The 72,089-nt window shown below is 35.7% G+C and overlaps 1 protein-coding gene and 1 long non-coding RNA gene across 4 annotated transcripts; both read left to right on the top strand.

Annotated features, from left to right (window-relative positions):
• Positions 1-26,590: 26,590 nt before the first annotated feature.
• On the top strand, positions 26,591-49,439 carry LOC107867853 (transmembrane 9 superfamily member 1). Of its 2 annotated transcripts, none has more exons than XM_016714314.2 (12): positions 26,591-27,044; positions 30,953-31,142; positions 31,230-31,334; positions 31,480-31,497; positions 31,587-31,681; positions 31,779-31,931; positions 32,399-32,533; positions 32,613-32,779; positions 33,518-33,612; positions 33,712-34,085; positions 48,598-48,871; positions 49,004-49,439. In XM_016714314.2, the coding sequence occupies exons 1-12, from the start codon at positions 26,982-26,984 to the stop codon at positions 49,069-49,071; spliced, it is 1,737 nt and encodes a 578-aa protein (XP_016569800.2). In that variant the 5' UTR covers positions 26,591-26,981; the 3' UTR covers positions 49,072-49,439. The 2 variants fall into 2 exon arrangements, with proteins under 2 accessions (XP_016569800.2, XP_047267904.1); XM_047411948.1 differs by having other exon boundaries at positions 26,851-27,098.
• Positions 49,440-61,432: 11,993 nt separating this feature from the next.
• Positions 61,433-66,713, top strand: LOC107867854. 2 transcript variants are annotated; one of them, XR_001673383.2, is made up of 7 exons: positions 61,433-61,933; positions 62,951-63,031; positions 63,135-63,186; positions 63,542-63,699; positions 63,821-64,008; positions 64,524-64,595; positions 66,406-66,713. It is a non-coding gene; the product is annotated as an uncharacterized LOC107867854 (long non-coding RNA). The 2 variants fall into 2 exon arrangements; XR_001673381.2 differs by lacking the exon at positions 63,821-64,008 and having other exon boundaries at positions 61,441-61,933.
• Positions 66,714-72,089: the final 5,376 nt, after the last annotated feature.

The following is a 72,089-nucleotide window of genomic DNA, read 5'->3' as shown; positions in this document are numbered from 1 at the left end:
AATTGTAGGGTGCTTTAGTTTTATCCAAGATAGACTTTAGGTCAGGTTATCACCAGTTAAAAATTTGTCTTAAGGATATGGATAAGATAGATTTCAAGACTCAGTATACATATTATGAGTTCTTAGTGATGTCATTTCAATTAACTAATGCATCGACAGCTTTCATGAGCTTGATGAATGGTATCTTAAATCTTTATTGGATTAATTTGTGATAGTTCTCACTGATGATATTTTAGTTTACTCAAAGAGTAAGGAGGAACATGTATGTCATCTTTGCATTGTTTTAGGGATTTTGAAAGAGAAGTCACAATATGCTAAGTTCTATAAATGTGAATTTTGGTTGTCTTTGATTGCCTTTTTAAGGCATGTGGTTTTAGAAAAGAGGGTGATGGTACATCCTTAGATGATTAAGGCTATTAAGAGTCGGATTTAGTCTACCTCTGTGACTGAGGTTAGAAGTTTTATAGGTCTTGCTAGCTATTATCATAGGTCTATCGAGAACTTTATATCTATTGCTACTCACTTAACAAGGTTGACAAGGAGGAAGTGCCATTTGTATGGTAAGATAAGTGTGCGAGAGCTTTCAAAATCTCAAGACTCTCTTGACTACATCCCTCATCCTTGGCTTACCAATTGAAGTTAAGTACTTTATTGTGTTTTATGATGTTTCACACTCTGGTGTGGGTGTTGTGTTGATGTGGAATGGGAATATAATTGCTTATATTTCAAGGCAACTAAAGCCTCATTAAAAGAATTATCCAACCTATGATTTGGAGTTGGCAGTAGTGATCTTTGCACTTAATATTTGAAGATACTACCTCTATGGGTCAAGTGTGAGGTGTTTATAGACCATCGCAGCTTGAAACATGTTTTCAACCAAAATAATTTGAACTTGAAATAGAGAATACTGATCGAATTATTGAAGAATTATATTGTGACCATCCAATACCATCCAAGCAAGGCCAATGTAGTGGCATATATATTGAGCTATAAATCGGTAAGTATTGGTAGTCTGGCTTATTTGAAAGTGTTGAGGTAACCTCTAGCTAGGGAGATACAAACTCTAGCATCACAGTTAATGCAATTTAGTTTTTCTAAAAGAGGTAGAGTATTAGCTAGTATTGAGGTAAGGTGAACATTCCATGATCAAATCAAGGACAGAAAGTTTGAAAATGTGAATATGAGTAAACTTCATAATCAGGTGGTGTGTTGTAAAAATTCTAATGCAACACTTGATGTGTGTGGGGTGATGATGGTAAGAGAATAAATATGCATGCCTCGGGTTTGTAATTTGATTTAGGTATTACTCACAGAGGCTCATGGTTCTCAATACTCTATTCATCTGGGTGAAACCAAGATGCACCATGACTTAAGACAACTCTATTGGTGGCTCGGTATTAAGAGAGATATACTGGAATATGAGTTTAAATGCCACAATTATTAGCAAGTGAAATACAAAACATCAAAGGCCTATGGTTTTACTTCAAAGGATGTCTATTCCCAAGTAGAAATGGGAGAGGATAGCTATGAATTTTACAGTGGGCCTTTCAAAGACTTTATAGTAGCATGACTCCATTTGGGTCTTTGTGGATAGCCTGACCAAGTTGGCTCATTTCATTTTAGTTAGAATGGAGTAAATCTCAAAGAAGTTATCTAAAATTTATATCTAGGAGAAGGTAAGGGAAACTTCTTTCAAACCTAGAGATAAAGTATTATTTTTAAAGTGTCTCTTATGAAGGGAGTGATGCAATTTTATAAGAAGGGTAAGCTTAGCCCATGATATATTGGTCTAGTTGAGGCCCTAGATAATGTATGTCTAGTAGCTTACAGGTTGACATTACTACTAACCCTGTCAAGGGTACACTCGATGGTTCATGTGTCAATGCTCAAGAATTACCATAGAGATGGTGATTTTATCATCTAATGGGGCATACTGTTAATTGACAAGTATCATGCTTATGAAGAGCACCCAGTTGCAATTCTTGACTGGGATGTTCGAAAAGTGAGGACAAAGGAAATACAATCTATAAGGGTTTAGTGAAAGCATTATCCTATTGAAGAGGCTACTTGGAAAATTAAAAGGGACATGCAGGATAAGTACCCTCACTTGTTTAAGGATACAAGTACTCTCTTACTTCTTTCTTACCTCTTTTTTCTTATTTGATCATTCAGGGATGAATTGGTTAAAGTGTCGATTCCTTGAGTGAACTAGGTTTATTTATTGACTTGTTATATCTGGTTCCTTGAGTGAACCAAGCTTTATGATTATTAACATTATTGTTGTTGGAATGGATCTTAGTTTTCAGACAGTCAAATTAAGATCATTATAGGACTTTATTCTGCTTGTAATGTAGTCTTAAGGGGCTGGTATGGTACATATGGATAGATTAAGTGACTAAGCCTCCTTGGCACTACATTAACTTTGGGGTCCATTCGTTAACCATATTTCTTTTTATTCCACCTTTATTTCTCTCTTTTTATTCTTTATTTCACATTCGGGTGGGAATGGTCTTTTATTCTTACTTTTTCACTTTTTTTTCCCGATTTTTCTTTTTCTTTTTGTTTTGCTACCACACCCAGTCTTACTAACTTTTTCTCTTATTTTACCCCTCTACATACCAACTTTACATCACATATCCCTATGATATCCACCCTCAACTTAAGCGATTTGCTTAAGTTGAGGTGTACAATGTCCAAGGAAGACTGGGCCAAAATAGGTCATTGCAACACAAATAGGAAGGTGACAGGTGAAATAAGAAAACTAAGCTATAAGGCTCAAACAGGAATCAAGGGATACTATTTCACATTGGAAAGGTCATTTAGGCTAAAAGTGGACTAAACTAAAAAAATGTTCTATGATCCTTTCCTAACTGACTATCCTACAACTTAGGCAATACTAACTAGGCAAGTTCTAAATTCAACACTCAATGGGAACTAAGTAGCATCTCACACACACATGGCACACAGTCAATATTAAAAGCTACTACTTATCTGGTTTATGCTAATATTAGCAAGTGATTATCATGCCCCTAATCCTAATGCCATAAAAAGATCCACAATGTTCACACATATATACATTCACACAGTTCTAAAGATTTGGAGGGGTATCATTTTTCTCAAAAATCAACCAAAAACATGAAAACTACCTTAAACACTTAAAAATCTCCTAATTACACAAAACATAAGACAATACAAATAAAAACATAATATGACACAAATTTTATCCTAGACATGCTGATTCTACAACTATACCATGGCCGATAGGAAAAAAAGCACGACAATAAGAAACTACGGTAGCTATGGCATACCCTACCCCCAAATGAAAACTATACACTATCCTCAATATACTAAAATAATATAAAACAAAAGAAAGGAGAACATACCTGGAAAGACTAGGCGTCTATGTCATGATCTTCCCCAAATTGGGGAATATCCACTAGCGGAGGCCATAGTGGTGACGGTGCACTATGAGAAAATGTACCCATTGTTAGTTCAACATGTCTCTACCTATAAACGAACATAGTCTCCATCGAATCATGGGTGGCCCTTTTCAGAGCTTGCTCATATGGCATGTCTAGATTCTGCAAGCCCCCCTCTCGACCTCTCTTAGTCTTAATTATAAGGACCGTCACATTATCCTTCATGAATAAATCAATATTTCTAGGAACACACGGAGTTGATGGATACACAACTAGGGATACAACCGGCGGGATGGTTGATATGTGTCTCTTAGTAAAAGAGTGTGTCTCTGCTCTAAATAGGCCCATCTCCTTCCTAATGTTTCCTAGATTCGATATCTCAATCCTATGAAATTATGCCAATACTCAACCCTCAAAAGTATCTATTCATGAGTGCAACTCAGCTCGTAGCTCTAACATCACAGCCCTATGCGCAAACTCCATTCTAGCCTCAGTCGTCTCTAGTACAGTTTGGACTCATGGCCAGATATGGCCATATAATATTCTCAACAATTGGTAGTCGAGTGGTTATCACCTCTATTCTCTCCTTAATACCTGGTATATCTGGAATACTAACCTTTACAACAAAAACATCATCAATAGTGTCTATCATAGACATTACTTGTATATTATTAGGTTGCTGTACTATCATACACACATCAAAAACTACTTGCTTATCATTCAATTTGAAGGTGATCTCTCCTAACTCCATATCAATCAATACCCTACCAGTGGATAGGAAGGGTCTACCTAATATAATGGGGGCTTAAAAATCCACCTAACAATTAAGAACCATGAAATTTATGGGGAACATAAAGGATGCCACTCTTACTTTTACATCACAAAAAATACCCACCAATTTCTTAACAAATGAGTCATTCATCAATAGCTTTATGGATGTAGGTTTGAGTCCTTCCATCCTCAATAGTTTGTACACAATCGGAGGTATCATATTTACTTTTAATCCCATATCACATAAACCCTATTTAACATTAAAAGGCCAAATAGAACACGAATTGATGACTGCTCCAGGGTCCTTTTTCTTTTCTATTAGCGGTAAGAAAAGGGTCGCACCATAAGGGGGCACATTATCATTGGGCTCTACAACCCAATCCTCATCACTATCATACTCAAAATCATCATCACCCTATGTCAACTTCTTTGACTCTGCCATAGGTGTTTTATCTCTCTCAATGTTTTCAATCTTCAACTCCTCAATAGTAGGTATATAATACCCAATATTTTCATGCTGGAATTCTAACCACCGTATCTATGTGTCTAAGATCTAATCTAAGTAATTCTTACGTGAATATAAGTTGAATAATCATTGTCCTAGTCTATGGAGTAGTTTATAGGTGGAAAATGTTCATAGCAATGACCTAGAACAAAGTTGAGCTAAGATCAATTGATTTGTCCAAAGTTTGTCATTCGATTCTACAAGGGTATGCTTCAAATGTGTATAACTATTTATACGCATGGAATTTTTCATTCCAAGACCTATTAAATTGTAGATAATTGAATTAGCTTTCTAACGATACCAATTTTTCAAAAATCCGATACCAGATCAAAAAGTTATGACCATTTTAGTGGCTGAGGCAATAGCACCATGTGATAAGCGTGTGACGCATGCTCTATCGTACGCTAATAATTTTCAGGTTTTGTTTCCGCATTTTTAAGGGCAAAAGTGGTATTTTCCAACCCCTATCCAGCTATAGCATGGGATTAAACTCCTATAACACCAAAATAAGTTTACTTTCTCTCAAAATCACCAAGAACATTCATTAGGGTTTCAACCTAAAAATCCAAATATCTCAAGATTCAATCGTAGGTTTTTGATAGTTTTTCAAGATTCGGATTCCCCATTCCGAGGGCTATGAGAAGCACCCATTAATCTCAAGAATAGCAATCCAAAGTTAAGAGTTCTTCCAAAGCTTAAATTTCAAGGTATGTGGGGTTTGAACAAGAACACCCTTTCGTTCTTGTGCCCAAATCTTATTTTAGATTATAAATTACTGAATTTTTGATTATTTTCCATGAAATTCTAGTTGGGTTTTATACCCATGGTTGTTAATTACAAGCTTATAAGCTTCCCAATTATTTAGAAGTGTAATTGTAAGACTAATTTCACATATTATGCAAATAATGTGATTTTCCAGATTTTTTCAAGTGAGTTTAAGAGTTTTATTGTGATTCTTGATTTCTAAATTTTGAAATTGTTGAAGTATTTTCAACAAGTATATTGAGTATGATGTTTTGCTATGATATTACATGAGTGTGTTTATATTTTCATGCTTATTGCTGAAATTTTCAGATTTTGAGTTGATTCATCAATATTTACATTATCAAGCATGAATCTTTTGGTGTTTTAATACGAGTTTGATACATGGGTCATTAACCACTATTTAAAGATTATTATTTTGAGAACGAGTTATTGAGGAGTTCTAAAAAATTGCAAGAAGTATGTTTATATTTCCATTATTATGAGATCTTTAAAGCTTTGATGATGAGTCTATCAAGATTTTATGAAAGAGTTGTTTTTTTTAATCCAAGTAAGAAAAGAAATCCACATTTGATTGATTTATGATAAAGGAGTAGAATATTGGCTCCCGATGCAAATTGTTGAATTGTTTATTGTGGATTTTCTTTAAAGTTCTGAGCTAAGTCCAGGAGTAGTATTTAGCAATGAGCGGGAAGTGTGGTACTTCCCTAGAACTACGTGCCCCCGTAGGATGTGAGCATGAGGCTGATATAGTGATCACTAATGAACTGAAAAGTTTAGGTAATATCCGATGACAAGGATAGGACAACTCTCCACAACGTGGGTAAGACGTTGGACTCCATGTAGCTCACATGGTTTATGTCAATTAAGAGAAACTCTCAAAGTAGTCCCCCACTCTATCTAAGATAAAGGTATATTTTTTTGAAAGCTATTATTCTAAGAGTTCTAAGGTTATCAAGTGTCAAAATCTATAAGTTTTCAAAGGAGTTCTTAGTTTTCATGAGATTAAAGTGTATATTCGGAAATATGTTGTTTTAAGACATTATCTATACTACAAGTTTGAGAACAAAGAAATAGTGCAAATTTAGAATGAAGTGAAATGACTCACGAGATTTATACTAAATATTTCATTATTCATGATTTATGAGATTTATATTTCTGATATTATTCAAGCTATGTGAGTCATTTATGTCAGCATTCATAATTTTATAAACTGTGATGATATTGAGATATTATTTTATGTGCATTGCACCTCCATATACTCAGTACATCCTCAAAGTACTGATTTACATATACGTCAATGTGCTACATTATCTCATAATGTAGGTATAAGATTTAGTATGCGCATCAGACTCAGACAGTTGCAGATTTTAGCTAGCAGATGATATGTCCTCCTACTTCGGGGATTTAATTTAGATGTCATTATATATTTTATTTCTTTATTTTTCTTATATATTGATTAGTGATAGTTGGGGTCACGTCCTAGCTATCTATAGTCAATATTAGTAGAGGCTTCATAGACAGTCAGTAAAGTCATTGTATTTATCTCAGTTTCTTTGTAAAAGTAGAGTTGTAATCATGTGAATTCACTTTTGTATTGATCAGATTTAGAAAAGATGTATCTTCCGCTTACTTTGTTCAGATTTATCTATCTTATTCAGTTGCTTATGATTTATGCCAGTAGAAGGGTTAGCTTGGGGTCACTAATGACCCTAGGCACCGGTGACGTCTCGGGACCCAATTTTGGGACATTACAAAGTTTGTATCAGAGCATAGAGTTCAAGTATCCTGGGGTGTTTATGAAGCCATGTCTAGTAGAGTCTTGTGGAATGGTACGGAGACGTCTGGACTTTTCTTTGAAAGGCTACAAGGCATTTAAAAATTTTTTCTATTCTTTCAAGTCTCAGATTGTGCTACAGAAAGGGTCTTTAGAAAACTCATGCAGATTCTCATCTTGCACTATTCGAGCCATTTTTTTCTTATTCCCAAGGTATCAGAAATAGTCAAGCTCAAATCCTTACTGCTAGAGCTTTCTCAAACAGTCTCCACAAATAGTTACGGGATTATAAGAGAGCTAGAAAGTATCTCATCAGTGCTTTTGAGTTCTGAAGATTTAAGTGCTTTATCATGTTTGTAAAAATCGTGCACTAAGCCTAAGTCAAATGTGCTTTTAGATTCCTCCTCAGAATCCATAATAAAAATCTATACTTCTTTATCTATGTACTGTTCTTGAGGTAACATGATTGGAAAGTTCTAATTCCTCCCCTAATAATTATCTCAGACATGCTAGCAAGAAGTTCTAAAATTTCATAAAACGGCTTGAGAGGAGCCTTCTAGTGTATTATAAGTCCCTTAAATTTAAAGTTATACCCTCATTCTTATGAGTCATTTAGTTAAGACAAAGCAAGATGTGTATTCTTAGATCATTGAATATTGTGTGTCAAGTTTCTATACCTTGTAATATGCAATCTTATCGTCATGGCATTTTTGAAACTTAAAGTCTAGTGAAGCCGTGTGGGGCTCTTTCGATTCACTAGCATAGTTGCTTTGTTATTCATCTAATTTTCTTGTTCAAAACACAAAATCAAAGTTTAGTAAAGCCGTGTGGGGCTCTTTCAATTCACTAGCATAGTTGCTTTGTTATTATCTCATTTTCTTATTCAAAATATAAAACCAAAGTCTAGTAAAGCCGTGTGAGGCCTATTTTGATTCACTAGCAACTTGTTGTTTATGTTGTTGTTCTTGTATTAATTGAAAGTGTGGGTTTAGAAGTGTAGTGATAAGAAAGGTGGTAAGGGCAATTTATTGACTATGTATAGCTGAATTTTCACTTATGATTGAATTAGTAATGAAGTGATATACCCTTGTTTGTCAGTTTAGTGAAATTTAGAGAAGAAGATTATTAGTTAAGGTGTATTGTTGTTTGCTTGAGGTAAGAAAAGAGTTACTGTGCTAGATAAGTAAAGGTTTTGATGGAAGTACTTGGTGGATGACTGTTGTTAATTTAGGCTTTCTTGAGATTGCAAGGAAAAGTTTAGTTGAAACTTATAAAGCTATGAAGAAGTTTAGATGTATAAAAAGGGTAAATAGTAGTGAGGTGTATAAGAAGAAGGTGCTAGAGAATCATAATAAGATAGACCATAGGATTGTGATTGATCATTATTGTTATGAGGTTTTAGCGGACTAGCATTTTTGAATGTTTGGCAGGTAAGAATAGTTGTTAAGATTGTGGTTAATCATAGCTAGAACGAGATACTAAGTTCGAATAGTAGATGATGAGCAAGGTAGAGATAACGATTGCTTGGTTAGTGATGCTAGTTATATGGAAGTGAACTAATAGTCTTGAAACAATGAATGCAAGAATTTAAGTTAATTGATTTAAGATTAAGTATGATGTTGTAGGTATGAGGTAAAGGCGTGCCTAAGGTGATATGAGGTTGCATTATTTTCTGAGTTTATTAAGTATTGTGTGTAGTTAGTAGTACCCTTGAGTTTTAAGTGGAAGAAGCATAGTGTCTAGTACATAGTACTCTGGATAACCAAGTTAAGAATGATATATGAAAGGGGGTTGTTCAAGAATGAAGTCAGTAAGTTTGAAATATAGCTTATGCATGTGAGTGTAGCATTTAAGTATGGACCGTTCGAGCAAAGATATTCTGACTCACTCCTAGGAATAGGAGATGGATCCATAAGTTAAGAAGATGGCTTTAAATCTAAGGGGGAGATAGTATAAGACCTTTTATATTCTAGCTCTTTTCAGTTCCTTGTTGCATGACAAAATATTTCCTCAAACTTAGAAATTTTCAGCTAAGTGCCAAGACTTAGTCTTTTCCAAAGCCTTCAAACTTTGAGGATTTTGTTGATGACCTTTCTGACCTTCGAAAGTTGATTTTCAAGTTGATTCATGATCGGGGGAGTCAATAGTACATCTTGGGTGAGTTTTGGAATTTTCAGAATCTGTTTAGGGCATGTTTGGAATTCAAAATAGTGACAACGTGCGATTAGCGTGCGACACACGCTCCAGTCCACCCCTAGTACCATGCGATAGAGCATACGGCACACGCTCTATTCTGGTGCTCTACAGCATGTGACGCACGCTCCACAGCATGCTCCCTTGTTTATCCAGCTCCTGTTTAAGCTATCTAAGGGACAATGTTTATGTACTTCATGTGCATTTAAGTTCATTCTCAACTTTTAGTAAGTTTCACTCTATGATTCGTTTTATCTCTCAAAAAAATCTATGGACTCTAGTCTTATGATTGAATAGCTCATGATAAGTATGAACTCATGTTTCAGAGTATGACCAGTTGTAGAACTCATGATGCTAGTGAAGTTCGCATTATATCATGTATGTCCTTATCTTAGATTTCTTTAATGAATCTATGCCTTTGATATTTTATTCCTCAGGCCTAGGATAAGTGTTAAAGTTATGTATTGTAGTCTTTCGTGCTTCAGGTTCTTATGTGTTATCCCTTCGGTGACCTCTTCCTATGTTAAGATAGTAGCAATGATAGTGGATAAGCAATGGTTTAGATGAGAAAGGGTTGATGACCCTCATTAAGAAAGATTATTTATACTTTTCTACCTAAGGCTAAAGTGTGCAGTAAGATTGAGGCCAAGTCTTTGGTACATGTCATGGTTAGTTAAAATTCATGTGTATGTTCTTAAGAATAGTGCAAGAAAATTTTTATGGATAAAGGTTTAGAGAATATGCAAAGTATACCTTTATGCGGTTTTGCCTTGAAGTTCATACGTGATTTTAATGATAGACGTGAATGTCATGTTGGGTATAAGAGGACGGATGAAATATGCACTAGTGAATCAATAGCAAGTGTTTCAAGTTAGTCATTGAAGTGGTAAGGCATGTTATGCTTAGGGTGTGAACTCTAAAAAGATATGAAATATTGAACCTTGTGGTTTAGACTAGTATTGCGGTTTGGCATGTTGTATCTTGTGATTTAGAGTTAGGCTTGACCTTGGTGAGAGGACTTAGTTTAGTTTAAACCTTGCAAAAAGATTTATCAGTGCCCACGTGAGAATTATAAGTTAAACCAAGCGAGTGTGATATTTGAGGGGATTAGCAAAGTCAAGGAGGCATTTGAGAAATGTTGCTAAACTTGAAAGTAAGAATTAGCATTTCTTAAGGCCTAGAAATTCTACCCTAGCTTATGATTTATGGGTCTATGTTCCAGGGAATAGGGATAGCAATGTTGTAATTCCTTATCCAGATGTTTTATTTAGATCATGCCCAAAGTTCTTTACTTCCCAATTGCATTAGAAATTTCTTAGAAAGGCGTTGAAGAAATACTTTATTTAGGTGTAAGTATCCAGTATGATTCAGTCTGTAAGTACATGTGTATCACTTAGTCTTTTCCTGATTTTTAAATCAAATCATTATCATTCTGGGACGAATAATCCTAAGAGGGGGATGTTGTAATACCCCGAGTTTTCATGTCACAAACCTCTTATCTTTTTCTCATGAGATCAGATCCAACGCAAAGTAATGGTTACTCATAAATTGACACTCTCGTTTCTATCTTAGCCATGTAGCTATTTTCATGAGAATCATGCACTTGCAGATCAGTTCAATGGCTTATTAAGTTTGAGATTCAGTGATTTAGTTTATATTATTTGTACAAGATAGCTTAAATACTGAGATTCCTCTATGCTTCATCTTAATTATCCATATTCGAGGACGAATGTTCCAAGAGGGAGATAATGTAATACCCCGTATTTTCGTGTTAGAATTCTAACCATCATTTCTACGCGTCTAAGCTCTAATCCAAGTGATTATCACGTGAATATAATTTGCATGATCATTATCCTAGTCTATGGAGTAGTTTAGAGGTGGAAAATGTTCATAGCAATGACCTAGAACAAAGTTGAGCTAAGATTAATTAATTCGTCCAAAGTTTGTCATTCAATTCTACTAGGGTCTACTTCAACTATTCATAACTATTTATATACATGGAACTTTTCATCCCAAGACCTATCAAATTGTAGATAATTGAATTAGCTTTCCAACGATACCAATTTCGCAAAAATTCGATACCCGAGCAAAAAGTTATGGCCATTTTAGTGGCTGAGGCAGTAGCACCATGCGATAAGCATGCGACGCACGCTCTATCGCACACTAATAATTGTCAGGTTCTATTTCCGAGTTTTTAAGGGCAAAAGTGGTATTTGCCAACTCCTATCCAGCTATAACACGGGATTAAACTCCCATAACACCAAAATAAGTTTACTTTCTCTCAAAATCACCAAGAACATTCATTAGGGTTTCAACCTAAAAATCCAACTATATCAAGATTCAACCGTAGGTTTTCGATAATTTTTCAAGATTCGTATTCCCCATTCCGAGGGCTATAAGAAGCACCCATTAATCTCAAGAATAGCAATCTGAAGTTAAGAGTTCATCCAAAGCTTAAATTTCAAGGTATGTGGGGTTTGAACAAGAACACCCTTTCGTTCTTGTGCCCAAAACTTATTTTAGATTATAAATTACTGAATTTTTTATTATTTTCCATGAAATTCTAGTTGGGGTTTATACCCATGGTTGTTAATTACAAGCTTATAAGCTTCCCAATGATTTAGAAGTGTAATTGCATGACTAATTTCACATATTTATACAAGTAATGTGATTTTTCAGATTTTTCCAAGTGTGTTTAAGCGTTTTATTGTGATTCTTGATTTCTATATTTTGACATTGTTGAAGTATTTTCAACAAGTATATTGAGTATGATGTTTTGCTATGATATTACATGAGTGTGTTTATATTTTCATGCTTATTGCTGAAATTTTCAGATTTTGAGTTGATTCATCAATATTTACATTATCAAGCATGAATCTTTTGGTGTTTTAATACGAGTTTGATATATGGGTCATTAACCCCCTATTTAAAGATTATTATTTTGAGAACGAGTTATTGAGGACTTCTAAAGGATTGCGAGAAGTAAGTTTATATTTCTATTATTATGAGATCTTTAAAACTTTGATGATGAGTCTATCAAGATTTCAGGAAAGAGTTGTTTTTTTAACCCAAGTAAGAAAAGAAATCCACATTTGATTGATTTATGATAAAGGGGTAGCATATTGGCTCCCGATGCAAATTGTTGAATTGTTTATTGTGGATTTTCTTTAAAGTTCTAAGCTAAGTCTAGGAGTAGTATTTAGCACCGAGCGGGAAGTGTGGTACTTCCCTAGAACTACGTGCCCCCGTAGGATGTGATCCTAAGGCTGATATAGTGATCACAAAAGGTTCCATCCAATGGAAAGGATAGGATAGCTCTCCCCAACGTGGGTAAGACGTTGGACTCCATGTAGCTCACATGGTTTATGTCGGTTAAGAGAAACTCTCAAAGTAGTCCCCCACTCTATCTAAGATAAAGGTATATGTTTTTTGAAAGCTATGATTCTAAGAGTTCTAAGGTTATCAAGTGTCAAAATTTGTAAGTTTTCAAAGGAGTTCTTAGTTTTCATGAGATTAAAGTGTATATTCGGAAATATGTTGTTTTAAGACATTATCTATACTACAAGTTTGAGAACAAAGAAACAGTACAGATTTAGAATGAAGTGAAATGACTCAAGAGATTTATACTAAATATTTCATTATTCATGATTTATGAGATTTATATTTCAGATATTATTCAAGCTATGTGAGTCATTTATGTCAGCATGCATAATTTTATAAACTGTGACGATATTGAGATATTATTTTATATGTGCATTGCACCTCCATACACTCAGTACATCCTCAAAGTACTGATTTACATACACGTCAATGTGCTACATTATCTCATAATGTAGGTATAAGATTTAGTATGCGCATCAGACTCAGACAGTTGCAGCTTTTAGCTAGCAGATAATATGTCCTCCTACTTCGGGGATTTAAGTTAGATGTCATTATATATTTTATTTCTTTATTTTTCTTATATATTGATTAGTGATAGTTGGTGTCGCGTCCTAGCTATCTATAGTTAATATTAGTAGAGGCTTCATAGACAGTCAGTAGAGTCATTGTATTTATCTCAGTTTCTTTGTAAAAGCAGAGTTGCAATCATGTGAATTCACTTTTGTATTGATCAGATTCAGAAAAGATGTATCTTCCACTTACTTTGTTCAGATTTATCTATCTTATTCAATTACTTAAGAGTTATGCCAGTAGAAGGGTTAGCTTGGGGTCACTTGTGCCCCTAGGCACCGTGTGACGTCTCAGGACCCGATTTCAGGGTGTTACAAGGTACATAGGGATCATCAATAGTAGTGCCACAATTAGTGGTGATAGCTAAACAATGACTGATGTTTGAAGGATTCTGTATCGTCTTACTCGGGAAGGTACCAGGCTACCTTTGATGCAAAGCAGCAGACATCTTCCTAAACTGATACTCTAACTGCTTGATAGCCATTACATGAGACTCAACCTTTTAGGTCAAACCAAAAATATCAACCTTGATCTCCTAAAGACTAGCCTCCTGACTTTCTTGACCTTTCATCATTTGGTCAATATTTCTTCTATTCTTGATTCCGAACTCTGCTGGCAGGTGTCTCCCTTCTCTTTGTAATTATCTCTCCATCACCAGTCACCATATTTTTTTTACCATGGTCTCTATATCTATCATTATCATAGTTCTGACCTTAGTTTCATTGCCTTTGGGCTAGAAAACCCACCAATTGACAATCCAGATACCTAGTCTCTTCTAATTAAGACTCATAAGCTCTAAAGTTGCACCCTATGATTTGTTGTCATAAAATTTTTATCCAGCAACCCAATATTAGTCCTCAGCAATGCAATCTCTTGCACCACAGAATCATCAGCTACTCTCTAGTCACTAGGGCACCACAAACATAAGTGTTAGAACCCTTCTCAGCCTCTCGAGTTTACCACCCTTGGTAAGTGAAAGAGATCTAATCTAGAATATCACAAGCTATCTCCCAAAAAAATCTAATAAGCGCTCCTCCAGAAATAGTGTCTACTATGGCTATAGAACTGATGGTAAGGTCTCTATAGAATAACTCCAATAAGTTCATCCCTGAAATACTATGGTTGGTCACTATACTCAACTTTTTTCTTAAACCTGAACCAAGCCTCGTACATAGACTCAGACTCCAGCTGCTTGAAATTATAAATCTCATCCTTAAGCTGCAATATCCTAGATAGAGAAAAGAACTTGTTCAAGAATTGTCTGCTCAACTCATTCTATGTAGTGATAAATCCTCATGAAAGTTCCCTCAACCATAAAGATGTTTCTCCAATAAGCGAGAAGGGGAATAACTGTAATCTAAGAACCTCTTAATTCACTCCTGGATTTGTATATGAAGTGCAAAATAAAATTGGCCAGATGCATGTTTGGGCCGTCTGTAGGCAACCCCACAAACACACCTTTCAAGTATAAGACCTGGATCATAACACTAGTTATATTAAACTTGACACTTAGGGGCAAGACAGAAGAATCATAGCTCTACTCTCTGCTGGCTCAACATACCCAGATACTTATTATCATTCTAATATGGTTGCAAATATTTGTACATTGGGATCACTTGAGCACGGCCACCTCTAACTCTGTTCTAATTACCACTGAGTGTTGCTCGACGGTCTGCTTCCTACCTCTACACAACTAACTCTACCTCCTGAGCTTCCACTGAGCATCTTCTTTCCTCATCTGATTAGTAGCTTATACTAAAAACACCTTCATTTGTTGTTCAATAATGTCCTAAACTCCTTCAAGAGGAGGGAGAGGCACCTGGTGTGCATCATCACGAACCCCTTTAGAAATATCATCTTTTTTCAGTTCCTTCATCCTACTAGGTGCTCGTAGTATCCTCTTTGGATTTGAATTTACTGGGAGCAAGGGATTGCCTCTACTCCGTACATGTAATGACCCGAAATCGCCTCCCGGGACGTCACACAATGCTTAAGGCTAAAAGTAGCCCCAAGCTAACCCTTTGAGCCCGTTTCTACTAATAACACTCATTTCAAGACATAATAATTCAAACACTAGCATAGTTTATATCATATGAAAGGAAATACGGAGAAAATGCTTGGTCCAAATGACCACAATACTGGAAACCTCAACACAACCACAATCTGATAACTAGTCTGACAAAGCCTCTACTAATCCATGAACAAGAGAGCCATTGGGATAGGTCCCCAACTAACTCGAAATGAACTAGAAATAACCACATAGTCTCTCAAAATATGAAGATATCTGAATATAGGTCCTCGAATCATGAGGACTCACCACTGTAGAAATGTAGATAGGGGTACTCAAAAATCACTGACGGGTTTGGGATTGAGCACCTGAACCTACATTATAAGACAATGTAGCATATAAACGTATATATGGATCAGCACTTGAGAATGTACTGAGTATGTGGGGGTGCATGCATTTATATAAAACAACATCAATACTCTTTAATCAAATCATACATGTAATAAGTAATGACTCACATGGCTTGATATAAAATGCAAAGCTCATGAATCATGTAAAATAGAACATGTAACACAATCTCGTGAGTCATTATATTTTCAGCTTTGAAATTTGTACTCTTCTCTTATTCTCATTACTCAAGGCTAAAGGAAACTTTAAGCAATACTTTCAACTTATGCATATGTCTCATGGAGAGTAAAACTTCTTCAATGCTCAAGAACTCGTAACTCTTTTGAACTCAAATACTTGGAATTCAAAATCATATAACTTTGGAACATACTTGAAGGCATTTCATTCATGTTAGGAAAATATCTTATTTCAAACATTAGGGAAAAATACTCATATCAAGGGAAAGTATTTTAGTTTTAAATGAAAAATATCTTATCTTAATGGAAAATACTTTAGTTTAGGGAGTTTCTCTTCTCAAAGCTTTAGAGAAAAATACTTATATCAAGGGAAAATACTTTTAGTCTTAGGGAGCAAATTCGCAACTTTACTATTAGAAAAATAACTTGTATCAAGGGAGGTTCTCTTAACCGACATAAACCATGCGAGCTACATGGAGTCCAATGTTTTGTTCTCCTAAGGAGGAGACCTCACGTTGAGGAGGAGCGTCATACTCTTGCCAGGGAGTATAACCTCAATTCAGTGATCACTTATCTCAGCCTTGGGCCCAATATCTCTGCCCCAGGCCAAAATTCATCTCGGCCTTAGGCCCAACCTACGGTGGTATGTTGTTCTGGGGTAAGAAACCATAGTAACTTACCCAACTCAATGCTAAATACTACTCCCCTTAGATTATCTCACTCAGCTTATGAAAATCCACTTTAGAATAATCTCATGGTTCAATAAGAACCCAATAATCAAATCTGTAATCTCATGTAGTGAAGTGAATTTCAAAACTCCATAATCATTAGGTCAAAAAATTTCTTAATAATCTCAGAATACTCAAATCATGGATGCATATAGCATAAGAGTTCATAACATTGCAAATCTCAAGTAGGGATCAATAACCCATAATTCAATCTCAAGTTAAAACTCATCTAAGGCATAATAGATAACATATAGAATCATAACTCATGTAGAAATCTGGAAATTTCAGCAATTTGTCTCAAACTCTCAACATACTCATAGACTTCAATATCTCAAACATTTCAATTATTAATTTCTAAAGGATTAAAATCTGGGGTATAGACCCAGCTGCAATTTCTCAAGAAAACATATGAAAATCATGCCATTAGACTCTCAATTCATGGGAAATATCAAAATATTGCAATCAATAATAATGGGTGAAAACCCTAATTCAAATTTATGTAAAATCTCATAGATTGCAGAAAATTATAGTTTAAATAAGCCTTTGGGCACAAGGATGAAAGGATTACCCTTGTTCAAAACCCAACATACCTTGGATTATAAAATTGGATGAACAAGCTTACTTTAAACTCTTCTTCTTATTCTTGAGAGAGGATTATTGCAACCCTTCAACTTGGGGAACTTAAATCTCAACTCAATTTGTAGAATCCATGGTGAGTTCTTGGATTTCTTGGAGAAGGGTTTTAGATTTGATCTCGAGGGAAAAACCCTAGCTCTCTTGTGTTTTGGATGATGAACAAAGCCATTTGCTTCGTTTGGAATATATCTGGTAGATAAAAAAGTGGAAATACCAAAAATCTCCTTTTTAAAATGAGTTAAAAATATTTAATGGGGGTTGCGACGGTCGAAACGATGGTTCGTCGGGTCGTCCGTCGCACGTTGGTCAGGAATGGGAGACACTGCCTCAATGCGATAGTTGTAGAGATGGTCCATCTCAAGTTCGATGGTCCATCGGATCGTATCTCGTACGATGGCCAGGTGACGCCACACTGCCTCAACGCGATGGTCACAGCGACGGTCCGTCCATCGCAAATCTGATGGTCCGTCATCTTGGCCATTGCACTTGGACCAGAAAAGGGAGTTACTTTCTTGGTTGCGACAGGCCAAGCGATGGTCCATTGCAGACTCGACGATTTGTCAGATCGTCCGCCGCACCTGGGCGGTTTTGAAACTCTAGGTAAAACAGCTATAACTTCTCACCTCGATAATGGATTTGGACAAAATTGGTATCATTGGAAAGGTAATTCAATTCTCGACATGATAAATAGTCAAAATTAAGAAAATTCCATATGGTTTAAACACCAATCACTTGGGAAGTCACTTCTTAATTTTTTAGGGTCAAAATTACACTTCACTTGACACGCTCTAAAGCTCGGACTATGAGGGAACTTTGCGGGGTCTTACAGTGTGTTAGGCATACAACGACATATACCTAACTAAGAATAAAAACAAAAGGACCCAAAAACTTCTACAACCTCGATTCACAACTCAACGCCATATTTCCCGGCAATGATGCCTAAATTTAATAACTCCCAAGCTACATATTTAATTTAAAGATTATGTGGTCGCTGTCAAACATAGTAACCCAACAAAGGTTGGGGTCGAATCCTAAAGGAATAAATGAAATCATGGTTCTCAGTTGTTGTAATCAACAGGCAAAACTGGAAAAGTAAATGGGGGGATTTGAGTATCAATATCGAACTAGTAGTGAATATCAACTTTGGATGTAATTAGTCATTATGAACACTAGAATTGTGTTTCCCCTGGCTTCTCAACTCTATAGGCTTATTGTGCTTTATTGAACCAACTCGATACCTTGCATGCAGAATCTAATAAGTTATGTACCATTTACCTTTTGGACCAGTTAACAGATTTCACCCTTTGCCTTTGAGTCTCAGGATGTCGCCTTACTAATCCTTATCCAATATCACAGTTACCAATTACATTTTAAGTCTCTAGTTATTATATAACAGCTAACCATCTTACATAGATAATACCTAGTAGCGTGGATCGATAGTTAAACTTTAAATCACTATTGTAATTATCTTTTCCTAGTCACTACTCCTCTTTTGGATTAAGTAGCAATAATTTAGGTGGGATCCTAATATTTGAAACCGCTAAGATAACTATTAAAGTAAAGATAATATAATGCATACATGGGTATCAGTTCCGGACAAAAATAGCACTTCCGCTACTTCATCAATCTGCCAGGGTTTCCACAACCCTAGCTAAGGGTTTTAGCCGCTCGTGGTTGTAAAAAAACCAACAACATTCATAATTGAAAGCATAAGATGAAATCATAACTAAAAACCCAAAACTTTAACAAAATTAATCAACTGAAATCAATATAAGAGAATTCCAAGGTCAAAACTGAATCTCAAAATCGAAATATATTTGTAAGTATCAAGAGTGCGTAATTTCTACTAAAATACATAAAAGGTATTTATAGTACATGAGGAAACACAAAAATTAAATCCTAGATGAAAAAGAACAAAAAAGAGTCGGTGGCTACTTACCTGTGCCTACATGCGGCCTGGGCTTGGGAGTATGTGCCACATGCGGCTTGTACCTGGGCGCATGTAGACATATATAAGTTTTAGAAAAATTTCCTGCTTCTTTAGCTCTATGGACTTTGGACTTCTGGCACTTACCTTTCCCATATACGGTCCGCATGTTGACATAGGTAAGTGCCGAAAGTTCGTTTTCAACTTTTTTTACTCTTTGGATCTTCACTTTTGGTAATTACCTTAGTCTCATATAGACCATATGTGCTATATGTGGTCCACATGTAGACATAGGTAACTGTCAGGCTTTCCAATACTTGTAACCAAACTTCAAATATTTAACTTTCATCACATGCTTTGGTCACGTACATCTGGAAAGTGTCACGAATACCCAAAATTGATCAAGTAGACAAAAACTCCATTTTTCATCTTTTTCATAAACTTAGCATCCAAAACCTAGTATCCTACAAAACATACCCAAAATACATTATATCTAATAAAACATCCTAGAAACTTGCATATTTTCATTATTTTAAGCATTAAAAGTGCTATATTTTTATAGAATATCAATAAGGTCATAGCTTATGCCTCTAGATCACTCAACCCTCGTGAGGATAATTACTTGACTCATGATCTTAAGTTGGAAGCAGTTGTTTTTTCTTTACAGATTTGGAGGCACTTTCTTTATGAAATCTTTTTTTATGTGTTCACTGATCACAAAAGCCTTTAATTTGTACTTAGTCAGAAAGATTTAAATCTTTATTATAAGAGATTGCTAGAGTTATAATAGATTATGATACAAGTGTCTTGTACTATCTAGGTAAAGCAGTGTAGTAGTTGATGTTTTTAATAGGCTTTCAATAGGTAGTGTTTCTTATATAGAATATGGGAGAAAAGAATTAGTTTATGATGTTCACCGACTTTCTAGATTAGGTGTTTAGTTGGTTGACTTAGTCTAAGGTAGTTTCATGGTTCAAATGGTTTGGAGTCTTCTTTAGTGGCAAAAATGAAGGCGAAGCAAAATAGTGATCCTATTTTGCTTATGTTAAAGGAAGTAGTTCAGGATTAGAAAGTTGGGATTTTTTCCCGATGAGGGAATGGTGTTCTTCATTATCAAGGCAATTATGCATTCTAGATTTAGATGATTTGAGGTAATAAATATTGATAAAAGCTCACAATTCTTGGTATCCTATTCACCTAGGAGCCACCAATATTTACTGTGATCTATGCGAAGTCTATTGGTAGAACGGAATGAATAAGGATATTGTAGAATTTGTGGTTGAGTTTTCAAATTGTAAGCAGGTCAAGGTAAAGCCCCAAAGACCAAATGGTATGACTTAGAATATTTGTTATTCCTACCTAGAAGTTGAAAGAGGTGAATATGGACTTCATTATAAAGTCATCTCGTACTCGCCAATAACATAATTCTATATGGGCTATTGTAGATTGGATTACTAATTTAGTGCATTTCCTACAACTTAACACTATGGACTCAACCAAGGACTATGCTAGACTCTACCTTATAGAGCTAGTAAGGTTGCATGAAGTACCTGTGACTATCATTTCGGATAGGGGTATTCAATTTACTTCATATTTATGGAAGTCTATTTAGAAGGGTCTTGGTACCTAGGTTCATCTTAGCGCAACTTTCTACCTATAGACAAATAGTCAGGTAAAGAAGACCATTCAGACTTTAGATAATATATTGAGAGCTTACGCGATTGACTTTAAAGGTAGTTGGGATGATCACTTGTTTCTCATTAAATTGTATATAACAATAGTTATTACTTCAATTTTCAGATATCTCCATTTGAAGTGATTTATGGTAAGAGGGGCCAAATTCAGCTCATGAAGCTATTGAGGAAGTTTAATTGATTAGAGAGAGTATGGAAACAACTCAGAGTCATCAGAAATCCTATGCAGATGTGAAGAATAGAGTTGAGTTTGCGGTTAATGATTGGGTTTACTTGAAGATTTCACCCAATAAAGGGGTGATAATGTTTCCCAATAAGGAAAAACTCAGTTCCCGATATTTTGGTTCGTATAAAGTGCATTTGCAATATGTCCTAAGATTTAGATTTGTCTACAACTTTAGCATTAGTGCATACAGTTTTCCTTGTGTCTTTATTGAAGAAATTGTCTTGGTGATTTAGCCTTAGTTCATCCATTAGAGAGTGTGGATGTGAAAGATAGTCATTTTTATGAAGAGGTCCCAGTTGAGATTCTTAACCATTAAGTTCGTAAGTTGAGGAATAAAGAAGTAGCTTCAGTGAAAATTCTTTAGAGGAATCAACTATTTGAGGGATCTACTTAGGAAGCAGAAGTAGATATGGTGATCGAGTACCCTCATCTTTTCCCTTCGAATTTAGTTATGACTTGAGGTAACAATCTTCTTCTTAGTATTTCCCTCAGTTCCATGTCCCTTAGTTGGTTTCATATCTTATTATACTTGCATGTTTCATGAATTTAGTTTAGGTTATATCTTAGTTAAAAATCCAGTTATCATGTTAGTAATCAACTATAGAACTCAAGTTTGGGATTGTAGCTCTTTTTTTATCTTTCAGCCTAGTTAGTCATCATTAGCGGATGAATATTCCCAAGAGGGAGATTTGTACCACACCAAAAGTTTCTAAGACTCTATTTTATACTTAGCACAAAAAAATAGTCAAAACCAGTAGAAAATTTTCATAGAACGACTCAGGCAATAAGTCGTAATTAGTGCCAACAACTTGTTAGGTGAGCTGTCCTAAGTGTTTAGCCAAATGTCCTAAAGGATTATTTTTTACTTAGTGACAAAGACTTAGTGATGATGATTCATATTCAGTAATGATGAGCTATCATATGACTCGTTCAAAGCTACCCAGATCAAAGTCTTGAAAATTGAAAATTTAGCCTAGTGGAAACGACTCTAGATGACCATTCATTGTCACCTATGATGAATCATCAAGTCACTTATCCTGACAAGGACTTAAGATTTGACATTTTGGGTCTAGGTGAAACAAGGCCACATAATAACTCATCATCAGTGACATGAGTCATTGTGTCCCAATTGTGCCTAGATCCAGCAACTTTGCCTAGTCATAATGTGTCATTGGCAGGCATTATGACTCATCCTATGGCCCATGATGAGTGGTACAACAAACTTAGTTATATTTTATTTTAGGTATTTTTATCCTTTTAATTTTCCTAACTCCCTATACTACATCATTTTCGGGGCATTTAAGAAGGTTTAAGAGAGATTGGTTGACCTTCACTTCATTCTATCCTAAACACGTCTAATATATTAAAATAAGGTGATTCTTCTTCTCTTAAGGTAGAATTAGGTTTCCTTTGCAAACTTCAAAATCTCTTAAGTTCGTAACAAGAATTCACTCTCTAGGTATGTGAGATTTCATCAATGAGTTTCCTTTCACCCATTGAGTCCCAAATAACTCAAAAATTCTCAGGTTTACTATAAATCAAAATTAGAGTTCTTATTCAGTTTATCATTTCCCTATTATTTCAGTCTACTCATGATTTCTACATTATAAATATATATAATTTTCATGATTTGGTAACTTACTAGACTTAATCATTCATGATTTAATACTTAGCTTGGTATTTCATTGGTTTGCATGATTTAGTCTTACTTTAAAAAAAGCTTGGCTGTTATTAACACGCGATACCAGTAATTCTTGATTTTAGCATGAATAAAGTAATTAGCCTTGATTTACATACCTAAAACATAACTTTAGTTAGTCAGGCTTTCAAAATATTTTCAAATAAAGTATGTTTTGACTCAGTTTCAATATATCAGTTTATGAGCTAATAATATAAATAGTTTGGGAGTAGTACTTACTAATTAGGTTCCAGCACACCTAAGTCGCGGAACTATGTGCCACTGTAGCTTATTTTGCCCTCCCAGTTGGACATCAATTTAGCAATAGCGCTAGCCATGTTTTTATTTCTTGGCAAGGTATATTGGTCTAATTAGACTTCATATTTGGCTTACGTGGTTTATATTGGTTAACAGAGTCTTCCAAGGTTACAAATTTAGACTTAGCATTAGTACATGAACCTCATTTTAGTCTATTTATTTTGAACTATGATTTCCAAACGTATCTATCTATATCATTTTTTATGCATTTGTAATAGAGTCATTGTACTTAAGTTTAGTTTATGCTTTCAGTCTTGCATTTTAATTCAAACTCACATGCTCAGTATATTCAAAGCACTGATCACATAATTTCTTTTGTGTATCGTATTATGATATAAGTTTCGACGCTCATCAGACTTACGGTTCGCATGATTCAGTACTCTTCCAATAGAAAATCATGGTGAGTCCTTATTATCTGAGGACAAGCCTTTAGTATTCTTTTATTTTAGTTTATTATTTCAATTTCAGATAGGTAGAGTTAAATGGGGACTTATCCCAGTAGCTCATCTTTTAGTTGAGGCTTTCAGAAAGATAACAGACTTTAAAGCTTTTGGTTTGTTTTCAGACTAGTTATTATTTCAGTTATTACTAAACCTTAGTATTAAATCAATTAGCTTCTACATTCAAAATTTCAGTTACCTTCAGTATTATTAGTGCATGTCAGAACATGGATTAGCTTAGGGTCATTTGTGCCTCTAAACACCATGTTACGATCAAGGTGATAGCTTGGAGCGTGACATAAGAAAAATTTAATTTCCTCTCTTTATGATCTAGTAGCTATAAGGTTATATCATGATAAAAAATGGGATTAAGCAATTTGAATTCTCTTATTAAAAAGAAAAGCAATTGGAAAATTTTCTACTTTACTCTGTATTTTCTGGGTGGTAACTCGTTGCTGTTTTCCCTATCATCGGGTTGGTGGTCTCTTTGCAATACTTGCATCTTTTTATTTTTCAGCACAAGGATGGGTGATGTCTATCTATTCTTGATTTCATATCCTTTCTATATTAAACTATTCTCTCGAGCAAAATCATTCTACATCAGTATTCTGTCCTTCAATTTCCTTTGTTGTTTCTCGGTAGGTGAATATTATGTAGCAACCAACTTAACTAATAATTACTATTTAGCAATGCCTCTAGTGATGAATCATATACCAAACAAGTAGTAAAGTAAATGCTTGTTTCTATTCTTTATGGAGTCCTGTTAGCACTTTGGAGGGTGATCACAAAATAAGTGGAATATGGGATAACTGTCAAATTTGGAATGGAAAATGAAATAGGTTTGATTAATAGGTTAAAGTAATGGGGCAAGTCGAGTAAAGATGGCGTATCTTGTGGGTTAGGGTTTTCAATTTTTTTTAATAAATTAAATGGGGACTAGTGGGAATGTATCATGTCATTAATTAAACTATTTTTAATTTAATATTGGGGGCTATTAAATAAAGGGTATTTTGAAGCTCAAAGTGGACATGAAGGGTATTATAAAGTCAAAAGGTAGATGTAGGATTTTTTTGTACCATTTTCAATAGGTATGGATAATTAGGCCCTTTTTAGTAAAAGAAAATCAATGAAAAATTGAATGCATTGAGTATAAAAGTGATCTACGTAAAATGAACAAAACGAATTAAAAAAGTTCATATAAATACAAAAAAAATCAAAATGACGTAAAAGAGGATAGAAAATGAGCCCACATGTATGAAAAAATGCAAACTTTGCGGTTGGGCAGAAGGTAAAATGAAAAATCTACACAAATTTTTAAGTCCATAAATGAAAAAACACACATATAAAACATAAATATACTATCTTTTTCAAACACTAAAAACATATAGTCTACCTAAAATGAAAAATACCTTTATTTCAATGTTATGTTAATATTAGGAAACACATAATTGTCTATCAGGTATGTGTTTCCTAGCCTTTTATATAGTATAATAGTTTCTCTCTAGTATATACATAGTTATATATACAGAGAGAGAGACACTCATACATACTTTTTTTCATTCAAACAACTCAAATCTCCTCTAAATGGTCCTAAAGTTTATATATGAGCTCTCTTAGTGTTTCAGATCTTTGGATATATTAATCACTTGAATAGTCACGTTTGCAATACAAAGAGTCTTAAATTTGATCTTCGAATAAGCTTTAGTGGTTGAGACATTCTTTCTATCTTGACCAACTCAAAAACCTTTTATACAGTGCCAAATTTTAAGTATGAGCTCCTCTCAATATTTTGAATCTTTTGATATATTATTATCTCAAAATGATTCATATTTTGACATTGTCAAATTTTGAAATCAAGCTTTGAAGAAGCTTTAATGGTTAAAGATGGAGTCTTAAGCTTTATTTCACGTTTTCAATCACAAAATAGAAGAAAGGAGGTGAAGAAAAAGGAAGAAGACGAAAGAAGAGAAGAAGAAGCCTTTTAATGGATGAAAGAAGGAAAGAAGAAGAAGAAGGAAGAAGAAAAAAGGTAAAGCAGTAGCCGAAAAATGCAAAAATAAAAGTGACTGAATAATTATTTTAAATCATAAATGCTAAATAGTTAGATTATTTAGGATAAGAAATTTTGACTAAATGGACATTCTATCTAGGTTTTTTTTTTTTTGTGTGTGTGAAATTGATCTATCAAAAACTTATGCAAATGCTTTTATTAAAAAAGGATAAAACAATACTTTTAGTCCTTGAATTATTGCACTACTTAAATTTTGATCTTGGAAATATTCACCTTCAATTAAGAATATGTGCTATTTTGATTCGATGAGTAATCAATATCATCAATATAAATGGACTGATACTCATTAGTAAGAGCGCTTTGATCATTTTAAGAAAATTATGCCTTTTGTAATATATTATTGTCCAAGAAAATATTATTTCTGCATACCCTAATTTTGCATATATTCCCACACCAACATAATTCCTTGATAATCCTTGTTTGATTAAAAAGTAACAAATTGAAAAAAAAAAAAATCCTCGCAAAAAATGTCAAAATGGAAGAATTGGAGCTCTATATTCACTAATGGAAAGCCCATGAGAACCCTAACTTAAATAGAGGAAAACTTGAAAAGATAAGTCAAAAATTGATAAAATAACAAAATGAAATACGCTCATATAATGAATTTCTACATAAATTTTCATCCTATAATTGAATGCAGTTTATCTCAAATAAGATAAGATATTTTTGAAGAACTTTTTTTTTTTTTAAAACATTAAAAGAAAAGTGTACTCTAGAATATGAAAGATGGATTAGTTTTTGAAATGATTAGGAAGTGTAATAATATTAAGATAATATCGTACGATAATTAGTACATAAACCAGGAAGTATAGTTAATATGTAATTATTTATTTACCATTTTAACAACTAAGGTGTAAAAGAAACGCACATATATTATATTCCAAGTGCCCTAATTAACGATTATCAATTTATTTAAATTTATGTTATGCTTTAGTAATTGAATCAAAATATCACATATTACTTAACTGAAGGTCAAAATTGCTCAATAGATATGACAATAGTTATTAAAATTAAAATAACCGGGATTGAAAATGTCATTTGCTAAAAAAAATAAAAAATTTAGAAGCATTATTTCCAAAGCAATATGGCAAAAATGGTAGTAGTAATACTATTTTTTATAATTTAGTGTAATTAGCTTTTGTCCCTAAATATTTTAGAATTTTTATTGGTTTGGAAAAGTGCAGAGAGTTTCTTGAAGAGTCTATAACCCAGATTTGGTGATTTGTGGAGTCGTAGAAAGAGAGAAACAAAACCTGATAGAGAGAAAAGACTAGTAACTTCAGATCCACAGCAATGCGATCCCTCTCCATTTTCGTCATCTTCTCTCTATTCCTTGCATACCCATCTCTTGCCAAGGTTAAATAAATAATCTTCTAATAAAATTCTTGGATCTTCGGTTTCTTCTACCATGTAATTGCATTTTCTCTATCATCCTTTTCTTTTTCCTCTTTATGTATCTAACTCCTTATCTTTGTGGAATTTTTTTTAGAGATTTTGTATGATAAACTGAAATTGTGTTATTTTTGAAGGTTACAACAGATAATAAGTGCAAACTGTGTATTGATTTTGAGCTTTTTAAAAGAAGAAGTTTGAGCTTTAATATTATAATTATAATTATGTTCTGATGCTGCAAGTCTTCCTGGGTAGTGATTTGAATCTTACAAAATGGATGTTTTATCATCATTTTTTTTTTTGTCTGTTAATGTGTTTACATGCATACTCTAAAAAAAAGATGGTAGGCGTCATCTGCCACGGATTCAACTCTATACATGCCATAGGCCATCTAAGTCTTCTGCCTACATATATGAGATGCAATAATGTCAACATAAATGTATAGTGTTGCCCATGGAAGATGGAACCATCCACTTTATAATTAACAAGGTAGACCCACTTGCAGTGGCGGAGCCACAGCCAACGAAGGGTGGTCAGATGAACACCCTACGTTGGAAATTTTTTTCTAGTATATAGGTTAAATATAGATATTTATGGTTATATACATGTTGTTGCACACCCTTGACAAGCTAGAGAAGCATAGTCCAGTGGTCAAGAGTGTGCATTTCCGCATCAACAACTCGGGTTCGAACCTTGGTAGGTGTAGCAGTGCTTTATTTTCTTTGTTCTTTAAACAGTTTTTTGCCCAAGGAAAAATATGAACACCCTTAACCAAAAGTCTGGCTCCGCCACTGCCCACTTGTTGGCAATCTATGTTTGCTTAAGTTGAAGGAACTAAGGACTCTGCTTGATTTTGAAGGAGTGCATTGAACTCATCAATCATAGCTTGTTGCTACCTTGGTCCGTAACAACTTGCATAAAAGATCAGGGTTTAGACAAAGAGGAGGTGGTAGAGGTGGCCAAGGAAGGAAGAATTTAGCATATCTATTTGAGGTATTACTGGTATCGTGGCCAAGGAGGTGGACTGCATTATCATGTACATTCAAATTGGGAGCATGTGGGATTGGGATTCGAGAGATTTGAGAACTATTCAGGAAAGATGTTGAGTAATGATCTGTGGACTAACAAACATATTATGGGTATTTTTCGGAGATGAGAATTGGGAACTTATCACCAGCCCCAAAAGTTGAAACTTTAAGGCAAAGTTGGAGACAGAGCCATGACTGGAGAGGAGTTAAAGTTACGAATTGGTAACACCAGAGGATTCTTTGCATTTGGAATTGTTACTGTCGAAGTGACAAGGTTGTAACTTTTATGGAATCCTTCTGGAGGGATATAGATAAATTAGGAGGATGGCAGGAAACAGCTGGTTTGAAGTGTTGTGGATGAGATATTTGAGCTAGAATGTGGATTAGGCAAGGAAGCATGTCATGAAATCTGATGCTTCGTATGACCACCTATATGTGTGCGATATAGAGTCAAAAGAGTTTGAGGCAAAGTGGGGGGCTGTGATGTAGATTAAAATATGGAAAGATAAGAATTACTGATTGACATTAGGGATTTAGAAAATACCCACTTTAATGCATAAATTAGAACAAATGATGTTGATTAAATACCCTAATTCTAACTGTTAGACAGGACCTGGTTCCTGATTATAGTAATGTTTTAGTTTTATTTGGACCTCAAGGGTTGCTGCCAGATTGTTTGCTGATTGATGATGTGTTGGTTCCTGATGATACTTTTATTACTTTTCGTTCATGTGCTTATTATTGTACTCTGATTTCTGCAACTCTTGTAGTGGATTTCTATTTGTGTGCATGAAGGGACACATGATCGTTTTCAGAGCGTAACTCTTGTGTTGAATATCATTCCGTGCAAAGCCACTTGTCAGAAAATCTAGTGAAAGCAACTTGTTAATTTTATGGTTATCAAAAAAGATGTTGAATATCATTTAGCAGGTATAATAGGAGCCTGGTGTCACGGGCCTATTTTTAGCCGCGTAAGGACAGCTTAACACTCTCAATATCGATGCTAAACTCAGTCCTAAACCAGCTCTAAATCAGTCCCCAAGAACCTTTGAACATTCACACAAACACGTAAGGAAAATAGCAAAGGAAGACACTCGATTTGGGAGGCCCGAAGAGCCAATTTTCTGATATATTTCTCGAGTAAAAACAAGTATAAGATGTCTGCCCAAGAGGGCCTTACAAGATATATATAAAGTCCCTTAGTCAAGGGGTACAACAAATGCTAGTCAAAGTTTCTACATTTGGCCATGTAATCCGTGCACTAGTGAAAGGCCTTTGTCTAGCAACCTGTTTTTCTGTGCAGTTTCTGTTCAGCAGCTGATCAAGGCTCCAAAGCCCCATAAATGTTGACCCGAGCTTGTAATTTGACCTCCCAAAGATGCCCCCACATTGGCCTTGTCAATAGACGTTGTGGAAGCCCCGTCGGGCTCCGAAATGCACCCGAAATGCTCGGAATTATGCTAATTCCCAAAACGTGATGAATTTAATGGGTAGTGACGCGGGGCGTCACACTGGTCTCTCAATTAGGTGTGGCAACACGTACCTTTATCTTTGCTGATTAATCAACCCTGATCTTGGAGTAAATCCTAACGAGATGGTTCTTCAAGCACTATGGATAACTAGCTTATACAAATTATAACACAAGTATATCGTCACAAAACCTCACATGCCAAAAGTGTTTGGACATTATCTTTCTCAAAAAAAAAAAAAGAAAAAACTTTCTCAAAAAAAAAAAGTGTTTGGACATTTTTGTTTTCGCAAGTGCTGTTTAGACAAATTACTATTCTATTGGTGACAAAACTGATGCATTTCGTCCTGGCTTACTTATTGACGTGCCTTGTTTCGCCGTGTCTTCTGCTTCTAGTTCTTTTTATTCTTGTATATCACCTGCAACCCCCTAATAAAGCATTTTTTCTGTTGATACTAAGGCCTCACTTGTTTTTATTAAGATTAAGATGACTCAATCTGAATGGACATTTGAATATTAAGATGTGCATTAGGATTTAGATGTCTGAATCTTAATACACATTTGAATATTAAGATGTTTAAGATTTGAATACCAAATAATCAAGACTACTTGTTTTCTCAACATTTGAATGTATAAAACTTATTTTCATTTAAAAATTGGTAAATATAAAATTCAAATAAGATACTAACTTAATCTAATACTGCATCAATAAAAGTATCAAAAAAAACTTGTAAGGCAGTTGGTGGTGGTGATGGCTAGCGGTGGTGGTGGTTGTCAGTGTTGATTGAATTTTACGTGAGGTGGTGATGGTGTTGTTGTGGGTAGTAGCTAATGATAATAGTGATTGGCAGTGGTTGTTAATCGTTGTAGTTGGTGGTAGCAAAAAATTATTCTTGACAATATCGATAGCTAATGGTGGAGGTAAACGATGATGTTTGTTGATGACATATAGTGGTGATTGTTGGGTGGTGGTGATTATTGTAAATGGTGGCTAATGGTGGTAACGTCTGATTGTGGTGATTGGTGGTGGTTGATATGGTGGTTGTGTGGGGTGGTGGTGTGAACTGTGAAAGTTGATGGAGTAAGGTTAAACTGTATCTTTGTAGAAATTCCTGAATAGACTTCTTAATGTTAATAGGGCTTAATTATAGATCGTACTCATTCAGATCTATTCAGACCCATTAAGTAGTTGTAAAATTATAAAAAACAATTGCACTTAATGATTAAGATATCTTCTGAGAGCCTAAAGTGTCTTTTTTAGTGTTCCCATACACAGATTGGAAGATCTGGTTTCGCAAAATTTTATGATAAGTTTTAGAAGAATGTGTTTTCAGTTTATCTGATGATGTGGATGACTTTTTTGTTATACGCTGCAGTATCAAGAGGATGAACCTGTCACTCTTTGGGTAAATAAGGTTGGACCCTATAATAATCCGCAAGAGACCTACAACTATTACAGCCTTCCGTACTGTCATCCTGGTGATGGTGGTCACAAGTGGGGTGGCCTTGGCGAGGTTCTTGGAGGGAATGAACTTATTGATAGCCGAATTGACATAAAGTTCAAAAGTATGTTTTTTCAAAACAAATTAAACAATGGATTTGTTATTCCTCAAAGCCCATCTTTTTTCACCAGGTTCCAGTTTATTTCAACAGGAGACGTGGAGAAAAGCACAATCTGCAAACTGGTATTGGATGCAGCAAAAGTGGCACAATTTAAGGATGCAATTGAAAATTCATATTGGTTTGAATTTTTTATGGGTATATTTTATATTAACGCATCCTTCTATGGTTTTCTATGCTCTTTAAACATGGCTGCTAGGTGCGGCCTGCTAGTTTACTGACTTTTTACTGTATCTCTGATCTTTATTTTGTGGTTATGATGACATATGGCTTCATGCATCAGACGATTTACCATTATGGGGTATGCACTTAGCTAGTTTTTGTCATATGATTCTAATAACTAATTACTGTTTAACATAACTGAAATTCTCTATGGTTATGGAAGTTCAGGTTTCGTGGGTGAAGTGCTTCCTGATAGAAACCGAGATACCAAGCATGTGCTCTACACACACAAGAACTTTCTTATTCAATACAATAGAGACCAGGTAATGCATTATTATTCTTTACTCTTGTGGACTGTGGTCACTTATCAACCTTCTGCTACTTAATTTTGGTAGTCTGTGTTACATTTAACTCCGACAGATCATTCATGTCAACCTAACACAAGAGATCCCAAGGCCACTGGAGGAAGGAAGACTCCTGGGCATGACATACTCTGTAAAATGGGTTCCGACAAATATTACTTATGAACGCCGGTTTGATGTATACTTGGATTACCCCTTCTTTGAACACCAGGTACATGCCAATCACCATTGATGATCCTCACTGTGCACTCATGTTACTTTTGTTGAAAGAATTGACTGAAGAATGAAATGGTGATTGCAGTCTTATGATCTGTCCACTTTGTTCTATCCTTTATGAGCTATGACCAGTTCAATTTTCATAATAGTTTTTGTACCATCCTCAAATGGAAGAACTATTTGATAGCTAAAAATGTATCCGGTGGACAATTCTGTACTCATTTCTACAAGTTAACTGTTCACATTTTCTTTACTGATGATTAGAGACAACACTTTGTTGCCCCAAAAGAAAGTTGTAGAATTTTACTGCTAGGATAAAGTCCTTTTGGCCTTGTCATATGTGTTTCTTCTTGTGCTTGCTGAAACAAATGAGTTAAAGAGATAGCTGCACAAATAAACACGAGTAACTATGACTTACTCTTTCTGTTTCCAGCCTCTGTTAATATCTTTTTCTTAATGCAGATCCACTGGTTCTCTGTGTTCAATTCTTTCATGATGGTTATTTTCCTCACTGGCTTAGTGTCTATGATTTTGATGCGTACTCTTCGTAATGATTATGCTAAATATGCCCGTGAAGATGATGATCTGGAGAGCCTGGTAATATTTTTTTTCTTCTCATGAATCATGTATGTCTCAGTTGCCATTTTTTTTTTTTAATAAATAAACTACTGTACAGGAGAGGGATGTAAATGAAGAGTCTGGCTGGAAACTTGTCCATGGTGATGTATTCCGACCTCCACAAAATTTGGCCCTTCTTTCTGCTGTTATTGGCACTGGTGCTCAGCTTACAACACTTGTTCTCCTTGTGATAATATTTGCTATTATTGGAATGTTATACATCGGGTATGTCTGCCTGCAATTATACTTAATCTGAAGCTTCTGGTTCTAGCGACAGTTTATTTCCCATTCATTTACCAGTTGGATTTTCTGGCTAACAGCCTTTCTACTTCATCAGAGGTAGAGGTATGGACTGCGTACATCTTACCCCCCCCCAGACCCCACTAAGTGGGAATACACTGGGTTTGTTGTTGTTGTTGTATTTTCTGGCTAACACTGTAACCTACTAATCTTCATGCTTGTCTGAACTGTTCCAAATATATGCTTGTGTAGTCAATACTGTATCAGCCATTTTTATTTGAGTGTCTGTACATTGATTTGGTTATTTCCTAGTTCAAATTGGTCAGTTTTTAACATTTTGACTATTTAATCCATACTTGGCATTTATAGGCTTCTCATGTGGATATTAGCATTTTTTTCCTATTTTGGGTAATAATGTAATTATATATAACTAGCCCAAGTTTAAACAAGTCAAAGCTGTCTAAGTCTAACTAAGGGAATATAGTTTGATTAATTTGTTTTTACCAAACTAAGTTTATAAAATGAAGTTAAATTCTTATACTATTACCTATATAATATAAAAATTACATAAATATCATAGATCTGTCCCCAGTCAAATATTGTTGCATACTGGGGGTATATTTTCTCTCTTTTTTTATTTTTTATTTTGAGAAGGTACTGAGGGATATACTTACCACCCCGATTCTTAATATTGAGCTTACTGCTGTACTTTATATTGCTCAGGAGAGGAGCTATTACTACAACCTTTATTGTATGTTATGCTCTGACATCGTTCATTGCTGGATATGTGAGTGGTGGCCTGTACTCTCGTAGTGGTGGTATGTGATTTTTCTGCGGCTGACGTTCTTCAGTTGTTTCTATCAATTCCCTCTAATCATCAAGTGATCAAAGTGTTTTTTTTTTGTGAATTTTGTCAGGTAAAAAGTGGATAAAGTCAATGATCCTTACGGCGTCACTTTTCCCCTTTATGTGCTTTGGCATTGGGTTCATTCTAAACACGATTGCTATATTTTATGGATCTTTAGCTGCTATTCCCTTTGGCACAATGGTGGTTGTTCTTATTATTTGGGCTTTCATTTCATTCCCTCTGGCACTTTTGGGTACTGTCGTAGGAAGAAACTGGAGTGGTACACCAAATAATCCTTGCCGTGTTAAGACCATACCCCGCCCTATCCCTGAGAAGAAATGGTACCTCACACCATCTGTAATTTCTCTAATGGGAGGTCTTCTTCCCTTTGGAAGCATTTTCATTGAGATGTATTTTGTCTTCACTTCCTTCTGGAACTACAAGGTAATAATTCTCTCCCTTTTTTTTCGCTAAATGGAAAGAGCATTTTAGAAAGATTTTTTCCTTGCACCATTTTACTTGACAATCTTTTCAACATCATTTAGATGTTTATGTGCTTTATTGGTCAGTTTTCCACCATCTGCGTGTTGAAGTAGTTGAATACAAAAGATTTTTATTGTCTTAGAATTGTTTTGTGTGAACTAAATAGATTATATACTTTGCTGTGATTTTTTATGTGATATATATATATATATATATATATATATATTTTTCCTAGAATTAATTGACTTCCAAAAGCTGTTGTAAGGCTAATTTCGCTTCTATCTTGATCAATCTGGAGGATTTCATCCTTTATTAGAATCTTTCAGAAGTTCGTTTACTTATTTCATTTGTTCAGAGAACTAAGCAAGTACAAGCACCTGTCTTATTTTGCTTGCTATTAGTGAGTTGAAAGTGAAGCTGCTATGGTTTGTATGAGAAATAAAGAAGAAAATATTATTGAATTGTGTATCTAAATTGTTACATTGAGACCCTATTTATAGATACTACATTAGACTCCTTTTTCAATTAGCACACTGACATTACAATCCTTTTTCAAGTAGGATTCTATATACCATACCTACTCATATTCTAACATTCCCTCTCAAGCTGGTGCAGACAAGTCATATGTACCGAGCTTGTTACAAATGTAATTAATACGACGACCAGTGAAAAACTTGGTGAAAATATCTGCAAGCTGATTGCTTGATTTCACAATTTTTGTAACAATCAATATCTCTGGAAAGTATCTTCTCTATTACAAAGTGACAATCAACCTCAATGTGCTTAGTTCTCTCATGAAATACTGGATTTAATGTGATATGAAGAGTCGCTTGGTTGTCACACAGAAGTTTGATTTCACTGATTTCTACAAATTTTAACTCTCTCAGCTATTGTTTAATCCAAACTAGCTCACAAGTGGCTACCACCATTGCTCGATATTCTGCTTCTGCACTACATCGAGCAACCACACTTTATTTCTTACTCTTTCAGGACACCAAATTGCCTCCTACTAAAACATAATATCCGGATGTAGAACATCTATCACAAGGTGATCCTACCCAATCAACATTTGTATATCCAATGATCTGCTCATGACCTTAATCCTCGAAGAATATTCCTTTACCCAGAGTTGACTTAATATATCGCACAATGCTAACAACTGCACCCCGATGACTTATCACTGGTAGAATTCGTAAATTGACTTACAACACACATGATTGGAAATGTCAGGTCCAGTCACTATGAGACAATTCAACTTACCAACTAGATGCCTATATCTTTCAGGATTATTGAGTGGCACCCCTTGTCCTGACAGGAGTTTAGTATTCGAATTTGTAGGAGTGTTAGGAGTGTCAATAGGTTTACATCCCATCATTCCTGTCTCCCCGAGAATGTCTAAGACATATTTACATTGCGAAATAACAATACTTGGTCTGGACTAAGCAACTTGATTACCTAAAAAATACTTCAGTCTGCCGAGGTCTTTAGTCTGGAAATGCTGACAGAGGGGTTGCTTCAAATAAATGATACCGTCTTGATCATTGCCGGTAATAATGATATCATCAACATAAACCACCAAATAAATACATAGATTTGGAGAAGAATATCGATAAAAGACCGAGTGATCTTCTTCACTATGAATCATGCCAAATTTTTGAATTATTGTGCTGAACTTTCCAGACCAGGCTCGAGGAGTTTGGTTTAGACCATAAAGTGACCGACACAATCGACACACTAGACTAGACTCCCTCTGAGCAACAAAACTAGGTGGTTGCTCCTTATAAACTTCCTCCTCAAAGTCACCATGGAGAAAAACATTCTTAATATCCAATTGAAAAATAGGCCAACGTCGAATAGTAACCATGGATAGAAACAAACAAACAGATACAATTTTAGCCACGAGAGAGAAAGTATCATTATGATCAAGCCCAAATATCCGAGTGTACCCCTTGGTAACAAGGCAAGCCTTAAGTCGATCACTTTGGCCTTTTGGACCAACTTTAACTGCATAAACCCAATGACAACCAACAGTTGATTTACCTGAAGGTAGAGGAACAAGCTCCCAAGTACCACTTGTATGTAAAGCAGATATCTCGTCAATCATAGCCTGTTGCCATCTTGGATGAAAAAGTGATTCTTTTGTGGACTTAGGGATAGAGATAGAGGACAAAGATGATATAAAGGTATAATAGGGTGATGATATATGATAATAACTTAAAAGGGTATAATGAGGGTTAGTATTACGAGTGGACCGTATACCTTTGCGAAGTGCAATCGGAGTAAGTTTGTAGTAAGTTCAGTTGCAGGACGAGAATCATCTGAGCTTGATACTGTACGTGGACGACGATGATAAGTTAGGAGTGGTAGCACTGTAGATGGAGTTGTGGAAGTATTGTAGATTCTTCAAAAATCGGTGCAGGTAAGACTAAGGTGGGTGGCATTGTGGATGAAGATGTAGAAGTAATGGTAGGTTCCTCAAAAGTCGATATAGGTATGACCTCATACATGCTAGGATGATTAGGATTAGAAGAAGATGTAAAGTAAGGTTGAGACTTAAAGAATGTGACATCAGCTGGCATAAGGTATCAATGAAGATCAGATGAGTAGCATCAATATCCCTTTTATACTCGAGAATAACCAAGAAAGACACATTTGAGAGAACGAGGGGTTAATTTATCTTTCCCTGGGGTGTAATTATGAACAAAATATGTACTCCCAAAAGACACGAGGGGGAAGAGAGTATAGAGATGACTGAGGAAACAATACTGAATAAGGAATTTGATTTTTTGAATGGATGTGGGCAGTCGATTAATTAAATAGCAAGATGCGATAATTGCATCGTCCCAAAAACACAGCGAAACATGGGATTGAATGAGAAGAGTGCGAGCAGTCTCGTTAGGGTGATGTAGCAACATTCTGTTGAGGGGTATATGGACAAGAAGTCTGATATTGATAAAGTATATGGGTCCACCGAACACCACCGGACCTGGTCCCTAAGCGACAAGTGCAGTGCAATATGAATGAAAAGAAAACAATGCAATAATGTAAAGAACAAGGAAAGTTTACGTGGAAACCCCTTTGCTCAAGGGAAGTAAAAACCACGACCTGCCATCAGTATATCCAAACTTCACTCTTCTTCAATCAACCAAGTGATTACAAACTTCTATAATCACTAACTCTTGTAATAATTCTATTACAAGAAAAGTGTGATAACTCTAATGCACTCACAACTTGCTAACTCTAGTCATGAATCCTAGTCAGCTCTACCCAGGACTCAACACCACAGATGATAAGAACAACCACTTGACCAACTTGACCAACTTACAAACGACTCGAACAACCAACTCTAGCTGCTTCGACTCGAGTTAAGACTTGGACAAGCTACACATCCACTAGCCTTTATAATTAAGAGTAGATTTATAATATACGACCAAAAAGAACTGAAAACACAACACACACAAGACTTAGGATAAGAAATCAATCAGGTCCCTTGTATGAGCTATGTTCGAAGACGACTTTTGCTTTTTTGAGAAGTTCAATCTTAATGTTTGCAAAAACCAGGTTTTGTTATGAGTAGATGGTCTTTTTATATGAGAAAACAAAACCTAGGCGTCTTCCTATTGGTTGAGGTTCAACTCCTCTACCGTCGCGCCACCAACTTTCTGCAGGAAAGTACAACTTCCAGCTGTGGTCAAGCAAGTCATTGCCAAAGGACAACTTGATACGGGACCGGGTCCCATAGATACTTAGTAAGGTGTTTACCAGGTTCTTTGTGGAATAGTTTGCATATCAACAAAACTTCAAGGGTGTAACGTTTTCCCCCTTTTTGATGATGACAAACTATTCCCCCTATCGCTTGGACCATTTACGCACTAGGTCCCTGTTGACAAACTATTCCCTCTGTCACCATGCCTGATTGCTTTTTGTTCAACTTCAGTTTGTAGGCCAGGCCACCAGGTCCTACAACTAAGAACATTATCTTCCCCCTTTTGGCATCATTAGAGTAGATTTATAATATACGACCAAAAAGAACTGAAAACACAACACACACAAGACTTAGGATAAGAAATCAATCAGGTCCCTTGTATGAGCTATGTTCGAAGACGACTTTTGCTTTTTTGAGAAGTTCAATCTTAATGTTTGCAAAAACCAGGTTTTGTTATGAGTAGATGGTCTTTTTATATGAGAAAACAAAACCTAGGCGTCTTCCTATTGGTTGAGGTTCAACTCCTCTACCGTCGCGCCACCAACTTTCTGCAGGAAAGTACAACTTCCAGCTGTGGTCAAGCAAGTCATTGCCAAAGGACAACTTGATACGGGACCGGGTCCCATAGATACTTAGTAAGGTGTTTACCAGGTTCTTTGTGGAATAGTTTGCATATCAACAAAACTTCAAGGGTGTAACGTTTTCCCCCTTTTTGATGATGACAAACTATTCCCCCTATCGCTTGGACCATTTACGCACTAGGTCCCTGTTGACAAACTATTCCCTCTGTCACCATGCCTGATTGCTTTTTGTTCAACTTCAGTTTGTAGGCCAGGCCACCAGGTCCTACAACTAAGAACATTATCTTCCCCCTTTTGGCATCATTAAAAAAGATAGAAAGAGGAGAAAAGCCTCTAAGATCTGAAGCTAGCATAGTCAAACTATCAGCTACCCATTCTGCGCCAGCCTCCACACTACTAGGAGGGTTTCCATACTCCTCAGGAAAATCTCTCTCGAACAAGTTTTCTTCTACTTAAAGAGGCTCAACTATTGCAAGGGGAACAAGTCCCTTGGACATATTAGGTTGGGTGCTGGACTCAGGAGGATGATGGAATGATTCAGCTTCAGGAAGGACAACTAAAAGAGACGAGGATAGGGTTAAGGAGGAGGATGGAATGATTCAGCTTCAGGAAGGACAACTAAAAGAGATGAGGATAGGGATTTTGGTGGAGGAGAAGTGACCTCGACTTTTTCCGAGTTGACAAGTGATGGAGAGACTGATGCTACCGCAACTTCTTCACTGATAGGAGACCCCAAGGGGCCTTAAGTGAGAAACTTTGGTTGTGGGGTTTTCTCAGGGTTTTCGAATGTGGGTGAAAGATTTACTGAAGATGATTCAACAAGAAGAACGTTGTCTTTAGAGGGTATTTTGGTCGGAGATGAAGGAGAGACATTATATATATACGTCGAGGAAGAGTTTTTAGAGAGTTTTTGGCAGTATTTGGTTGCGATGAGGAAAATGAAGTAGACGAGGGATGTATTTGATGGGGCTTAAGGAGGCATCTTTTGGTCTTAAAGTGAAGTGATGTGCCTGGTCCTCTTTGGACACGCCGCTTAACTTGAAAGGGTGATGTGACAACGGTCAGAGAAAGAAAGAGAGGGACATGGAGGGTCACGTGACACCTTTAAGCGGTTATTTAAACATTTTAAAGACGTACAACACATAGGTACTAACCTTGTAGGATGGACCAGCTCCCTACTTTAGAAGTTTCTTCTTTTCTTAAGTCTGTCCCAAGTCTGTCCCACTGCTCCTTCAGTCTGGCTATTCCACCATGGGTGTCTACCTACAGAAGGTACGAGATTGAATTAGATTTGGTCACAACTCACACTTGGATACCTGCCTTCCATTGTTAGCCAATAGAGAGAGAAGAAATGAAAGTAATTGTACTTAAACTCAATTCATTTTCATTAGACCAAGTTTGAGCCTGTTCTTCTCAAACTGGTCCCTTTGTAATGCTTTGGTGAAGATATCAGCCACTTGGTCCTCAATTTTGCAGAACTTCACACAAATTGTTTTCTTTTCAACATTGTCTCTCAGAAAGTGATGTCTTACATCAATGTGCTTGATTTTGTTGTGCTGTACTGGATTCTTTGCCATGTTGAGAGCACTGTTGTTGTCACAAAGCAAGGGAATGGAGTCTGAGACAATCCCAAAATCTTTAAGCTGTTGCTTAATCCACAGAAGCTGAGCATAACTAGAGGCAGCTGCAACATATTCAGCTTCAGTTGTGGATAGAGCCACTGAGTTCTCTGTTTTTGCTTCCCAGGAGATTAGATTGGATCCCAGGAAGTGAGCCATTCCTGAGGTGCTTTCTCTGTCCATCAGATATCCTGCATAATCTGCATAAGGATAACCAGTTAGATCAAAAGAGTCACTTGAAGGGTAGTACATGACCAGGTCTCGTATACCATTCAGATACCTCAGGATTCTCTTAGCTGCCTTCAAATGAGACTCCTTTGGACATGCCTGGAACCTTGCACACATTCCAAGACTAAACACAATATCATGTCTGCTAGTTAGCTGACAGGTATAGAAAGGCTCCAATGATTCCTCTATACATTTGTTTCATTCACCTTGGGGCCTGATTCCTCATTGTCCATTTTGTACCTGGTTCTTATAGGGGTGTCAATTGGCTTGGCATATGGATTCTTTGATGTACTTTTCTTGGCAAATCATAGCTCTCGCAGGAGTGTTTCGTTTGCAGTCCAAGGAAGAAATTTAGCTCTCCCATCATACTCATTTCAAATTCACTTCCCATAAGCTTGGCAAAGTCTTTACACAGAGTGTCTAGAGTTGCTCCAAAGATAATATCATCCACATACTTGAACTAACTGCTCCTCTTGACTTCAAAAAGAGGGTGTTGTCAATTTTTCCTCTCTTGAACCCATTCTCAAGAAGGAAATTAGAGAGTCTCTCATACCAGGCTCTAGGAGCTTGCTTCAAACCATATAAAACCTTGTCAAGTTGCATGACATAGTTGGGCCGAACAACATCCTCAAACCCTGGTGGTTGTTTCACATATACCTCCTTTTTCAAATAACCATTCAAGAAGATACTCTTGACATCCATTTGAAACAGTTTGAAGTCCATGTAGGCAGCAAAGGCAATAAGAATTCTGATTGCTTCCATTATTGTTATTGGGTAAAGGTCTCATCATAATCAATGTCTTTCTCTTGATTATATCCTTGCACTATCAATCTAGCCTTGTTTCTAACAATGGTTCCATGTTCATCTTTTTTGTTCCTGTAAACCCACCCACCTACCTGGTCCTTATGACAGGTTTGTCTGTAGATCTGGGGACCGAGTGACACACCTTACTTCTTTGAAAGTAATTCAGTTCTTCTTGCATAGCAATGACCCAGTCAGCATCCATTCTTTGGTTCATTGGTTGAGATGAAAGTTGAGAAGACAACCTGATTTCTTACCTTGGATCTGGTTTTGCATTCTAGAGTCCAGGGGTGATGTGAGATTCTCTAAAAGATGGGAGGACTTATGCTTCCCGTTAGATCCTCTGATGCTTGACTCTGGCTTATTGGGGCCAGGTTCCTCGCTTGCCTGATAATCAGACTACTTGATCAGACTGCTGAGAGTGTGAGCCTGTATTTTCATATGATCAGTCTGGATCTAGTCCCTGATTGGCTTTGGCATTATCATCCCCATGACTTTCACTGTTTTGATTCTTATCCTTTTCTTCATTTTTCTGATCTCTGGTCCCCTTATCATTTAATGAGTCTCTTTGAATCTAAAGAAGCTCCTCCAGTTCTGCATTATCCTTGTACCTCAAGTCCTCCATGTTTTCTGATTCATCGAAGATAACATGAACACTTTCTTCTACACATAAGGTCCTTTTGTTAAAGATCTTTTATGTTTGTTAATTGATGAATACCCAACACACACTCCCTCATCACTTTTGGGATACTTCCCAAAATCACCTTTGTTATTGTTAAACAAAGCACTTGTATCCAAAAGCCCTCAGGGACCCAAGCTTAGGTTTCCTATTCTTCAGCAGTCAGGGAGTCTTGTTCATCATGGACCTGATTAGGCATATGTTAGTTACATAGCATGCAGTGTTGACTGCCTCAACCAAGAAATTCTTAAGGTCAGAATCTATCAACATTGTTCTAGCAATATCAACCAGTGTTCTGTTTTTTCTTTCCACAACTCCATTTTTCTGGGAGTCCGAGGTGCTGAGAAGCTGTGGCTGATTCCCTGCTTTTCACAAAACTGGTCCATCTTGACATTTTCAAACTTAGTTCCATGATCTGATCTTATCTCATCTCAGCAACCTTGGAGTTATACTTGACTTGGATCTTCTTGACAAGAGTGATAATTGATTCAAAAGTTTCATCCTTCGACTTCAGGAATATGGTTCAGGTGAATCTTGGGAAATCATCCACAATTACAAGAATGTACCTCTTTCCTTCTCTGCTTTGAACCTTGACAGGTCCAAACAAATCCATATGCAGCAATTCAAGAGGTCTAGAAGTGCTGGCATGCTTCTTCTGTTTGAATGAGGACTTTGTCTGCTTTCCTCTAGCACAAGCATCACAGACTTTGTCTTCTGCAAATTTGACTTTGGGAATTCCATGGACCCGGTCCCCAGCAACCAGTTTGTTCAGCAATGATGAACTCACATGTCCCAGTCTTTGATGCCACAATTCAGTGTTGTCTCTTTGAGAACTAAGGCATGTAAACTCATTACCTGAAATTGAGCTAAGATCTGCTACATATATGTTTTTACACCTTTTTGTTCTCGAAACTACTTCACCTGAACTGAGACTGGTTACAATGCATCCATCTGACAAAAACTTTACTTCATTTCCTTTATCACAAATCTGTGATACACTGGGAAGACTCTATTTCAACCCATTGACAAAATATACATTTTCAATGGTATGATCTGGTGATCTTCCAATCTTGCCAACACCTTCAATATTTCTCTTTTTTTCCATTTCCAAAGGAGACACTTCCACCATGAAGTGCCTCAGAGGGAGGAAGTTTTTCGTTCTTCCAGTCCAGTCATATGCTTGGAACATCCACTATCCATGAACTAGTGTTTTGGATGGCGAAAGGCGACAAGAGGCGATAAGGTCCCGCCTTGCCACACGACGAGGCGAGGCGATCGCCTTTTGAAAGTGCGACAACAGTTAATACAAAAAGATTAAAATAATATATAAATGATCAAAAGTTATTAATTGAACTTGAAATAATATGTAATTGAAATTGAAATAGCTGTTAATGATCAAGGCATTTAATTAGTCTATTACTATGTTATATAAGTTATTAAAAAAGATTTGTTTACATAATACACTATTTATGCTTACTGTTACAGTGACACAGTGACACTGTATCGCTGTTACAGAGGAAGAACTAAGACGAGAAAAAGAATAAGAAAAAAATCAATATGCAAAAGTCACTGTTGAGTCGCTGGAGTAAGAAGTAGAAAGAAGAAAAAAAAAAAAAAGAGAAATTACTTACCGAAGTAGCTAGAATCACCGGAGTAGCTGCCACCGGTCGCCGGAGTCGAAGTCGAACTTGTGACTTGCCTTAGGGTCGCAGTCGCAGCGCCAAGCGAGTAAGATGGTAGAGCCAAAATCGGAAAATAAACCCAAAAATTACCTTTTATACTTATATCCCTAATTTTTTAAAAAAAATTAGAAAGGCGACGCCATTGTCGTCTCGCCTGGCTGCCTCGCCATGTCGCTTTTATTGCATTGGCGTCGCATTTTGGACGTCGCAGCGCCACGAAGGCTGGAGGCGACTATGCCTCGCCTCGCCATTCGCCATTGGCGATGTGGCGAGCGCCTTTTACAACACTGCCATGAACTTGACTGCTTCCTTTTCCTCTCACCTGCATCAGTAATCACTTGTTAGACTTGGGAACCCATTTGAGTCTGAGTTCTCGATATCGTGACAGTGGGTTGATTAAGGTTTTCTTGGTCCAGCTGGGCAATCTTGAATGACTGTTTTCAACATGAGCACCTGGTCTCTAGTGCATTAGACTAGGTTTTCTGTTGGACATGTTTACTTCATGACTGTACATCTGAAGACTTTGCTCTGCTCTCTTCCTCGACTCAATCTCTTTTTAGATGCCCATTTCTACCACATTTCTACCACAGTGGGTACACTACAAGTTGTCAAGTGCAGAGACATACTTGCTATGGAGATTATAAGGGGGGTTTACGATTTTCCTACCTAAAACTTGTACTCCATTGGACCTTTGATTTGTTAAACTGGGCAAAATTTTAAAGGAGGCAGTTCATTTGAGAGATTTTTGAAGATCTTCTTTGAGCCGGACCAGGTCCATCTCTAATTGAAAGTTTCTACTTAAGAAGACTGCACAAAGTTTTTTAGATTTTTTTAACCTCGGCTCAAGTTCTAACTGAAGAACTATTGGCTTCCCCCTTTCCCTTGGACTGTTCTACAGAAAATTTCAGCATTTTTTCTTTGAGATCATCATTTCTTTTGACAACTCACTTAACTTTTCCCCCAACTCAGACACTTTAACAACAAAAGACAGTTTTTCATTCTCAGACACTTCAAAAGTTTCACCCCAAAGATCCTTCTCACTAGTAAGCTCAACCAATGAGTCTATCAAAACAATTGCTAGACCTTTGAGCCTTTTTAAAGAGTAATTATTGAGATTTTGTTTGATATTAAGAGTTACCTCTTCATCGTCAGACTTGGGCATGAATGCGAAGAGTGAATCAAAGGCATCATCTGAATCTTCAATCACCATCATAGAAATATCCTCAGGTAGTTGGGAGTCATCATAATCACTGGATGAGTCTGCCCAGGCTGCCAGGGTCTGTTTCACAACATAATCAGCAACTGCTCTTCTTCTTACTTTTTCTGGAACCCTTCCAGTCCTTCTGCTTTCATTTATCTGGTCTACCTCTTCCATAATTCTTATGATCTACCTTATGCATTGGGCAGTCCTTGATAAAATGACCAGCCTGTCCGCACTTATGACATGAGTCATTTCTTGTTGCTGATCTGCTTGAGTTGCCTCTTGTTTGAAATCCTCCATTTCTCCTCATAACCTTGAGAAATCTCTTGATTATGTATGCCAATCTTCATCCTCTTCACAGTCTTCACCTTTGGCTGCTTTGAGTGCCAAAGTTTTCTCTGTCTTAGGTTCTTTCTTATTCTGCTCTTGCTGCTTCTTCATTTCATAGGTTTTCAGATTTCCTATGAGCTCGTCCATTGTAAGGGTCTTCCGGTCTCTTGCTTCAGTAATAACATTTACCTTACTTTCCCATGACTGGGAAGAATACTAAGCACTTTTCTTACTTGCTTACTAGGCCTGATGTCCTCACCTAGACTGTGTAGCTCATTTGTGATGGATGTAAATCTCGTATGCATTTCGTGAATAATTTCTCCTTCTTTCGTGGTAAAGGTTTCATATTGTGTAGTGAGTATGTCAACTTTCGGCTCCTTTACTTGGCTGGTATCCTCATGTGCAGTTTTGAAACAATCCCAAATCTCTTTAGCCGACTCGTATGCAGTAGCAACTTCTTGCCTTGTAGTTCTTTGCAATTTTTTTACGATCATCTTTATTATACTCCCTTCGAGTCTTGGGGACTAGTCTGGTGACCTCTCCTTCTTTGTATTCTCTCATAGGAATATGTGGATCATCCAGGGTAACATCCATCAGTTCTTCTGCCATTATAGATACTACATTAGACTCTTTTTCCAACTAGGACACTAACATTACAATCATTTTCCAAGTAGGATTGTATATACTAGTCATTCCTATTCATATTCTAACAATTTCTACACGAGTTTCTAACGTGCAAACTTTGTATTTGACATTTTTCAGAATGCAAGAGGACACAACACGGAAACATACTAACTCTGATAGACAAAAAAATCTAATTAACACCATGAGACATGCATAGAGATAGTTATGCGTTGCAATTAATTTTCTCAGTTTGAAACTTTCGTAAGATGCTTGATATTCATCTGAAAGTTTCAAAATTTTGAATTGACCTTATGTGCAAAAGAGAAATTGGAGTTTTAGATGTATAAGTTTGAGGAGTGAGAGCACGCTTTTGGTCTATCAATAACATGTGAGATAATTTTCTATTGGTAAAATTTTTTTAAATAGAGAAGGTAACCTAGATGTTGATGTCTCTCAAATTACACCTCACAATGAAGTATAGCATGGTCGTTGATCAAATATAGAACCCAACTTGGTTGGGGTCGATCCTACCGGGAATGTGACTAGAAACTAGGTCAATGTGGTTATTTATGCTAGTAGTTGTTTAGTTTTGAAGGGGTTTTTAAAGTTACAAGTAACAATTTGTAAGCTTTCAGTAAACAAGTGACAAGTGACAAGTGACAGGGTATTAAATTGTTGTTTGTATCAATTTGTGAGAATGTCTAGGACTGTATTTTTCGTGATTTCATAACTCATTGAGCATATCGTACTAGCAACCTATCTATTGGGTTCGAAATCGAGAGGGCGTCATGCGGAAGCTTAAAGTTTGCAAACTAATATGGTGATAATTTAGATGACACAAAACTAAACAAAAAAACATAATATTATTGATATGGTTTGTCCAATCGGCCTACATATTAAAAATTAAATAAAAAAACATAAAAATACTATGAGAGAAATCTCTCCATAAACAAGGCTCTTTAAGGGGACTACATTGTGGATACTATTATGTTCTTGTATGAGAAGGGGTCTTCTATTTATAGATGTCCAAAATCATTCCTCTTAGAAAAAGGTTTGCCAAATATGGAAAAGTTTTATATTTTTCTTTCAGGAAAAATAAAAGTAATTATTACTTACTTTTATTACTTCTATTTTCCTTCTAAGAAAAAGTAAAACTTAATTTTGGTAAGAAAATCAGGGCAAAACCCCCAACAAATTGTTGTTTGTATCAATTTATGAGAATGTCTAGGACTATTTTTTTTGTGATTTCATAACTCATTGAGCGTATCGTACTAGTGACCTATCTCGGTGCTTAGCATGCAAAATTGGTAAGTTATGTTCACCTAAGTGGCTTTTGACTCTAATTGGATGAATATCACTCAATTACCAGCTAGGTGTATGAGTGTTTGCATATGAACCCTTACCCTCAATCCTGGATTAGATTTTTCCGGTTAAGGCTCAAGCTATTAGATGGGGGGCTGGTAGCCTCATATCTCCATGTTTGATCTCTTTTCCTATTCTCTCTTTGATCAAGCCAATTAAGAATTAAGCCAAGTTCTAATGTTTGAAATTGTTAAAAAGCAATCAATACGAAGAGAAGAACAATACATCCATGAACACCATTCAAGAATCGCAAATACTTTAACCTACTTCATTAATTTATCATAGTTCCCACAACCCTAGTTATGAGATTTAGCTACTCATGTTTGCAAGAACACAATCAGAATTTATGGTAGAAAACATAATTATGAACTTGCGAATTGAATAGATGAAATCCAAAATCTTGAGTAGAACACAATCAATAACAAGAATCAATGGATATTATTGCTCAGAACAAAGAGAGTTGTGTTCTCAAGCAACAACAACAAAAAAAATAAATATATTTAGGGTGCATAAACTGTAAGCAAAAACCTAAGAAAAGTATTTATTGACAAAACGAATCCTATCCTAAACAAAATAGGATTGCATGTTTGTTAGCAATGTACGACTCATGCAATGAAGGTACGACTCATGGTCTATAGGTCTCCACTTGTGGTTTGCCAAAGATCCAAAAAATTCTTTCAATTCGTACGGGTCATTCCACGATTCGTAGTCTAGGACTACGACTCCTGGTATTAACCCTTGATTTGCACTCCTCCTGAATCTATCCTACCAGTCCATATTATAGACCCGTACGGTCGATGTCACGGGTCATGGGAGTCGTCGTGATACTCGTACCGTTGAGATCAATTTCACTGCTTCTGAACTACTATCTATGGCCACGAGTATGACTCATACTATCAAGTTACGAGTCATTGGAAGAGTCGTGGTATCAACTTCAGAATCACACCATCTGTGGTCATCAGTACGAGGTTGAGTATGGTTCGTACTTCACCCAATGATTCGTGCCCTGCTTCCATGAGTCAGTACTTAGAAATTTTCAGCCCGTTTTCCAACTTAAGCTTCCGGGACCTGTTTTCCTGCACAAACACACAAAAACACATCGTATCTACTAAAATGTAGTCAAGGACAAGCACAATTTCCATGTTTTGATCGTTGAAACTACAGTAAATCACGGTACATCAGATGTCAACATTGTTTTGGGTATGATGGCATGTCTCAGGACTGTCCAATGTGTTCCTGTCAGACACTACCTCTGACATGGATAGTGAACCATTCTAACTTCCCAAGCTTAAGTTTGAATCCAGATTTTGTCTTTTGATAAACAGAGACAAACTTGTAGAATTATCAATGACATTTGCCAATAGATTATGGTGATCATTTCTCTAGTAGCTCGAGATTCTGAAGCGTTGGTCTACGTATGTTTTTTGGTATAGTTCCTTTCTTTCTCCATAATTTCAACACATATAGGACAACTTGCAATGACTTCTTCAAAGTAGGAATCCCGACATAGTCTAGCAAGAATTTCAGAGCATTTAATCTGCACAGTGGAGATTCTGTAGTGTTCACCTACTTCTTTTCTTCTATGTTAGCTGCAAAGTTATTCCCTAAACAATGTATTTTACATTTGAACTTTGGCTGACCTTTATTTTGTTGTTGGCAGGTCTACTATGTCTATGGTTTTATGCTTCTTGTATTTATTATTCTCATCATTGTCACTGTGTGTGTGACAATTGTGGGCACGTATTTCTTGCTGAATGCCGAGAACTACCATTGGCGGTGGACTTCATTCTTTTCTGCTGCCTCAACAGCTCTTTATGTTTATCTTTACGCCATATATTACTATCACGTAAAGACTAAGATGTCCGGTTTCTTCCAGACCAGCTTTTACTTTGGCTACACTCTGATGTTCTGCCTTGGCGTCGGCATCCTCTGTGGTAAGCTATATAAGTCAATTACAGGATCTGGGGAGTCTCTTTTGTTTTTGTTCCCCTCAAAACGTCGTCATCCCTGTCATGGAGTTAAGTTCTGACTTAAATTATTCTTGCTTGATTATTTTGGAACTCCAGGTGCTGTTGGATATCTCGGCTCTAATTTGTTTGTTAGGAGGATTTACAGAAATATCAAGTGTGATTAAGTGCTTAAACGGAGCAGATGAAATGCTGCCCCACAGTTTTGCATGATCTATTTTACCCGTCACTTGATAGAGAGTTAAGTGGATTTCCAGATAATACCACAGCAATCTGGTCACCTGATGTGAATGAAGATTATTTTAGAAGAGATGAGGGAAGGAAATTATTTTGTATTCCCAATTTTCTGGTTTAGGATGGGTGGAGGTGTTTAGTAAAGTTGTGTGGGAGAAAACGCTGGATTATTTTGCAACTTTTGTGGTACATACATATAGTGCTTATACATTTGTTTTTTACTTCAAAGGCCATAATCTGCATTTTATTTTCGTATACTGAGAGAATCATTTTCTTTTAATGAAGTGAGATATTACTTCAATTGCTTAAAAATGCCTGGGGAGGTTCTTTTATTTCATGTTTTTTTTTGTTCCGAAATTCAGTGTTGTTTGTACAAATGTTTGTATGGACATTTTTCTATTCGAGATTGAACATTAGATCATGCCTGTGCGAGTTTGCTCACATCGGCAATCCAAGCTCGGGGTAAAAGAAAATTATTCATGCAAGACAAAGTAAGGAATAAAAATATTAATTAGCGAAGACAATCAACTAGTAACAAATCAAGAAGTAAAAGGACCTAGTTAAATGAAATTTAGTCACTCATACATGAGTAACATTTTGAACGTATGACTCTTGCATTCAACAACACATGCAAGTATACGTGGTTATACAAGTAATATAAAATTTTTATGTCTTCATGTAGTACCTGCAAAGACTCGTCGATTAACTATTTCCTACTCGTCGATTAACTATTTCCTAAATTGATCTAATGTTAATTATTTATTCAAGCATAGATCTCAAAGATATATTTATGAATTAATTAAACTTAAAATACAAAAAAAAATTATTTATTCAAGCATAGATTTCAAAGATATATTTATGAATTAATTAAACTTAAAATACAAAAAAAATAACTAATGAAATCGATATAGGATTATGAATTTGCTAACAATCATATTGAGTGATCAATTTCATCGACTTGCTTGATTTATCTACTTGTTGATTTACGAGGCTTATACTCTGATTATGGTCTTTCGAGCCTCTAATCACTTATTCACACGCCTATCTATGTCTCTATTTATATGATCAAGATAAACGTGTTCTCTATTTATATGATCAAGATAAACATGTAAACGTATGCACACTTCTCATTTATTAACTGAGGTGATCTAGGTATATGTCTATCCTAGCTACAAATCCATTCTTTGATGTCCAAAGTTAAGATCTTACTCTCTTTATTCTTCGTTCTACCCCATGATTTCTCGTTCGAATTCACAATGAGAATATAGTTTATTCAACTGATCATGAAGCAGTAAAATAGTAAAATCAAGAATAGAAAAACAATTAATATGACAATCTTCACAAATTGAATCAAGAGTCTACTACAACAATCATTAAGATACCATAATCCTAGAATGAGAAGTTTAACACCACAGACATGGAAAAGTTACAAAAAGATATCGAAGGAAAAACGCAAAAATAAATAAGTATGAAGAAGAAAAGATTAATTTAATTTTCTCTAACCTCCACGGTATCGTTACTCCTCTCAACGTCTACTTTTATATATTTTTTTCTTTTAATTTTTTCTCGACCTTTATTTTTTTTATCAATCTTTATTTTTTTTTCGTTCTCTCTCTACTTCTACAATTTCTTTGATTTTTATTTTTTTTAATATTTTCTTCATTTTCTTCTTTTTTGCAATTTTTATTATTTTTGTTCTTTTCTTCGATTTCTTCCAATCAAGTTATATCTCATGAGCAAGAGTTGACACTATCACATTATAAAGGCAAGACTTATGACTTTCAAACAACAAGCTACGTTTCTTTGGTAAGAGTTGACACTACCACATTGTAAAGGCAAAACTTATGACTTTCAAACAACAAGTTATGTTTCATGGGCAAGAGTTCACACCACCACATTGTGTTTTGATTTATGAGATGCTCTATAACTCTTACCTTAGAGGCAAGACTTAGCTTAAAGACTTTCAAACGTAACCCAACTACAAGCACCAATTCTCTTATGAAGACCCCGAGTGGAATTAATCCACTCGCAACCTACATTTCTCAACAAATCAATAAAATCCCAATAAGCTTTAAATACTCGCAAGTGTATCTCTCATCATCATTCATCAGCTATCTAAAAATGAAAGAAAACCTAGCTATTTATAGCCATAAGCTACTTATTACAAGACGGGCCTAAAAGTGACCCTAAATATCAAATGGCCCCAAAAGTTACCCTTAATGTCAAATGGTCATATGTTAGCACATATGCTCTCCCGTGTCCCTATGCTACAACCAAATGCGATGTTGATCAATACACCCTTTGGTGATATCATCAAATATAGCTCCTTCCCAAGCTATCCTCCAATCACGTATTTGCCTCCCTAGGATGATTAAGACATACATCCTTAGGTTTGGTCCTTCAAGCATAGATCCCAAAAGTGAATAAAAGAGTGAAGCCAATTCATCTTGAATCATCCTTCCTTTCTTGAAAAGAATTTGTCTCGAATCCAACTCTTTTATCAACTTGTCATCATACTTTCCAAGCTTGAAATTCTTTTGCACGAACTCCGATAGGCCTTCAAGTGCATTTTTATAAACCACACTCCTCGCATCTCTCTTTGAGATTGTTTGTTCATGAACATATACAAGTGAAGGAGTGATACTAGGTAAAATAATAGTATAATGGTTAATGGGCCTAATGTGGGAAGAATCTGTGACACCCCACATTTTTGGGTTAGAATTCGAACCGTGATTCCTACGTGTATAAACTTGAATCTAATTATTTCTATATAAATATAAGTGTCATGATTATTATCCCAGTGTGAAAAGTGTTTTTTAGGGAAAGAATGTTCGTTGTAAACACTTAGAGTGAAGTGGAATTAAGAACTTTCATTATCGACCAAATTTTAGAATTCGATTCTATTAAGGATCAACTTTGAATGTGTATAACTTCTGAAATATATAGAGTTTTGGGTCTTAACACCTACCAAATTATAGATAATTGAGTTCTCTATCCAACGCAGCCGATTTCGCCTTAATCCAATATCGAATGAAAAGTTATGAGCATTTTCATGAGGAACCAGTGAGGGTCTGCAATTTCAGCGTGGCACAGAGCTTATCGCAGAGATTATCCTTCGTGACACGCTGATGCTTTAAATTTGGGTAGTTTTTTATTTTGTTTACTTGGGATGAGAGGTATTGAGGTCTTTGCACTTATGGACAACCTCTAAACACTATATTAACCTATTTCCATCAGTTTTCATGATACAATATCAATTATTTCACTCTCAAACTCCAAAGCCTAAGAAAGCATAAGGGTTTCATCGTACGTTCGTCTTTCGAGTTCCAAGTTCTCAATTGCTCACAAATCTTTGTGTATCAAAGGCACATATCTCTTTCCCTATACTTATACTTTTCTTAATGGCACGAATTGATTATAAATACATGGTTTTGATATGGGTTTTGACATAGTTGAGGGCTTTTGACACGATTGGTTATTAAATAGATTTTTAATAGTTTAATACGCAGTATTTATATTTTATTAGTGATTTTGAACATTGTGGAATGCATGAAAACGGTAATTAAATCGAGGGGTCATGATTAAACCCTAATTTGATGATTTTGCCTTGATATATGGTTTTTGGAAATAATGTGCTCTCAACCTGTTTGTGGAGTTGACAATGAATATGATTTTATCACAAAGTTTGAATTACTAACTTGCACTAATCCCTTGGTATTAAAGGATTAAATGGAGTATAAATTCTTTCTTTAAAAGGCCTTGGTGGCGATGGATTAATATTGAATTGAAACCTTTGGGGATCCGCTGGTTAAATGGGTTTAAGTCCCAAATGATAAGTTACTTGGATGTCTTTTGGGCTAATGGGTTAGAGTCTCAGTGGCTAAATAATTAACATATCATGATGATATTAGCTTGTAGGTGATGTTGGTATGACGATACCCATGGGTTGACTTGATGCATAATTAGTTTAATAAAATAAAAATATATGTTAAATATTTTAATTGGGCTTAACAGAGGGTTGTGTAGCTAACCGTGAAAGTGGCGGTCCTAAGGTATCAATACTGGAAACTGCCCTAGCCGGTGCGGGGGTCAAAATGGCTTGGGGTTTGAGTCCCCTTATGTATGACCAGGTGGTTCGAGTCTACCTTATTATTATTATTACGTGATTGGGAGGTCCGAGTCCCCCATATCACATTACATAATCTGGTGGTTAAGTCACCTTAGTATATGATTGGGAGGTTTGAGTCTCCCATGCATATATATATATATCTGAGATTATTCTCTGATTCATGCGGCTACACAAATTGGGGCTCATATAGCTCGTGGGTATTATTATATGACGGTTAAGCTACACAGTCTAGATTAATATTTTAAATGTACATGCTAAGCCTTATTCCCTATCCCCAACATGTTATATTATATTATATATATATATGTGTGTGTGTGTATGTACCTACTGTGCATGTGGATTGTACTATGGTTTTGACATGACATTAATTGTTCCCTTATCCCTAAGTTACATCTAGCGCTCTAACCACTAACCATCTTAAGATACTTTATCCCCATGTGATACAGGGTTCGAACACAAGGCTACCTTTCCTACAGTGATCAGGTGTTCATGGTTAGTTTGTGAGTTGACTTGAAGTGGGAAGCTTCCATCATTCAGAAGACTTGATTTTATGTTTTGGTTTCTTATGTCTTACACTTTGTTTCAAATTTGTTTTGTCTATGGTTGGGGGCATGTCCCTGTACTTTATTGGTACTCGGTTTTGTTAGAGGCTTTGTGGATATTGTAGACATGGGTATTATGGATGTTTTCTGACGTTGATCTGATACAGATTATTTTTAGATTTCTTATTATATATTATCTTATATTGGTATTAATCTGCTGTTAGGTGTTCTTAGTTATATTGAAATAGGCTCAGAAGGCAGTCTCCGGTCCTTGGTGGACTTGAGATTCCCTTCATGGCCAGGCCTTAGTTTGGGTCATGAAAAAGTTGGTATCAGATCCTAGGTTCACGATCATTGGGTGTCCACAAAACTGTGTCTAGTAGAGTCTTGCTTATGGGTGTGTTGTGCACCACACTTATAATCAGGAGGCTACGAGGCATTTAGGAGATGTTTATCATTCTTCCATACTCTAGATCGTGTGATAGTATTGTCCATATAAAAGTTATCCAACTTTCTTCTTTGCTCTAATTTGTAGGCTATGTCTCATTGTTGAAACGATACAAGTGCGAAGTTTTAACTTTCTAAAAGTGTGGTCCTTTTTGAATGAGTTATCAAATGGTAAAATGGCGCAAAGACTTGAAAGGAGTCCATTAGTTCGTCAAGGTGTATTGATTCGAGCGTGTACCTCTAACTTTGTGAATCGTGCTTTTTAGCCCAAGGTAAGATGTGTAATTTATCCCTTTCAAGAACTTTATTATTGACGCCTTGCTTAATGGAAGGATCCATGTTTGGATATCATGGTAGTATTTCAATCCTAAGAGGTAGTATAAATTAGGGTGTTGTGATCTATGAGTAGTGATATGGTCCCGAAGTTAGTAATTTGAAGTCATATTTTAGAAGTTGGAGAGAGGGTAACTCCTCAGTGAAAATGAAGTGATATGCTATTATGGTGATTGGTTCTGTGGTATGCTAGTATGGTGCCTAGTTATGCTTGTAGAAAGATTTGTAGATCTTGTGGCAGTTAGTAGAGAAAGTGATTAGTTATGATGATTTAGACTTTATTTAAAATAGGGAAGGATCTTATAATGGGTAGTTATTGTAATATTAAAAATATGCTATAGGTTGTGAATGGAAGGAGTGGTTGGTTAATAATTTATGAATTTAGCATTCACTTGGGAGAGATCATAAAAAAGGAGGGTCTCAGAGATACTTATAGAATCTTGAAGGTGCTTGGGATATACGCATGGGTAAGTGGATGTGATGTGACAAGATGAATGTGCTATAGACCCTAATAGGTTAGGTAACAAGATTAGGGTTGACTATCCTTATTAGGTGGTTTTAATACACTAAAGGCCCCTTAATTGTTATCTAGTAGTTGTAAGTTGGTTTGGTATGTGAGAAATATTAGGTGTAGTCATAATGTGGTGAGGAAGAATGTACTTACTGGACATAGTTAAGTTAAATAAGGAATTTAGGTGGATTTATCTATTTGGTGGACTAAGCTGAACTTTAAATGTTAATTGTGGTAATAAGATTAGCTCGAGGATAGTGATACAAGATTTGTGGAAGTGAATTTATTGGTTTGATGTAATGTGTGAAAGATCTCAGGTTGATGACTTATGAAATATCGAAGTGTGTAATTGTGGTATATATATGAGGTCTAGTGTTGAAGTAGAAATGGTGGCTAAATCAATAGATGGATAAGAACCTTGGGTTATAAGAATAAAGTGTGCTCGATTTTTTGTTATGAGTATCATGTACACCTAGCTTATGTTCTTAAATTCCTTAGTATGAAGAAGTCTAGGGAGTTGTTATATGGTGTTATGTAGAGCTGAACTGAGGGAGAAGTAGATAGACTATGTGAACTCTTGGTCTAGTTTTAAAATTTATTAAGTTATGAGGTTGTGTTATTAGAGGTGTAATGCTAGTATTCTAAGGAGTTGAAAATGGAGTGTTGAGTGTTTAGAAGCATAGATGTCTATGCCAATGATAATATTAGTAAAAAAAAGATTACTTTGGGAGTAAGAGAAAGTTATAATTAGAATCCCCTAAGGAGATGTCCTACAAAGAATATAGTGTTATATTAAAGTTGTTGAGGGGAGTTTGTGTTCTTGTGCATAGTGATACACCCCCTTTGCGGAGTGTTGTGCGTATAGATTTAGTGAGGGGATATACTTTCAAGATTGGGATAATGACCTTTAAGCTAAGGGGGAGATGGTGCAAATCTTGAATTATCTCATGGTAGTGAGTTTCAGGGGCGAGTTATGATAAATCTATTCTTACTATAGTAAATTCCTCCTATTTCAGTTTAAGAGGACATTCTACCAACATCCCTCATATTCAAATGTTGTCTATGCGTAAGTTTCTAGTTCTCTATACAACCTATGTCTATGTTTCAGCTCTCTAATTATGATCTAAGTGTTTTGATGTGTGAAGCCCTTCGTGCTTATTGGATCATATCTTATGTCACAAACCCAACTTGAATAGTCCAACAAATATGTGTTGTCTTTGAATATTGTTACTCCTATTTCTGAAGCTCATACTCTATTTCCTCGCTTACTCTCTACATATCAAGATGGTAGTGTATACAGAAGCATAGTAATGTTTTAGATTAGAGAGTGGTTGATTTTTACTGTTAAATTTTAGTGTGGCTATTTTAACTAAGGTTATAGGTGAAACAGGAAAAGTGAGATGAAACTTTTGTTATGTGGAATAGTTAGGTGGGGATTATGTGGTGGAAGTCTCTGTGAAAGTGATTGAAATTGCTAGTTTTAATGAGGGGATTCGTAAAGTGGGTGTAGTAAAGATAAGCTTGAATATTGTGATTGATAGATACATAAGTCATTATGTTAAGTGGCTAGTACTCTTAATATGACATGATTGTATTTGACTACAGTGATAGGATGGAGTAGTATTCTTGGATGGATGTAAGGTATAGAGCCCCGTAGCTTAAGTTAGCACCTTTTAACTCCAGGATTAGGCTCTAACATAGAAGCAATGTATAGTTAGACTCCGACTCTTGTAGCAATGTGTTTTGTGGGGAAATTGTAAGATTGGAATGGTAAAGTGTGGTATTCATAGGTGAATTCATAGTTGAGAAGAATTGCGGTATTTAAGGGCTATTAGTATAAGACCCTCAAAATTTCCATCATTTTATTTTGACCCTCCCATATTTTAAACATCAATTTTTAACTAAAATGGTGTTTGGGTATGTTAATAGGATCATTCGGGGGAGTTTTAGAATTTTTGAATGGGGTTTGGGGTGGTTTTGGACCCCAGAGGCAGTGAGCCTCCACGATATCCCCGTGTCATGAAGGATAATCTCCGTTCTAGGTCCGTGACACAAAGTATAATCTCCACATTAGGCTCCATGGCATGGAGGTTAGCCTCCGTGATAAGGTCCGTGCCACGGACCTATGTAAAAACTATGCAAACTTGGGGTGATGGGCTTTGGGTATTTTACCCCTTATACGACCTTAGCCTAATTGTCTTAGATTTGTGCTTATATAATTTACTTGGTGATGCCATGAAGCCTTTTTCTTTTGGATCCCTATGCATGTTTTGTTGAGGGAGAATTCTTAATGTGAAGTTTCATACTTCGTTCCATACTTCTAAAGCTTCAAAGGATTCCTACCCATTATTTGAGGACGAATGATTTCAAGGGAAAGATAATATGACACCTCGTATTTTTGGGCTAGAATTCAAACCGTTATTCCTACATGTATAAACTTGAATCTAATTATTTATTTATAAATACAAGCGTCATGGTCATTATCCTAGTGTAAAAAGTGATTTTGAGGGAAAGAATGTTCATAGTAAAGAACTTAGAGTGAAGTGGAGTTAAGAACTTTGGTTATTGACCAAATTTTGAATTTCGATTCTATAAGGATCAACTTTGAACGTTTATAACTTCTGTACTATATTGCATTTTGGGGCTTAGACCAACAAATTATAGATGATTAAGTCATCTTTCCAATGCATACGATTTTGCCTTAATTCGATACCCAAGAAAAAAGTTATGAGCATTTTCGTGAGAAACCATTGAAGGTTCGTGATTTCAGCGTGGCACGAGCTTATCACGGATATTATCCTTCGTGACGCGCTGATGCTTTAAATTCGGGTAGCTTTTTGTTTTGTTTATATGTAATGAGGGGTATTGAGGTATTTTCATCTATAGATGACATCTAAACACTATATTAACCTATTTCCATCAGTTTTCATGACACAACATTGATTATTTCACTCCCAAACTCCAAACCCCAAGAAAACATAAGGGTTCATTGTACGTTTGTCTTCTGAGTTCCAAGTTCTCAATTGTTCGCAAATCTCTGTGTGTATAAGGAATGTATCTCTTTCACTATACTTATACTTTTCTTAATGGCATGAGTTGATTATAAATGCATGGTTTTGACGTGGGTTTTGACATAGTTGAGGGCTTTTGACATGATTGGTCATTAAATTGATTTTTCATGGTTTATTATGCAATATTCATATTTTATTAATGATTTGGAACATTGTTGAATGCATGAGAATGGTAATTAAATCGAGGGATCATGATTAAACTCCAATTTGATGATTTTGCCTTGATATATAGTTTTTTGAAATAACGTGTCCTCAACCTGTTTGTGAAATTGACAATGAATATGATTTTGTCACAAAGTTTAAATTGCTCACTTGTACTAATGCATTGGCATAAAAGGATTAATTGGAGTATAAATTCTTTCTTTGAAAAGCCTTGGTGGCCATGGATTGATCTTGAATTAGAACCTTGGGGCTCGGTTGGTTAAACGGGTTTGAGTCCTAAATGATAAATTACTTGGATGTCTTTTGGGATGATGGGTTAGAGTCCTAGTTGGCTAAATAATTGACATGGCATGATGATATTAGCTTGAAAGCGATGTTGGTATGACGATACCATTGGGTTGCCATGATGCATAATTGCTTTAATGAAATAGGAATGTGTGTTAGTATTTTAATTGGACTTAAAAGAGGATTGTGTAGATAACTGTGAAATTGGCAGTCCTAAGGGACAAATACTAGAAATCGCGCTTGCCGGTGTGGGAGTCGAAATGGCCTAGGGTTCGAGTCCCCTTACTTATGACCTGATGGTTTGAGTCAACCTTATTATTATTATTACGTGATTGGGAGGTTAGAGTCCGCTATAGTACATTACATAATTGAGTGCTTAAGTTACCATTGTATATGATTGGGAGGTTCGAGTCCCCCGTCTATATATATGAGATTATTCTTTGGCTTATTCAACTACACGCACTGGGGCCAACCAGGGGGTGAGTGCTGGGGCCTATTTAGCTCATGGGTACTATTATATGACAGTTAAGCTACACAGTTCAGGTTAATGTTTTAAACATTCATGGTAAGCCTTGTTTTCTATCCGCATCATGTTATATTATATATATATATATATGTATGTATGTACATGTTGTGCATGTGGATTTTACTACGGTTATGACATGGTATTACTTGTTCCCTTATACCTGAATTACATGCTAGCGCTCCAACCACTAACCATCTTCAGAGGTTGTATCCCCACGTGATGCAGGGTCCGAAGCTAGACTACCTTTCCTGCAGAGTGATCAGGTGTTCGTGGTTAGTTAATGAGTTGACTTGAAGTGGTAAGCTTTCATAATTCGGAAGATTTCATTCATGTTTTGGTTTCTTATGTCTTTGACTTTATTTTAGATTTATTTTGGCTATGGCTGGGAGCATGTCTCGATACTTTATTGGTACTCGATTTTGTTAGAGGCTTTGTGGATTCTATTGACAAGGGTATTGTAGACGTTTCCTAATGTTGATCCGATACAAATTCTTTTTGGATTTCTTATTACATTTTGTCTTATATTGGTTTTCATTCGCTACTAGGTGTTCTTAGTTGTATTTGAATATACTTAGGGGGCAGTCTCCAATCTTCGATGGACTTGGGATGACCGTCACGTCCATGCCCTGGTTCTGGTCATGACATAATCATTGTACAATTAGATTTTGATTAGCAGAACAATGTCTTGTCGATCTTGGTTTGTATTTGTTTGGGTTGAGGGAACACGTTCTTGAGGTCTTGTGGTACAATTTTCATGGATGAACCCCAGTGTAGTGGTTGTTGTTAGGTTAATGAGTCGGTTATCCATGTTTGCCAACCTATTTTTAATACATATCATGGTTCCATTTATTTTATCCATTATTCGTTGCATTCCTATGAGAGCTTCCATAAGAGTATCAAGGGTTGCTCCACCCATAACTCTTAGTATAAGATGAAAAAAAGATGAAACAACTATGGATGAATCAGTTAAAGTAAAAGAATTGACTCAATTAAGAAGTAAGGACATGAATTCAAGAGTTAAACTAAGAAAAAATCAAAAGATAATTGAAAGAAAAAAAAGGAATTAAGACACAAAAGAAGAACATACAAGAACTAATTAAACAACTAAGTAGTTTGAGTATTAGTTGTTAATTAGTGTTAAGAATCAAAGAGATGAAAAGAGGAATTAAGAGATGAATTTATGGGATTGAACTTGAGAAAATGAGGGTTGGAATATTTTTGAGATACGTTTGGGGAGAAACTCATGTGCGTTGGAGGTGTGCCAAAGCACCCTAGGCGCAACCCAAGATCAAAGGGACTATTTTGAAGTGTGGGCGCAAGATGGACATAGGTGTGTGTTAATTTAGTAGTTTGGCCTATGTTTGGAATGCTGCAGTAGACCAGCCACACACCCAGTGCAGGTCTGGCGTGCTTCACCCATCCCACAGGTTGCACTTGTACCGTTTGTACTTCAAATGGCCCCCCTTTTATCCTCTCTTTGGAATATTCTCTTGGATCTTCAAAAAGTGCTTTGTACTAACACTTTTCCACATCCTTTTCTTGAGAAGCAAACACCAAATTTTGAAGAAAATTCAAGATGAAGTTTTGAATATTCCTCAAGAACATCAAGAACTCGAAAATCTCTAACTCTTCAACCCTTGCTCGAAATGCAATGAAATTTTGAACCTAAGCTCTTTTGCACCTCCTAATGACGTTCCAAGCATCATTTTGCTCAAATTCTTAACCAAAAATTTCAGATTTCCAACCCACTTTCAATCTTTAAACTTGAGCTTCTCAACAATGGTACACTACTAGAAAAATGGGCTATGGTAACAATAGTTTAGGTGACGGTTCTATAACCGTCGCTATAGATACTCTACAGTGACGGTTATCACCGTCGAATAATGTGACCATGTCTAATGGGACAATTAATTAACATAACCGTCACATGTTTGATTTAACCGTCCTAATAAATCACCCTGTTGTAATGGTTATTAGAACCGTTACTATAGAAAAGCTATAGCGATGGTTACAACCGTCCCAATAGATATTATGACAATAATATAAGTTAAGTTAATCGTTGCATAAGCCTTATTATAATTGTCCCAATAGTTATATTTATGGTAACGGTTATTATAACCGTCCTAATAAATATATATCATAACAGATATATAACCATCGCATATTGTAATCTCATGTGTTAGGACAAAATATAATATTAACCTTTGTCTAATGTATATAACTGACCCTATAGATTAATGTGTGGCGACGGTTATATAAACCGTCGTTATAGACATTTTATTCGGACCCTTTTTTTGATAAAAAATGTCACCCGGGAATTTTCCCTCCAACATTAAAATATTACCCGGGAATTAAGTAAATTTATTAAAGAACAAAACAAAAACTGGGTCTTCGGGTTAGGACAATCCCCAATTCTCCATTCTTTCCTGGATCTTTCAATACGCAAAAAAAAAAAAAGAACGGCTCACATCTCACATCTTCAATACGTAGATTTTGCTTAATTCTTAGTGGATATTATGCTTAGTAGATTTTGCTGAACTCTTCTCTTCGCTATTACTCCGGGAACTCGTCTTTGTAGACTGCTTTACTAAGGTGTTTTCTGTGAAATTGATGCTTTACTTGGTATATTTTGGTGTGAAACTGCTCGGTTGAAGGAATCAGTAAGGAGCAGTCTCTGATTCGAGTACAATATCTGTGATTTTCAAGTTTTGCTATTTTTGAGCTTTGATTTTCTCCGAGCTTTGCTATTTCTCCGTTGAAGGAATCGATATTCTCCGTTGAAGGAATCGGTATTCTCCATTTGCATTTAAGAATCAAGAACCTATTGTTTGTAATTTACCTTGCATGTGCTTTTTTTTTTCATAATTGAAAGAATTTTTAAGTGGATCTTGTTCTCTTAATCGGTTTTGTTGCATTTACCCCTTTCTGCAGGTGAAAGTACTGTATAAAGGTGAATAGATTCAGTAACAGAACTAAATATATTCAGTAACTGTTCATCTGCTTCACATCTAAATTTGAAAGGGACGTAGAAACTAGGAAGTGATATGTGCTTCTGTAGTATGTCCGATGTGCGTATCTTTCTGTTTTCTTTACATTGTGGTGATAACTAGATAGCCTGAAGGGTTACTCTTCTACCTGTCGATTTGCCCTTAGGGGTCATTTGGTTGGTGGATGGGATAGACAAAGGATATCCCATGGGATTATTTATCCCGCTTCTATATGGGATAGTAACTTATCCCATCATCTATACTAAAATGATGGGATAAAATAATCCCGGGACTAAATAATACCCATTACCAAATGTACGAGAAAATAATTCCATGGAATATCTTGGGATTATTTTCCTTATCCCACCAACTAAACGACCCCCTTAATGTATGATAGGTCATTTGTTGGTGTAAGCAAAAGTGATTTTTCCGATGGCTGTCCTGCATACCTGGACCATAATCAGGGATTCTACACCTAGTAAATTATTGGAGTAAATTGTTCCTCGCGAGGCACTTCAATAATGCTTCTCGTCTGAAATTCCTTTTTGTTTTGTTTGTGTGTAAGTAACAAAAACGTTAGCCGACAAACTGTTAAGTCGTGTCCTAGATGTTTTGCAGCTTTTCATCTCTATTGGTTGTTAATTTCTGTTTCCTGTTTATGGACTCGAATATGTTTGTTGTATACGAGCTAATTGGTATGGTGGTTCATATACTCGTGATTAGATAAATGCACTTACGATTGAAACCCAATTTATACTAATTGAACTATATTTATGTTTAACTATATATTAATGCGTAAAACGTTTCTTGGTATGACAGACTGCTGTTGAGAAAGTTTTTGTTCTGCAAAAAACTTAGCTGGGTTGATTCTTGAGGGCTTGGATCGATTGGCAACTTGAGGTTTGTTCTTAAGTAAATTGTTCCCAAGTGTAGGGTTTTTTCTTTCTCGAGTAAATTGCAGCCTTGGATGTCAAAATCAACTTGACTCAAAATCAACTTTCAGGATAAAATTGGAAGCACAATAGAGCGTTGTTCAACAGGATCGCGGTTCTCTTGTAAGTAACAATTTCATTCTTGGTTTGAGCTTCAAGGGTATGGATATAATTGGAAGTTTAGGATTGTTCGCGGATAAAATTGGAAGTAGAATAAGAGGTTTTTCTTGGGATTGTTATGGGATTAAGAGTTGTAAGTAACGAAAATGGGATTTAGGGTTCACTGAGTTAGTTTTGATTTCCAAATAATTTATGTATCAAGAGTTTTCTTATTATCATAACTTTTGTAACAAGGAAAAAAGGTTCACTCTTTAGTTGTTAGAAGTATTTGTACTTGTTTCTTTTTTAAGGTTGGAGGGTGCTAAATAGAAAATACTGCAACATTTTATTCTAAATTTAGCTGGATTTTCCTATGTAGGTCATATAAATTCAATCTCGGTGCTTCTGGACTGCGTTTAGCTAGTTTTATAGTGTTTCTCTTTCTGAAGGTGTTAATGCTTCAACATGCATAACTGCCAAAGTGAGAAGCCTTTGCATATGGAAACAACTTGTGGCTCTCTTCTCTCTGAGATGCAGGTTTGCTCAAACTAGGCTCTTCAATTCTTATTAAGAAACACAAGATTTAGATTGTCTTCTGAGACTCTACTATTTTTTGTCTGTTACCTTTTATTTTATCAAAAAATATGGGATGAGATAGGAGAGCCAGATATCGAAAGAGATAAGATGCTTTTTGAACTTCAAAAAGAGTGCCTGGAGGTATATTGAAGAAAAGTGAATCAGGCAAGTTGTTGCCGGGCTCAACTGCAGCAAGCTGTTGCAAGCTCTGAAGCAGAACTTGCAAAGATATGTACAACATTAGGAGAACAATCATCATACTCTAGGCAGGTTAGAGACAAACAAAAATCTCTCCTTTGGAGCATTCAATAAAACTTTAGGATCTTTTGCTTGGTATGTAGAACTTTTTTAACATCGGGAGCTTCCTTACATAGAAGAGTACCAAAAATTTGAAGGAAGAGCTTGGGGCTATTAAGCTTCAGCTAGAAGAGATGAAGAGGAGAAAAAGAGAGAGGACGAACCAATATGCAGCTGTTGTCGACCAGATTCAGTCTATCTTGAAAGAGCTTTGTTTACACTTCTAAGAGAATGCACAAATGAGTGTAATTGATGAGAATGATTTGTCTGTCAAAAGAAGGCTTTTTCTGTGTCATCTCTTTGCTTGCTTCAATATCTGCATGTTTTAAATCAAGATTGCTGTATTGAATAAAAGAGATAAAAAGTTTCAACTTTTGCAAAATGAGTTCGGTAAACTCTCACTTCACAGACATATAAGAACTGCTTAGAATAGATAGAGAATTTCAATAGTTACTGTTTGTCTAACAGAATCTTGTAAACATTTTCAGAGTGACCGCCTGAAGCTGCTGGTTGAACACTTGACAACTATCAATTTATTTAACTATTTCTATAAACCTCAGGTACATATACTGCTCTTCAGCTGGTGTATACCTCAAACTGATTATTTACCACACTTTGAGGTCAGTTTAGTAGCATGTGATTAATTTTTGAGCTTATTTTCAGTATACTTGTGATACTAGATGGTTAAGAAATATAGGCTGCTACACATGGCTGTCATTTTGCTTAGTAGACACATATAAGAACCTTGATTGTTGCTCTCGCTGTCTGCAAAATAAGAAAACGCCATATATCATAACATGGCTGTCATTGTGGCACTAAAAGTTGCAGTTCAATGATATAATGCCATATGACTGGATAGAAGTTTAAAATGTCTATTGACTTTTACATAACATTAGTTGTACTGAAAGAAAATATTAAAGTAATTGATATTAAAGTAATAGCTGAAAGTTAATTTTGCATAGGAAACATCATATTGAGATTCAAATTTCTGAATAATTAAAATAATTTGAATTCTTCAAAGCTATTTAATAACGAGTGGTGTAAGCTGGAATGTTTCGAATTAATTTTGAGCCTCATTATGATTAGGAGTTTTGGTTATGCTTTTAGTTTAATGCCAAAGTTTGTCTTCTGATTTCTGTTCGTAGTCCTTCCTTTTGAGAAGAATAGACAACATAACTATTAAATGAATGATTAGCTAGTGAGTATACTGATATGCAGGACTACTACTGAGTATACTGATATACTTATAGAGTACCTTGTAATGAATCTGTAAAATTTAGGAAATAGATCTTTATTTGGACCCTGTTCTAGCCCATGATCATTTATAAATAGTGTTTTCCTTCCATTTTCCCACTTATACTTGTTTTTAACAACATGAAATTTCAAAGTTACCTGATTGTTCTCCATACTATACAACTCTATAAGGGCTGGTAGCAACTTTTGTGCACCATAAGGGCTAGTATCAACAAGTATCACTGAAGAAGTTGCTTATACTGGTGCTATTAGAGCAAATCTAGTAAATAAGACCATGCTCGAAAATTTCATGGGTTAATGATGCATGTAATCCTTCTTTCAAGTCATATGTACATGATTGAGTTTGGAATGTGTTAAGATTATATCACCAGAATTCCTTCTTAATCCTTCCTTAAAATGATGTTAAACTATACTGTGTGTTTCTTCTTATGGGTTAACTTATATTTCTTTAAATAATGACTTCATAATTGTTGAATGATCTTAAGGTCATGGAGAGAACTGTGTACTATGCCTTTTTGGACGAACATGTTCATAGAGAAAACATGTATATCAGTAGAAAACCTCTTTAATAAGGTACTCCTATTGTTAGACAATTGGGTTATGCTCTCTAGGCGAACATGTTGGTATTCGAAGAAACTAGAAAGCATGTATAGCAATAAAATATTTGCGGTAAAACAGAAGTTTTTATTATTTGAAATTTGTAGGTTGTTTTCCAAGAGATAGTAAGCTCGATAGTGATCCCTAAGTACCGTGTTAACTTAGTGTTAGACGTTTCTTAGTTTTTTAAGTATGCTAGACAACTAGCAGTATGTGTAGCTATGCTACGGTGTTTGTAAAGATACAACATTACATCTCAGTTGGGACCAGACAAGAATTTTCTATATGTATGCTTTAACTAATTGTGTGACTTCAGCAATATTAGTGATTACACTATGGTGACTTCAGCAATATTAGTGATTACACTATGTCCTTTTTTTTTAAATAACAAAAAATTCATTAGTGGTTTACATTTCTGTAATTGGAGAATAATGGTTCATTATTAGATAGTATGCCAACTTTTGTTGTTTTTGTGTAGTTTGTTGCTCAATTTTAATTTTGTTTTTCTTATTATTGTAGGTGATCATGACTTAAAAGATGGTGGGAACGAAATTGATGAATTAGACCTGAGCTAAGAGCTCGATCACATTGGCTTCATGTCACACTAGCTGTTGGAAAAACTTGTGTATGTGTTGATTGAGATCGATCACATTTGACCGAGTATACGTAGTTTCAAACATCTTTTATTTTTGAACATTCAAAACTTGTGTTGTGTTTTGAATTTTTTGAATGGTCAAAAAATATTTGGTTTCTTATTGGTTGACATTTTGGGAATTAATAGTTATTGGTACTCTTGATGATTAATATACATGTACATTTTTGTGTTATGGTTGCTTTATAAAATCATTGCAATAGCATAAAATAGTATTGTCGTAATAGCTTAAAATAACTGTCCCTAGAGCCAAAATTAATCGTTGCTATAGCTCATGATGAACCGTCGTAATAGCTTACAAAATAACAGTCCTATAAAGCTTTTAGGATGGTTTATAACTGTCACAATAGGTAGCCATTCAATATAAATCAAATTGTCGTAGTAGCTTAAAAATTGTCGCAATAAGTTTTGTAGGGACGGTTAAAAACTGTCCCAACATGTAATAAACCGTCGCTATAGTAGATATATAAGGATGGTTTAAAGCCGTCTCGATAGCCTCATAACCGTCGCCTTATCATACTTATAATCGTCCCTATAGTATATATATAGGAACGGTTTGGAACCGTCCCAACATCATAACAACCGTCACGATAGGTCAATGTAAATAACCGTCGCTAAAGATCGAGATTTAGCGACCGTTTTTTTTAACCGTCGCCTATGATCTATTGTAATGCCTTCAGTTGTATCGGTTCTCTAACCGTCGCTATAGGTCTATTAGGATGGTTATGGTAGCAATGAAGATGGTACGAGAACCGTCGTCATAGCCCATTTTTCTAGTAGTGTTAGATCCTTTGATTTAGCTCTGATTGAGCTCAAATTCAAGGTTTAGACTCTAATAGTGTTAGGGAACAAGAATCTAACACTAAAAACACAAGAAAACAACAAAATTAAACACTCAAAATATGACGTAACGACAAAAATGTGAATAGTGAAATGTTTTTTGGGATTTTTGATTTTTCAATACAAATTGACCCAAGATTGACTTAGTGGGAACGAAATTAAGCTCGGCTCTGATACCAAATGATACAATATGAAAGTACGAAGATGGAAACCCAAGAAACGGAAACATAAACACAATGAAACAATAGAAAATGAAACAAGAAAAGTTAAGGATAGATAGAATGACACACGAGAAGGACCATAGGCAGACCACAATACACTAAATTGAGGCCCTCAAACATAATCCAATTACAAGCACCAATTCTCTTACGAATACCTTGAGTGGAATTAATACACTTACAACTTACATTTCTCATCAATTAATACACTCCCAATAAGATTAAAACACTCGCAAGTGTATCTCTCTTTAACATTGATCAACTATCTAAAATTGATGGAAAACCTAGCTATTTATAGCAATTGGCTACCTATTACAAGGTGGGACCAAAAGTGACCCTAAATATCAAGTGGGTCCAAAAGTGACCCCTAATGTCAAATGGCCATATGTTAGCACATATGCTCTCCCGTGTCCCCATGCTATCATCCAAATACGATGTTGCAAATACTCTCTTGGGTGATATTATCAAATGTAGCTCCTTCCATCCTCCAATCACGTACTTGCTTCCCTAGGATGATTAAGCCTTGGATCCTTAGGTTTGGTCCTTAAAGCATAGATCCCAAAAGAGTGAAGTCAATTCGTTTTGTATTAGGTAGACTCATCAAGATGGGAGCTCATATGTACGATCCATTAGGTTTAAATACCCAAAAGATGGTAATGTTGGCAAAGCGGTAAGGGCACTATCAAAGTGCATAACAGGGTAGCAGCGAAAAAATTTCCAAGTCTAAACTTTACGTTTCAATTTGAACCAAGAGGAGCCATGCAAACCCAAGTAAAACAAAGAATAGGCGGAAAATATATCAACCACACAAAACAGTAAGACAAGAACAAAACCAATCACCAGAGACACCAAATTTATATGAAAAATCCTTCGATGTGAAGAGTAAAAATTCACGGGACCAAACCTCCACTATAATAACCAAGAGTTACGATATTGTTCTCCAAAATTGGTCACAAAACAAGCGCCAAACTACGAGCAACAACACATAAACCACAACTCAAAAACTAGAGAATAAAAAAGAGCAAAAGCACCAAATCACAGCTACTATTCACGAATGAAAAATAGGATTTACAGGCCACCAAATTCACCTCCACCAGTTCCTAAAGATGAGAGGAACAATCTATCCAAAAATCAGCTTAATCAGATAAGAAACGAAACGAAAATTGCAATTTGAAGTTGACAGTTGTGACTGAAATTTTTGGACGAAAATCTACTATCAAATTCTCTTTTGGCTGCTGAAAAACTCTTTTGTGATAGTGAAATAATATCCAAAGGGATGTATATATATGCCCCATAGTAATGGGCATATGGAAAGAAGTGGGTTGGTCTAAATTGAGCTTTATTTATCCACATAGACAGGGAAAAAGACCTATAACCCAACAATTTTTTTCCTCCTAATTATATGGAGGAGACCTTCATTCCAATGCCCATGGAACAATCTTCAAAATTTCCTCTTGGCAAATCATTAGTCATCATGTTGGAACAATTATCATCTGTATGAATCTTCTCAATTTCAATCAATATAGAATCCAACACATCTCAAATCCAATGGTATTTCACATCGATTTGTTTAGACCAACTATGAAATGTAGAATTCTTGCCAAGATGTCTAGCAGTTTGACTGTCACAAAAAAGTACATACCTCTTTTGAGAAGGACCAAGTTTCCCTAAGAATATCTTCATCCAAAGCAATTCTTTACAATCTTCAATGGCAGCAATAAGCTCAGCTTCTGTAGTAGATACAACAACACATTTTTTCAATCTAGATTGTCAAGACATATCTCCCCTTATAAAAGTAACCAAATACCCTGAAGTAGGCTTGCAGGTATCAACATCACCAGCTATGTCTGAATCAGTATAACCATAAAGAATAGGCTTCCTTGTACCAAAACACAAACTCAGACTAGAAGTGCTACAAAGATATCTCATAATCCACTTCACATTATTCCAATATTCTCTTCCCAGATTGGAAAAGAAAATGGATAACAATACCAACAACATAAGCAATATACAGTCTTATGCAAACCATTGCATACATCAAACTACTAACGACTGAAGCATAAGGGACTTTCTTCATATCTTCCTTCTCATCATCATTAGAAGAACACTACTTCATGCTCAATTTGAAGTGCATAGCTAAAGGTGTACTGACAACCTTAGCCTTATCCATTTTGAACCTTCGAAGTACTTTATGAATGTACTTATTATGTGATAATCAAAACTTCTTGGTCTTTTTGTCACGAATAGTCTGCATGCTAAGAATCTGCCTTGCTGGTCCTAAGTCTTTCATAGAAAAAGACTTACTAAACTCTTGCTTCATCTTTTGAATCCTGAAAGCATTATGACCAACAATAAAAATGTCATCAATGTAAAGTAACACAATAATAAAGTCACCATCAGAGAATTTTTGTACAAAAACACAATGGTCTGAAGTTGTCTTCTTGAAGCCCTGCTGACTCATAAAGGAACCAAATTCCCTGTACCACTGCCTAGGAGCTTGTTTCAAATCGTACAAGCTCTTCTTCAATTTGCAAACATAATTCTCTTTTAACTTGACTTCAAAACCTTCGTGTTGCTATATATAAATTTCTTTATCTAAGTCACCATGGAGAAAGACAGTTTTAACATCCATCCGCTCAACCGTTAAATCTAGACTTGTAGCTAAGCCCAGAACTAAATGAATGGATAAAATCATCATAACTAAAGAGTATATCTCATCAAAATCAACTCCCTTTTTATGGTTAAATCCCTTCATAACCAATATAGCTTATACCATGGAGCTGATTTCCCTTCACAACTTCCCTTGATCATGAATCTTGCTAAACTCGAGCTTGACTTATATTTGAATCCAAGGCTTTTGAGTTTGATATTGAATTTAATGGTTTTGATCTTGACTTGTACTTGAATATAAGGGCTTTTGAGCTTGATCTTGAATCTGGTGGTCATGATCTTAACTTTTGTTTGAGTTCAAGGGCCTTTGATCTTGATATTGAATCTTCATGTTGATTTTGAGTTATATATGAACTTGAATGCTTTAACTTGTAGAGAAATCTATGGTATTTAATCCACGAGATCTATTTGGTTTCTTGTTAGAGTTCTGGTCCCTTTTCTGAATTTTAAGACCCCTATTTATTGTTTTAAGATGAAAGAGTTATCGTAAGTACAAATTCTTTTTGGCCAATCAAATTGACATGACTATATTTAATTGGTTGGAATATGCCAACTTGTATGCGTGACATATTTTTATTGGCCTTAAATTTGGTCGTACATGCTGCATCATTTTGACATGTGGCATGATCATATCGGCTCTCTTACTTGAGTTGGCAAGCCTTTTCATTTGACAGGTGACACCAAATTAGGCCTTTAAAATAAGATGACATATTGGGATTAGTAAAATGAGGTCATCATTTGCAGCTGAAATTGATGGACCAGCCCAACAAAAATTAGACCTTAATTGAATTTATATTTATTGGACTTAAATAATTAAACCAACTATATTAATCCACAATATTTATTTGGATCAATATATCTTAAATTTAATTTCAATAAAATTTATATGATGATAAATATATCGGTCTATATCACAAACTTTAAGAGTATATCCAACTCTTTTCTTAGGATAGAATGACACAAGAAAGAAACTAATTACCAATAGTCATTATGAAAGCTAAAACCTTCAATTATGAATCCAAAACAACCAGCAATTCTCTTTTACACCCTTAAGGGAAAGAATTTCTCAAACAAGTAATCTTTCTCTAAAATGACTCTAAAGAGAAATGATTCCCCAAGTAAGATTTGCCTAAACCTTAGAGTTTCTACCCCACCCGCTTATAAGTCATCAATTTGAAGACTTTTTAGCACCTTTTAAGCTTAAATTATCATGATTTTTATTGAGTTGATATTAATCTTATGCTTAATGCTTATTTGTGCAGGTAAAGGTTTAAAAATGAAGATGAGCAAGTCGTTCAATGTCAACAAGAGGTTTAATATGAAATGAAAGAGCACTAAGGACCACATGGGTGTGTCAGAAAGCTGCCCATGCAAGCGAGTGGCCAAAATGACAAAAACAACCCCATATGCTTTCAATCTGCTATGGATTCGCTTTGCATTATCGATGGATCCACTATCCATCTGCTCTCTATTTTCTTTGGATCTTCTCAAACATATCAAAAGCAAGATGGTATTTTTATAATACTTGGTAAATGTGGAATTGAGGCTTAAATAGGGGTTTTAGCTTATTTTCATTTTCTTGGAACATTATGGTATTACTTTAGAGTGAAGAACATATGAGCGTGATTCCCAAGTGAAGGATTAGTACTTTTTGTCCAATTTAATGAGAGGTAATACAAAATCAAAGAGCACTAAATACCACATGGGTGTGTCAAAAAGCCACCCACTCAAGCGAGTGGCCAAAATGACAAAAACAACCCCATCTGCTCTTAATCTACTATGGATTTGCTTTGAATTAGCTAACTCTCCATCTGCTCTCTATT

Source organism: Capsicum annuum, chromosome 4, assembly GCF_002878395.1.
Source record: "Capsicum annuum cultivar UCD-10X-F1 chromosome 4, UCD10Xv1.1, whole genome shotgun sequence".
NCBI classification, from domain to species: Eukaryota; Viridiplantae; Streptophyta; class Magnoliopsida; order Solanales; family Solanaceae; genus Capsicum; species Capsicum annuum.
This window is presented reverse-complemented; position numbering and strand designations above follow the sequence as displayed.

Coding starts and splice junctions, on each gene's coding strand:
- LOC107867853 (XM_016714314.2), top strand. CDS start 26,982: ATGCGATCCCTCTCCATTTTCGTCATCTTCTCTCTATTCCTTGCATAC. Junction 31,143..31,229: donor AATTGACATAAAGTTCAAAA/GTATGTTTTTTC, acceptor TTATTTCAACAG/GAGACGTGGAGAAAAGCACA. Junction 32,534..32,612: donor ATGATGATCTGGAGAGCCTG/GTAATATTTTTT, acceptor ACTACTGTACAG/GAGAGGGATGTAAATGAAGA.